Source organism: Sciurus carolinensis (assembly GCF_902686445.1).
Source record: "Sciurus carolinensis chromosome 14 unlocalized genomic scaffold, mSciCar1.2 SUPER_6_x, whole genome shotgun sequence".
In the NCBI taxonomy this organism is placed as follows: domain Eukaryota; kingdom Metazoa; phylum Chordata; class Mammalia; order Rodentia; family Sciuridae; genus Sciurus; species Sciurus carolinensis.
In genome coordinates this window covers 4,200,604-4,272,692 of record NW_025920104.1, presented here as the reverse complement: position 1 = coordinate 4,272,692, position 72,089 = coordinate 4,200,604, and the positions used below count along the sequence as shown (strand labels likewise).

The window sequence follows — 72,089 nt, the reverse complement described above, 5'->3', positions numbered from 1 at the left end:
TTAAAGAAAAATTTAGACTCTGTAACATAGTACAATACTCTTAACAGTTGTTTAACCATAATTGTATAAACCCCAATTTTTAAGACTAATTGTTTTAAAGAATAAAACTTAATAGACACAAAGTTAAGAGTAAATTATTGTTTCTAAGAAATCCTTGTTATTTTACCATGTCATTTTACCATATAGATTAAACTTTGGCTTATATCAGAACATTAGTATTTCACCTTAGGAAAAACCTTAAATAGCTTTAGCTGTTTTACATACATACAACCAACTTAGCTACACACAGACTTGTTGAAGCTTGTCCTTTACTTACACACAGACTTTTTTAGCACTTATTTAGACCCTCATGTATTTTATTATATAACACTTTTTTATCCAGAAAGATTTTCTTCTTCACTAAATTTAGTTGTAATTTTAGAACCTTTTATTTTTTCTTTTTTATGTGTTGACCCCCTTTTGTTCACATTTTGAAACAACTCATGAAATTTCTGAATTTAGATAAATTACACCATTTTAACAAGATAAAATACTTTGTTGTTTATAGTACTCTAACTGAAACACAGTTGAAACCTTTAGAACCCTTTGTATATAGAATTGTACTTGTTAAGACATAACTCTTAGTAACCTTGTTTTTAGTCAAGATATTAGACAAGTGTCCTGAACAGTATTTGCTGTCTCTTTTCTGTTGAAGAAAGGTCCTAGAAACAATTGATATTAGACATTGTTTAACATCAACATTTTATTAGTTTGACCACCTAGAGACTTGTAAGTTATTTTTAAAGACATTTTACTTTTATTAATTTACTCAATTTAAATTGAACCTTTTTAAATCACGTGAATAAAAGTATTTGGATCCATTTTTAAATTTTAATTTTAGGAGCGCTCAGTTTTGATACAGACAAAACATGACATTAGACAGCACAACATCCACATAACACAAAATCAAAGGCCTTGTAACTTTATAGGTGAATCTCCATTGTAATGTAACAGATGTTCAAAAATAACTGTAGAGTTGGATAAAAATAAAACTGATCAAAAAAAATCATGAGCTCAAAAATACAGCATTAAAAAAACAAAACAAAACAAAACAAAACAAGAATCCTGGAAAATGAGTAGTTCTGTGTAGCAGCCAGAAGCTTAAAACAGACACCTTTTTTTTTTTTTTTTTCCTTTTTTATCTTCAGGTTACCCCCCTTTCCCGCTGAGACCGCTGCAGTTTATATTCCAATGCAGGCTTTAGCAAGGCCAGGGAGGGGGGAGGGAGGATCACCCAGGACTTTTTAACCCTTTTTCTTCCTGGTTGAGAAATCAGGTTAGGTTTGAATGCAGAAAATCACAAAACATTATTTCTTACTACTTTTGAGGAATGGAGCTGCTGAGATCTCTGCCTAGGGGGATTGGACTCGGGGGGGACTGCTTCAAGAACACGGGTGTTCCCTCCCTAGGTGGCCATGGAGCTGCGTGGAAGGGATCAGGAGGGGGGTTTTTTTCTGTCTCTTGTGATAGTTTCTCTTGATCAAACAATCCCTCATTTAAAAACCGAGGGGCTTTATCTTCTACAGTTTTTAAAAACTTCCTAGCTGAGGAAACCTTTAAAGGTGTTCCATTAGCCTTTAATAAAGCCTTTAATAGACCTTCCATGTGAACTCTAGACACCTCAGAACCCATGATTAATTTGCTGTGATCACTTTTTGCATACCAGTTTCAGTTCACTGGACCGCATTCCACTTGGTCCGGGTTGATTGATGGTGGTCTTTCACGCACCACTTTCACTTTAATATCTCTAATGTGGACCGCTTTTCGCTTAGTCCAGGGTGTAGCTGCCTTTCGCGTGCTACTTTCACTTTAATACTTTTAAGGTGGACTGCCTTTCGCTAGTCCACTCCGAGCCGCGTTTCGCTTGGCTCTGTCTCCGGACTGCCTTTCGCTAGTCCTTACTTTCACTTTAATCGGACCGCATTCCACGTGTCCCCGGACCACCTTCCGTGTGTCCTGACTTTAATTGGACCGCATTCCGCGTGTCCCCGGACCACCTTCCGTGTGTCCTGACTTTAAGTGGACCGCATTCCGCGTGTCCCCGGACCACCTTTCGTGTGTCCTGACTTTAATTGGACCGCATTCCGCGTGTCCTGATAGTCGCTTTACCGCGAACGTCAAGGCTGCCTTTATCACTCCTTTTTTATTATTTATAACATTAATCTCTAAAACTTACCTAGGTAGTTGCTGCTGGTTTGTTGTTTCCCGGGTCGGGTTTCGGCACCACTTATCGCGTTCCCTGCCCGCAGAGAAACACGACACCTGGTTGAAGTTTCAATGCTTTATTGTGCACTGTCCTTCTGCTTCTATTGTTTCTTTTTCTTATCCCCTTTTTTCCTCTTCAGCAGGGAAGTTACAGACCTTATATAGGTAAAACCACCAATCAAAGGAGAGCACACGAGGGAAAAGCATGGACAGATACAGAGAGCCAAGCAGGGCATACCAAGATCATGCGTTGTGCATGAGACCAGAGAACCAGTCATAAAGACTTCCTTAAAATGATGTCAGATGTTTGTGCAAAAGTTAACTGCTCTGGCTCACTGCCAGGCACCATCTTAGCCACACCTAGGGCCAGGGGTCCCGGGTACCCCGACACAGAGATGATGGAAATGGTAAGGTGAAAACAAAATGTATACATAGTGTCTGATATGAAATTTAGATGTACTAATTATTGCTAACCTTAAAACATAGAAGAGCTGGGTGTGGTGGTGCATGCCTGTAATCCTAGCAGCTCCAGAGACTGAGGCAAGAGGATCACAAGTTCAAAACCAGCCTTGGCAACTCAGTGAGGCCCTAAGAAACTCAGCAATATCCTGTCTTTACATAAAGTATAAAAAAAGACTGGGGGTGTGGCTCAGTGTTTAAGTGTTCCTGGGTTCAATCCCTGGTAATAAAACAAACCCCAAAACAGCAGAAATCTGTGCTGAAGAGAAATTTGACTGTCACAAATTTCATGTGAAGTGAAGGTCTTCCCTGTCTAGGCCTCTGTGCTGACAATTCCACATAAAATAGACATGAAAGGTAGAGATAGCCAAAAGGTCAATGGCAGCACCATGAAGAAAGCAGTAAGGAAAATTATAAAAGTACATTGGTCTAGTGTAATTTAGTAAAAAGGGAAAATGAGTAGTGGATACCATTTTTTTCTTTTGATTTTGAGGAAAAGGAAAACCTTTATGTTTTGTAGGAATTTCAAAGTTAGAGAACAGTTGCTAGAGTAGTACCAAGAACTCTGTATTCTTCACTCAGATTAGTTGTTAACTTGGCTACATTTGCTTTATTATTCTACCTGTACATACACATGACATTTTTTCTGGACCATTTGAGAGTAAGTTAACAGGTATTATGCCTCTTTAGTCCTAATACTTTAGTGTCTGTTTCCTAAGATCCATGATATTCACTTATATAATCATAGTATAATTACTAAAATCAAGAAATATAATGTAGTTATAATACTATAAATATGCAGAACTTATTTATTTGCTAGTGTCCTCATAACACCTTTTCTTCCCCTCCCTTGTGTACGGGATTAAATTTAGAGGCATTATACTATTGAGTCACAGCCTCATTTGTGTGTGTGTGAGAGTGACTGAGTGAATGTATGCAGTGATGGGGATCAAACTCAGGGCCTTGAGCATGGTAGGCAAGTGTTCTACCACTCCCATATCTTTTTGTATATTTTGAGACAGTCTTGCAAAATTGTATAGGCTGACCTGGAACTTGTAATCTTCCTGCCTCAGCCTCCTAAGTGCCCCACCACACCCAGCTCCAATAATATCTTTAATAGTATTTTTTTTCTTTATTCAGAATCCAATTCAGGATCATTCATTGCATTTTTTTGTTGTTGTCGTTTATTTGTTTTGGCACAAGGGATTTAACCTGGGAGTGTTTTACCACTGATTTACATCACCAGCACTTTAGGTGGTTCTTCTAGTTCTAAGGTTTTTATAATTCTTTGATTTTCTAAAACACTTATATATTTGATTAGGTTTATAGAAATATTTAAAATGTTATTAATTTAAATGAGAGCTGACTCATTTGAGGTGAAAATATGAATTTGAAAATTTCTATATAAATTATTTGACAGGTTAAAACTTCTCTTGATGAAGCTTTTGTCATTCAAGAACAGAATGTTACTTTCAATTTCATTGGTTCAAGAGGGGCAAAATCTGGCATCACTAAAGAGAAAAGAATTAAATATTCAAAAGAAGTCTTACAAAAAGAAATACTTCCTCATGTTGGTGTTAGTGATTTTTTGAGACCAAAATAAGTATATTTCTTATGGTATTTTAAATTTTATTGTTTTAAATTCTCTACTAATATATAGTTAAGATAGAGTGTTTTTCTTAAAGCTAAATGTAAAGAATGATGTTTTTTGATAAATATTATGGGGGAGAAAACAAAACAAAATGTTTTTTCACTTCTTTTCCCTTTTTTTAAAGATATATGGTTCATAAGTTACTTCTGGCCACTTTGAATACAAGAGAACTAGATGACAGAGAACACTATGGAAACAAAAGACTGGATCTTGCTGGGCCACTATTTGAGTTCTTATTTAGAGGGTAAGATGTTACAGTAGGAAATTGTTGAAATAAGGAGATTGATTATAGGTTGTTTCATTACACTTGGAGTTGGTAAACCATCTTGGTACCATAATATGTACCTCTGAATCTTGCCATGTTCTCTTTGCTACTTGCTCAGATTTAGTTTGGGTTCATATCTGGGAATGATGTTTGTGAACACGGTGTATTTCTTGTTTGTGTTTGTTTATTTATTTTTTATGCTGAGATTGGACCCTGGCGCATTTTACCACTGAGCTGCATTCCCAGTTCTTTTAATGTTTATCTTGCTAGCTGCTGAGGCTGGCCTTGAACTTGTGACCTTCTTTCTTTGCCTCTGAGGAGTTTGAATTATAGGCACGTGCCACTGTGCCCAGCAGTGCATATTTTCTTTATTCCTCTGATAACTTTGAAGAATGTGTGAGAAAATAATACATTGCCTTGATTTTCTTTCTTCTTCTTTTTTTTTTCTCTGCAGTGCTGAGGATTGAACCTGGGGCCTGTGCATGCAAGGCATGCACTATAACACTGAGCTATATTCCCAGCCATGCATTATTTTCTAAGTTCTGATACTGGAATTTTTATTAGTCTTGTTTTATATCTTCTCTTAAAGTATACATACATGAGCTAGAGGAAAATGTATGAAAATGCCAGGGTCCAGCCCTAGCAGGAGTCCATGGGTTCCACACCAGTAAACAGGGCACGGGGAGACAGCGTCGGTGATGGATGGAGAATGAAAGACACAGACTCTAGTTCTGGTGCAATCAATCCCACTTTATTCTGGGGAAGGCTGGGTTTATAGACATTTTTCTTCAGGTTATAATGACAATCTTGTGGTTAATATTAAAGAAGTTTTCAAAGCATAGGCAGAAATTGTTTTTAACAAGGAACAGAAAATTATGAGAAAAGAGTAACCTTACAGATTATCCTTACCTATTCACAATTGTTTTAAGAATATCTAACTACCTCGGTGAGCTAATGCAATATTTACTTCCTTAATATCTAAACTCTATGTGACCTAAGACTATTCTTATTATTCTTGCAGTTAAAACAATAGACAAGTAATCTCATGTGACTATCTCTACTAGGTCCATCTGGTTAATATCTGAATTGCTGAGTTAAGGGGTACCGTAGGGCAGTGGTCCCAATTGTAATTGTGTACCAATGTTTATTATAGGGGTGACATATTCTTTGTAGGAAGGAAGGAATGTTATGAAACCTTATTCTTATACCTCACCACCACACATGAACAAAACCATCGTTAAAATTTAACCAGCCTGTTGGAGACAAAGGCAGATCAACAACTATTTTCTCCAGAGGCTTTTAGGGACTGATTGTATGGTTGTAAAATTATTTTTAATTTTGTTAGTGGTAAAGACCCATTGTTTTTCAGATTGTAGGTAATATTTTCTGGAATTTTTGTTGTATTCCCTTCATCCCCTTAAGCAATCCGTTCAGACTGAATTGAGTAATATATTATCAGAAAAACACAGCAGAAAAACCACCATGCTTTGGAACAAAACATCCGGCAATTCCTTTTAGGATGAGCCTTTGAAATCATCCTGCAGAGGATCTTTATCAAGCACTGGATGGAATTCTGGATGCCCCTGCATGAAAATATTAGCAGTGATCATTTCTTTGATCATTTCTGGACCCTGGCATTTTCATACGTTTTCCTCTAGCTCATGTATGTATACTTTAAGAGAAGATATTGTGATTTTATAAATTTTTCTTTTTTCTTTTGGTGCTGGTAATTGAAGCCAGGGGAACTTCACAACTGACCTATATCCCCAGCTCTTTTAATTCTTTGAGACAGAGTCTCACTAAGTTGCCCAGAGCCTTGATAAATTGGCTAAGGCTGTCCTCAAACTTGTGATCCTCCTGTCTTAGCCTCCCAAGTTGGTGGGATTACAGGCATGCACCACCACACCTGGCTTTTTATTTTCCCCTACATTTATTTATTATTATTATTATTATTATTATTTGCTTTTAATAAGTTTATATTTATACATTTAAAACTGCATCTTTCACATATTTAAAAGAAAAATCTTTATAATACTGAAATGTGTATCTCTTTTTTATAAAAATCACACAATATGTGTGATCTTGAACTAAAAAAATTAATGAAGATTTATGACCTAATATGCTGAATAAAACTATTCTTTGTCCATTCATATGTCCCCTTGCATTGCCCCCACTGTGGGACTTAGGAATATACTTCTGGACACATCTCCATATCTACAGGGAATTAAGATGGTACATCAAATATGTTTAAAAAATTATAATACAGTAGAGCATCAAAGTTGGCTTAATTTTGACACAAACCATCAAAAAGCAATATAAGATACAGGATACATAAAATAGAACACTGTTACTGAAATCAAATAATATGCCTTTTAAGTTTGATACACTGGAAACAAAGAAATTTCTTTTGAATTATTAGATAAATAACATGCAACTTAATTCTGAGTCACAAATCTGATAATGTATTTTAAAACAAGCACTTAAACATACAAAAATATAAAATACAAGAAATATTAACAATGAGAGCAATTAACCATAGAAATAAATAGGGCAAAAACATGCATTCTCTCTTGACATGCTTTCATTTTCTGACATGCTTTTTTTAAAAAGTATCTTCATAGGTCAAAAAATTATATTTTTTAAAAACTATTAACAAAGTTCAAATCCCCATTAAAAAAGAGAATGGTAACCTTCAAGTCAATGAATTTCATATTCATACATTTTTAGAGAAACAATTACAGTATTCATGCTAAAAATATGAAGAAAAAAGCATTTAATTATGTTTGTCAAATCTTTTATTCAACAAGAATTTACCAAGTGTTGTGTGACACTGTTTCAGGTGCTAAGGATATAAAAGCAAGACTCAATCATAGGTTTTGGAGAATTTACCATAATGGAGTTGGATCTAGCATAGGCAACCTTAGTTAACTCTTTTGGACCATAAAATAAGCTCAACTTCAAACTTTATCATTCTTGTATGTTGATGTATATAGTATGCTACTGGTAGCACTATTAACAGTAATTATCTACTGATGGAATTAACTTCCATAAATGATTCTACAGAAGTTTAGAGGGCAGAAAGTATTTAAGAATAAACAAATGCTGGTCTGCATCAAAAAATATCAGTATTCTTCTTTCATAAAATCCAGAAAAAATCATTCTGATTATACAGAACTGCTGGAGAGATCATCCCATTTTGCAGTACATGTGCAAAAATTTTATGTTAAGAAGGATGTTACACTGTCAAAAACAGGCCAAATCAGTTGTTAGGTTTTAAAGAATCATAGCCTTCTTTCAAGAGGTCCTGCTAGGTTTTTATGGAAATGTGCATTTTCTGCACATTTGAGGGCAAGCTCTTCCACTTGAGCTGATACTGCAGATGTGGCTTGAAGAAGGTTGGTTAGAGAAAATGCTGCATCTCTGATCTGCAGTGGAAGTGAAGTGGAAGCTCCACTTCCCCCCAGTGGGTCCACAGTTCAGTTGCTGCTCCTGCTTGAAACTAGCTAGCCCATACTCACTAGGACACTGGGGGAGGATGCCAATAAAACATCTGAAGAAGGAGAGGAGGAAGACAGTGGTGGGGAGGCAAAGAAACATGAAACTCCTCACAGTCAGCCATGGGAAAGGGCTGGTACTGCAGAGCCAGACCTAAACAGAAGAACTGACACCCTTTCCCCCACATTTAAAAAATATTTTTAGTTGTGGATGGACACAATAACTTATTTATTTTCTTATGTGATAATGAGTATACAACTCAAAGCCTCACATGGGCTAGGCAAGGACTCCACCACTGAGCCACAACACCAGCTCTCCCTATAATGTTTTTGTTGGTGCATTATAGTTGTACATAATGATATTTGTTGTTACATTTTCTTTTATGAACACAATATAACATTGTAATTTGGCCTTAAATTTTATTCTTGATGTTTTTATATTTCCCATATTTTCTATAATGTACTTACAGAAACATTATTTTTAACAGCAAAACACATAGGCATTACAAAAAGATTATTAACTTTAGTATTTTGTACAGGTTTTGTTAGTTTGTTATATATTTGTACTTTTCAGCCTTTTTTGATATTGTCCTACTGAGACTCTTTTGACACAGTTTCCTAATTGTCACATATGTGTATATAATATATATGTGTGTGGGTGTTTTTGTTTGGTTTGGTTTTGGTTTTGTGCCCTGCCACATCAATTTTGACCCCCTTGTCAACAATATTGTCCTTGTTAAGAATCAATTTTGTAGATATTAACACATTTAAAGCAATACCATTTTTTCAGTGTGTTTAAGAATTTGCTAAAAGAAGTGGGAATCTATGCACAGAAGTTTATTGATTGAGGAAAGGACTTTAACTTGGAGTTGGCAATTAAAACAAGAATAATATCTGATGGCTTAAAATAGTCTTCAGCTACTGGAAACTGGGGTGACCAAAAGAAAGGTCATCAAGCCAGAGCTGGAGTATCTCAGGTAAGAGTGTCAATTAAAATTATAGGATTCATAGGAAAAAGGATATAGGACTAGTAATTAATTATATAGGACTTTAATTTATTTATATAGGACTTTAATTTATTTACTCTAAGTCATTTTGATTTTTATTTTGTTCTCAATATGAAATCACTAGAGTTTTTAAATTATGAAACTGATATTTTTCTTTAGCTATTAGCATAACAAAGAGGAACAAAGTCTTTGACTTACAGTTTAGAAACTCAAGATAGTTAATAAGAGTCACTACATGGGAGGTGATACAGTATGTGTTAGCAAAACTTTGTGTATTTAAAAAATTCCAAAAAAGAAAAATTCAAAATTCCATATTAGAAGCTGATAGAAAGAATAAATAGGTATCCCCTTCATTTGTTGGAAAATGCATGCTACTTCAGAGTTTTTAATGTCATGAATGCAGTCACTAATCTCAACTGGAATATTAAGAAAAAGCTTTTAAAAGGCTCATTAGGCATTTTTTAAATACATTTTTATATTTGCTTTACTTTTTTCATTTTTGTTATTTGGAGATTGAATCCAGGGTTTTGAACTGTATTTCAAGTCCTTTTGTTTTTTATTTTGATATAGGACCTTGCTAAGTTGCAGAGGCTGGCCTTGAACTTGGGGTCCCCCACCTCAGCCTCCCAAGTCCCTGGGATTACAGGCATGTACCACTACACCCAGTGTCCTTCTTTATTTTAATTTGATACATGGTCTTGCTAAATTGCCAAGACTGGCATCAAACTTGAGAACCTCTTGTCTCAGCTTCCCAAGTTGCCACAATTACAGGCCTGCACCACCATGTCATATATATTTTCTTCTCCTGTGAGATTTTTAAAGCTATAATATTCTTATCTAGCCTTATGGATTTATGAGGTATATATTCCCTTTTGGGGTATATTGGCATTACCTGATTGATTTGGCATTCAGACAACAAATTCAAATTCCTAAATTCTAGATGCTGTATGAAATTTTAGGATACTGCACATAGCAAAGTTAAATTTCTAGTTCCTTTTAATTCATTAAAAATTCATTGGTACAGTTGATGTTTTTGATGCTGGGTTCACAATTTGTATAAGTCTCTGTACCAACCCTCAAGGAGTTCATCAGCATCTAGCAAAGTAATATTCATTTATATAAATCTCCTGTACCCTGAGATGTGATATGATAAGTGATGCCACACTGCAAAGTCAGTTCAGTGAATTATTATTGGACCTTGTGATATGTCAGGTGCTCTCCTACATTGTAGAGCTGTAAAGATTAATAAAACAAGATCCCTGATCTTTGGTAGTTTACTACCTACACTTGTGGATGGATGTGAGCAGGTAATTACAACATGGTACAGTATCATACTAAGAGACCCCCACACCTGCTCTGTTGGAATGCTGGAGAAATGTTTTATCACAGCATTAGAGGGTGAAAATAAGTCTATAGGTGGTAACATCTGAACTGAATCTTTAAGCACAGCTGGGAAACAGCACAAGGTGGAGAGGAAGGTAGAACTGGCAACGCACAGAAAAACTGCAGAAAATTTCTGAACATCTTGATCACATTTTTTTAATGAGCTGGCTTTTTAAAAGATACCTGGTTTAAAAAACAAAACAAAAGTAAAAAAGTCCAACTGTATGAAGAGATATGCAGTCACCAGCATCACAAATAAAACCTGTATTTTTCTGGCCCCTTCTGTATTAATTCCATTACAGTATTGCAATTTAAAAAAAAATTTAAGTACAAAACAAATATCTGATCTCATGAAGATACCTGGATAGAAAGGGGAGGGATATTTTGATTTTTTTCAGGTAATTAGTTTTATTTTTTGATGTGACGCCAACACTACAAATTATAGTAACTTAAAGGTTAGTCATGACACAGGATCTAAACTTCATTGATTTGTTGGGTGCTTCGAATGCATCTTTTACAAATATAGTTTTTTTCCCTCAAATTCATAGTTTCAAAGCATCATAATTGGTCATTTGGAAAATAATGATTCTCTGAGGAATATAGAATTTCACATGTTGACACATTTCATTACACATGTGTGTGTGTGTTAAAAAATGTATTTATTAATATCACCACTGATGTCATTTATAAAAGGCTTTATGGAGAAGTATCAAGTCCTTGGTTGTGGGTGGTTTTCTAAACTTCTGATTTTTTTTCCTTAGGTCAAAATTTTTTAAATTTTTTTGTTTGTAGATGTATACAATACCTTTATTTTGTTTATTTATTTTTATGTGGTGCTAAGGATTGAACACAGTAACTCACACATGCCAGGCAAGCACTTTACCACTGAGCCACTGCACCAACCCTGTTAGGTAAATTTTTAATTATTTTAATGATTTTAATGATTTTCAGTAGATACTTAAATTGTTATTCTTTTTTTCATGCAAGAGATTTTATTAATGGACAGGCAGAGTGTCTGCCCACAGGGTGAAAGAGAGAGAGAGAAATAAGACAGTGAGAGTGAGAGTAAGAGTAAGAGTGAGTGAGAGTGAGTGAGTGAAAGACAGTGAGGAGAGAAAGTAAGTGAGAGTGAGGAGGAGAGAGCTAATATTGTTATTCATGGAGTAAAAAGTTCATTTTTAAATTTTCTTTGATTTCTTTGCTATGTATCTAAGTTTGAATTAACATTATTGTGAATATTATTGGTAACATGGTTGGTGTCAGCTGACTTTCAGGTAGAAAAGATGTTCTGTTCTTATGAGAAAAGTGACATGTTCAGAATTGTCCAAGTGCTTTTCTGAAGGACAGTCATCTTCATCACATAGTGGATATGTTTTTTGAGGACTTTCTTTTGTTCAGAAAATTAAAAAGATGGGTATTACAGGATCAGGGTTGGATAATCATTTTTACTGTTTTATTAAGGACATTCTTGGGCTGAAAATGTAGTTTAGTTGGTTGAGTGCTTGCCTAGCATGCATGATGCCCTCGTTTGAATCCTCAGTCCCCCCACACACATACACACACAAAGACATTCTTAAGTAAAACTGACCTTTACTTGAATACAAATGAAACTGCTGGTAAAGTTTGATTCCACTTCCTTGATTTATGCTATGGTGTCACTAGTTTTATCCACTTTGCATTATGAGTACAAATGTCAACACAGTGAAATAGACAAATAATTCATTTTATTAGTATAAAATTATTTTTGACTCTCAGGAAGTCTACAGAGCACACTAAGAGAGACTCTATTCTAAAAGATTAGTACATTTTAAGAAGACCTTAACTTTTTAGTATTACTAAATATGAGTTCAGATTTGCAATTATTACATAATTCTTTAAGCAGTTTTTTTTTTGAGCACAACTTTTCATTTCTCTGGTTATACACAATGCACACTCACACTATTCATGCAATCATACATGTACATAGGGTAATAATGTCTCTATCATTCCACCATCTTTCCCATCCCCATACCTCCTTCCTCCCATCACTCCCCTCTGCCCAACCTAAAGTCCTCTCACTCCCATTATGGATCACTATCCACATATCACAAGAAAGCATTTGGCTTTTGGTGTTTTTGGATTGGCTTATTTTGCTTAGCATGATATTCTCTGACTCCATCCTTTTACCTGCAAATGCCATAATTTTATCCTTCTTTAAGACTGAGTAATATTACATTGTGGTAAATATATGCCACAGTTTCTTTATCATTCATCATCTATTTAAGACCTATTGTGAATTGAGGTGCTATAAATATCAATGTTACTGTGTCCCTACAATATGCTGATTTTAGGTCCTATGGGTATAGAACATGGAGTGGGATGACTGGGTCAAATGGTGGATCCATTCCAGGTTTTGTAAGGAATCTCCATAGTTCTTTCCAGAGTCCCAGCATGAAATTTTCAGTCCTACCAGCAATGTATGAGTGTTCCTTTTCTCCCACATCCTTGACAACACATATTGTTGCTAGTATTCTTGATAATTGCCATTCTGACTGGAGTGAGAAAAAGTCTTAGAGCAAGTTTGATTTGCATTTCTCTAATTGGAAGATATGAGAACATTTTTTATGTTTGTTGATCAATTGCATTTCTCCATGAAGTGTCTGTTCAATTCCTTAGTCCATTTATTGATTGGATTATTTGACATTTTTAGGTGTTAAGTTTTGTGAGTTCTTTATATATCCTGGAGATTAGTGCTCTATATGATGGGTGTGTGGTAAAGATTTTCTCCCATTTGGTAGGCTTGTTCTTCATGTTACTGAGAATAAGCTTTTTAGTTTGAATCCATCCCATTTATAGATCCTTGATTTTACTTCTTGTGCTTTAGGAGTCTTGTTAAGGAAGTCAGATCCTAAGCCAACATGAGGGAGATTTGGACCTACTATTCTTCTATTAGATACAGAGTCTCTGGTCTAATTCCTAGGTCCTTGATCCACTTTGAGTTGTGTTTTGTGCTGGTTGAGAGATAGAGGCTTAATTTCATTTTGCTGTGTATAGATTTCCAGTTTTCCAAGCACCATTTGTTAAAGAGGTTATCTTTTCTTCAATGTAAGCTTTTGGTGCCTTTGTCTAGTATGAGATAACTGTATTTATGTGGGTTTGTCTCTGTGTCTTCTATGTTGTACCATTGGTCTACCTGCTTATTTTGGTGCCAGTATCATGACATTCTTGTTACGATAGCTCTGTAGTATAGTTTAAGGTCTGGTACTGTGATGCCTCCTGCTTCACTCTTCTTGCTAAAGATTGCTTTGGCTACTCTGGGTCTCTAAGTTTTCCAAAAGAATTTCATGATTGCTTTTTCTATTTCTATGAGGAATGTCACTTGGAAGTTTTTTGGTTTTTAATCAGGATGCAAATAAGGTCATGTTTTGCAATTGATATGTTTCTTAACTCCTTTGGAAAAATAATCTAGAGGTTGACCTCCATCCTTTTCTTCTTGTAGATAGTGGAAGAAATAGGACTATTTATTTTGGAAGGTTTCAAATAGTCTGGGTTTTGATGATTACATCTCATGGCTATGTTGTTCTATAAAGAGCAAATACGATCAACAGGTTTCAAGACACTTAGGGTTTGAGGTTTTTTTTTAATGTATCAGACTTTGAACTCAGTGTGAAGTAGCACCGATCTACACCCCTAGCTCTTTTCATTTTGAAACAGGGTCTCATTAAGTTGCTGATACTGGCCTTGAACTTGTAATCTCCTGTCTCAGGGTATCAAATTTCTGGAATTACAGGCATGTGTCTGGTCTCAGGCTTGAGGTTTTGACACTAATACCTCTTAGGTGGTATTATGTACATACAGTGTCTTGTCACCTTTCTTTTTATGATTTTAGTAGCTATTGATGATCATTGCCTTAAGTTCTTGATGAGAAAGGGATTGCAAACTCATGAGATTCTAATTTTTATCATTCCTTCATTAGTTGAACTACTTCTCAAACTTTGCTTCTTGTTTCTTTAACTAGTTACCTGGTATGTAGTTACGGTGGTAAAGACAGGATAAATGCTTGATTCTTTCCCTTTATATGCCAGTTTTCTAAATAATGAATATGTTGTTCAGTATTCTTCAAAACCGAATAATGACTTTTCTTTTTGAGAAACACATAGGGGACTTCTGTTTCAGAGGTCCATCAGTGGAAACTTTTTTTTTTCTTTGTAATACTGTAAACTCATTTGTTTTGTGTTATGTATTTTATGTTAAGAAAATTGTTATCGTCCTCTGGCACAATATATTTAATTTCTGTGTTGGGGAAACTTATAATTACTCACCTGTTTTTCTCTTGCATTTGCCAACATTACATTTATCATTTCAAGTGTTCCTTCCTAGGAGACTCATTCATTGAGAAGCTGCTTAGTTTACATTTACTTTGTAATTCACTTTTGAATGTAGAGTTGAATTCTAGAAAGTTAAATGATAACACAATGAGCCTATACACCATATATTTTATGAGGAAAATTACATGCTGTACTTGAGATATATAATGTATTTATTCCATTTGAGTACCTCCTAATGAACATCAAATGGTGGTTAGTCTTCTCTGTTTCCTACCAGCAGAGAGAATGCTAGGTGTTTTAGTCAGCTGTTTTTGCTGCTGTAACTAAAAATCTGACCAGAACAATTGTAAAGAAGGAAAAGTTTGAGTACTCACAGTTTTAAAGATCTTAGTCCTTAGAAGGCCATCTCCATTCCTTGGGGCTCAAGATCAGGCAGTACATCATGGAAGAAGAGTGTAGCATAGGGGAAGTAGCTTACTTGGTGATCAGGTAGCAGAGAGACTCCTCTTGCCAGAAAAATATATACCCAAAAGCCATGCCCCCAATTCCCACCTCCTCCAACCACAGCCCACACTTCAGTTACCAGTCTCATAACTGCTGTTAGGGGATTAATTCACTGATTGGGTTAAGATTCTTACAACCTAATTTTTTCTTCTCTGAACCTTCTTGTATTGTCTCACATGTGAGTTTTTTGGGGATGCCACATATAACCATAACAATAGGGTATATAAAATAAGGCTGGAGTCTCTTTCATTACTAATATCATCCTTAATCTTTGCTGTTAGTCAAGGTGGTGTTTATAATCTTAAAAAAGAACAAAATAATCTGATATTTTTCCCTGAATAGTGATGGTGGCCTGCGTTTTGGAGAAATGGAACAAGATTGTCAAATTGCCCATGGAGCAGCCCAATTTTTTAGAGAAAGTTCAATTGAGGCATCAGATCCATATCAGGTTTATGTTTGCAATCTTTGTGTACTAATGGCAATTGCTAACATCAGGACTCAAACATATGAATGCAGGGGTTGTCAAAATAATACCAGGTGTGTGTAGGCTTGATCATTTTTTAAGACATAATCATGTTGGGCTATTAATCCAGGCAGACTGAGTATGGTGGAACAGTTTGGCCTTTTCCCAATTTTGGTAACATAACCTCTGTGAGATGCCTAGTTTTATACAAAGAAAAAGACTGATTTTTCCACATCAGTGGAAGTTTGATAATTTATCCAGACCATTCATGGTTTTGAAATAATAAGGCCTTTCTTACACAGGAATTTTAAACAAGTTTTTCTTAAACATTTTGAGGAGGGTGAATACAAATTGTGTCTGGCACAAAAGAAAAGGCTATAAAATATCACAGATCCTAGCTAGGGGAAAGAGGTACCCTGAAGTATGGTGGCAGGATAGGTGAACACTTCAGTGCTGCTCATTCACTTGTCATCTACAGTATCAAACCCTTACCTTTTTCTGGGGCTAGAGAAGTGGGGTCACTACATACAGTCCTGCTAATTACTACTTATTTTTTTCTTTTCAGATTTCTTTGGTGTGAATGCCTTATTCATGCAAACTGTTGTTCCAGGAACTTATGTCTATGAGCATTGCACCTTGAATGATGAGTGTTTAGATCTTTAAAGGATTCTCAACCAGATGCTTGTAAATGTGCATGTCTTGCTGGGCACAGTGGTACAGACCATATTCCCAGCAATGTGGGTGGCTGAGGGAAGAGAATGGCAAACTCAAGGTCAGCCTCAATAATTTAGCAAGACTCTATCTATAAATAAATAATTAATAAAAAGAACTGAGGATATAGCTCAATGGTGGAGCACCCCTGGGTTTTATCCATAGTGCCAGGAAAGATAACAGAAAACCTGTTTTATTTCTATGATATAGCTTTAAAAGAATGAAAATGTATTGAGTTGTGATAGAAAGCATTTTATTTGTTTTGTTTAATGATATGCAATGCTTTTTTTCCCTAAATAGACAACAAAGTCTTCTAGATAGTCTTCATGTGTTTTCTTTAATTGGTATTTCTCTGTGTTTAAACAAGTGAATATAAACCAAAGCATTAGTGGATTGGATTACAGAACTTGTTACTAGGCAACAACGGAGTTGTAGTTATCTGTGACTACGTTTAATTATTGTTGAGTAATATATTTTTTAGGTTTATAGTTCAGCACCTTCACCTGTTAAAAAGATAAAACATTAGTTACATATATGGATATGGTTGACTTTCTGATTAGCAATTAGTTCAGTGATACAGATAAATAAAGATGCTTAAATGCAGGAATAAAGAGTAGGGAATGGTGATGTGCACTCACACACAGTCCCAGCTACTTTGGAGGCTGCAACAGGAGGGTCTTTTGAACCCTGGTTTTCAAGGCCAGTCTGGGCAATGTAACAAGACCACATCTACTAAGAAAAGCAAAACAAAACATTGGGATAAAGGATAAATGGGTAACAGTACAAATGACATGCTGAAGTCCTCTGAGGAATTTTAACTATACAATGTTAGATATGAAAGGTAGTTCTGCTGTATTGGTCTGTATACAAAAGAGGACCTTATTATAGGCCTGGAGGAAGACATCTCACAAAACACCAAGATGAAGTCCAGCAAGACTAAGGAATGTTCTTTTGTGGTCCAGCTCCCATTCAAAAATTCCACATAGGTAGAAAAACCTATGGGAAATAGAAGATATTCCAGTTAGGTTTGAGTTTTGACTCTACATGAAAGATAAATTGAAAGCCTCTAAGTCATAATATTGGCCTTTGTCAGCCATCCAAATACTCTTTTGGAACCATATAATTTACATTTTAATGGCAATACTTAATGCCCTTGGGGATTCCTGACTTCACTGAATTTTTATTAATAGTTGTGTTTGATGCTTTGATTCTTGGTTCTGTTTATTAAGCAAAAGCACTAGTCATTCTTTTGAGTGGTTCTGGGATTGATTACATACCTTTTTTCACTGATATTTCATGTAAAATATCAAGCACAATGATTTTTTCTGAAGTGGAAGCTTGTCCTTGGGGATTGGATGCATGGCACACATATTCTCCATCATGTTCCTTACTTAGGGGAGAGACCTGTGGAGGAAAGAAGCAATCTTTATTTCCTCTGGTAGTCTTTTTTTTCCCTAGTAGATTCCACGATATCATAATTTCCTAAGATGACCAAGGGATTTGTAGCAAAGACACTGCTAGAATTAGTGCAAATTCTGTGCTGGGAGACTTACTGTCTTTTGAGAGGATTCATATTCTGAGGAAATGTCACAGGCAACATTTTTTATTTAATTTTTTTATATGAACACAATAGCTTTATTTTTATTTACTTATTTTATGTGGAGCTGAGGATCAAAACCCAGTGTCTGACAACATGCAAGCAAGTGCTGTACCACTGAGCTATAACCCAAGCCCTTTTGATCAACTTTGATATATTGTTGAAGTTAAAACCTGGATAGGTGCACATGCCAGTTTGAGGGAAACCGTGATAGGTGATATTTTCTGAGTAATATCTAATTATCAAAGGTCAAATAAAATATTTATTAATCACTACTCAAAATAATGCTTGGGTTATTTAGTTCCCATGAGAATTTTGCTTTGAATTTTTGAGAAAAAAAATTGAGTTCTCATTAATTCATTGGTTGTTTATAAAACAATCCAACTTCAACACTTCCTTTAGTTCCCTTTGAATGGGACCAGTGACTGTTTGGTCAGATTCTTCCAAAGAGATGTGGAAGAGGAAGTACTTTTAGACTGGCAGGACACTGGTTACCTTTGACAGGTCTGTGTGTGTCTAATCTAAGAAAAAAATTTTGCCAATTCTTGATACTCACCAGCACCTAGCCCAGTTACTTCATGCTTTCTGGGCCACCCTTGGTCTCAATGGTCAGGTTGTCCTGGTCACCAGGCAAGAGTTCTGTTTTTGAACTCCAAACTGACACCTTTGTACCTGCAAAACCACAAGGAAAATCAGTTCTCTGCATCAAAACATCAACTTGGAAATGGTTACATTGCCAGAATTGCACATGGTGTCATCAGAACATTCTCATTGGGTTAAAACCAGCACTTTACCTACTTGTTCCAATTTCCCAAATATTACAAAACACAGATCCTCTTACATTTCCTCTCTTTCCCTCTAAGCATCATGTTTTAACCAAAACTAATGTACTTCTCTAAAAGCTTGGGGAATGCACGAGGTCAGCCTTTTCTGCCACTGGCTGCTATCACTCACCCAGACCCTTAGAAATTCTCCAGTGCTCGGCCTTTCTTGCCCAACAGGCCATGTTTAGATTGACAAACTCTCACCAGTGCTATTTTGATTCTTGGGGGACCTTGGGGCTCCCCTATAACAGCCTAATAAATGGATAAATAGTAGCTCAAGTCAAAGTAGTTCTATTACTTTGTTCTGAGGGCTAAGTATTTATCAAATGATTTACAGAAGAACTGAGGTCAAAAAGATCTGTCAAATATATGGTGCTATCCTTGTTCTCTTATGTCAAAACTTGCTGCCTATTTATGGGCATGTCATGAGGAGATTCAGAAGATGGCTTAATAGTAAATTCAGTTGGTTTAAGGTCATAATGGATACCATCCTTACTTTCCCCTTCATCTTAAAGTTCACTATAGCTTTGGAAAACAGAAGAAATTAAAGTCCCTCTATGTTTACTACTTAGCAACTCAGTTACAGAGTACAAAAATTTTAAGGTTTAAAAAAGATACAGGAAGCAATGTTTGTTCATTCTATCCTAGGCCTCTTTTAAGAACCAAGTGAGTGCTTATTGTTAGTATCTTTGTAATTAGAAAGGATTTACAAATTCAGAGAGGTGTTTCCTTTTCATTTTCTTCTATGCCAAAGTCAATGTTAACTTTTTAAATGGAATTGTTCTCACATTGCTAGAGAAAACCAGGTAATTCAATATCTTTCTCATATGAATGTTTATTAAAGACAAAATTGATAACTGTATGTTTTTCCTTTAGTTCTCCAAATAGCTGGCAGAAACATTTTATGTTAGCAGGTTTTGAATTGTGTACTTAAAAATTGTCTCGGGGCTGAGGGTAGAGCTCAGTGGTATAGTGCTTGCTTAGCAGGTGCAAGAACTGAAGTGTGGCCCCCAGCACATGCAACACAACACACACACACACACACACACACACAAACATACACAAGAGACAAATAATGGATCTTTATAATTTGGGATAAGTAGTAATTTGATTCACTGTTAAAGTAATATCTCTGGCTTTTATTATGAAATCCCAGCATTGTATAAATTTTTGGTGGTGGATTTGCTTTTGAGAAATATCTTTATTTTAATGCTTTGGGAAAGTGAAGATAAAAAGCTTGTGTTTTTATCTTTTTATTAACTGATTAAAAATATGGAATGCTCCATGAATTTGTGTGTCCATCCTAGCACAGGGCCATGCTAATCTCTGTAGCATTCCAATTTTAGTATATGTGCTGCCAAAGCAAGCACTTGTATAAGGTTTTGCGTATGACCAAAACAAAAACACTATAGTACAGATGTACTGAATCTTAGCAACTGAGTAGTTGATCCCTGCCATTGCAACCTGGTGAACATGGTCTCCTTCAAGAACTTGCTGATGATATACACCCAAAAGCATACTCATGAGGAGGATCTAACCTATAATTTCCTGAGAGTTGACTCTTCCCCAGGAACACCTCGTCTTAAGAAATGCAGGTGACTGGGGAAGCAGTGCTAACTTTCACTGCAGCTCCATGCTGAAAGTCTGATTGGAAAAGTCTTGCAAGTCCAACTGGTACTTTTTCAACTGTGCTGATTCAGTTGATGCAAAGAGGGGAAAAAAGTTGAGACCAGTGAGGGTTGACATATTCAAAAGAGCTTTTTTATTTTTATTTCTTTTCTCTGAGCCACACAGGATTTGAACCACAGTCCTTGAGCATGCTAGGCAAGTGCTGTACAAAATGACCTATTTCTTCAGCACTGGAGGAACCCCTTTTAGTTACACTCTAGATCCTCTATGGGTCTGAATCTCTGAAATTCTATGCAGGAAAAACAGCTGCAGACAAAGCCAATGAATTTGAATGCACTCTTCATTTTCCTTTTCACTGTAATCCTGCAAGAAACATTTTGTACACATCATGACCCACAATCTAGTGGTGTGTCATGAGGGGAAAACTTTATCCTGTCTATTGAAGGAGGAAAAGGGTTGTAGCTGATCACTGAGAAGAAAATGATATCAGTGAGCATGGAGGCCTTGGGCAGGAGCAGAGGCAGGCATATGTGTAATTAGAATCTGCTCAGGTTGTTAGTATGAAGGCCATCAAACCTGTGGATAAGAGCAGACTCCAATATCTATACCAATCTACACTTCTTACCATGTCTTCTTGAGGTATTCATCCAATGGAAAGAGGAACTCTGGGGCTATTAAACCCTTCTCCTTTGGGCACTTGCCATGCCCTCAACTGGAGTAGTCAGTTACTAAAACTGACTTAAATGGTTCTCAGTTTTCTGCTCATCAGTACTCTGGTACTATGGAATGAGAAATGTACCATCCTCTTCAGTTTACTCTGACAGATTAGATTGAGGTACTCCAGATTGCTGCTAATTTTTGGAGTTCTAAGTGGAAAGTTTCAGCATCAGACACCAATCTCTGCATGGGATATTTTCTTGGCTGAAGTACCCTGGACAGATGAGATAGGCATACCACTAGGACCTGGCAGATGTCTGTCACTGCTGTGTGTCTGGATCTTGGGAACTTACCAAGATTTCTACCTATAGGATCAAACATCTCAGGTGGTGGGGATGGGGGTTACATTAGATCCTGTGCAGTACAGTCACACAATTGTGGCCTTCCAAGATCCAGGTTCTCACAAGCAATCACTTGTTCCCATTCAATCTCCCAACCTCTTCACATGGTTGTCCTCTCTACCAGACAGAAAAGGAAACAGGCTGCACTCCCTTCTGTATCTCATTGTGTATAATCTTCTCTGTGCCTATTTCAAAAGCATTCCACCTGGGTTACCCTGGGTCACATGGTAGGCACTCTAGAGTTTTAATATCAGTGAACTCAGTTGCAAACTCCACAAGATGACTCTCTTCCTCAGGCCTCTGCTCACAAGTTGAGAAATGTGGATCACTTGTGAGTTAAGTTCAGACTGCCTTTCTGCTCTATAGCTGTTTTTTTCACCAAGTATGACCACTATGTTTCTCTCATTTCCTTTGTATAATACCCCACAATGCCTGCCTGCAAGGCCTTGGTATTTTCACTGCCATAAGGCAGAGTGCTGTTGTATCCTTTCTTGCCCTCTATGACAAAGACCAGACTGTGTGGGTCTCTTCAAGTCTCTCTAACAGCAAGCTCCCTTAGTCACTTGTCTGATTGTGTAGCTGGTCTTCAGCTGCTTCAATTCTGAGCCACAGGGAAGCTAAAAAGGGTAGTTCCCATATATGCTGCCATCTTAGCTTTTTTAAAACTTTGAAAACATAGAGTATATTCTTTAGTTATTAAAAATAAAACTTCTTACTCTGTTTCCTTGTAAGGGAGTTTCCCCACATGAAAACTTTATACTGAGAAAACATGTTGTATGTACATAGACTAGAAACTGTAATGACTAGAAACAGGTGAGTGTGCATTAGATTGGTTGTTTGTTGGAAATATCATATGTATAATTTAATTAGATTATTCTTGTTTCAATTCCCTTAATCAAAAGATCACAGAAAGAGAATATATTAAAAATAGCAAGAAGGGAAGAAATGATGTTCCGCAAATCAAGGAAAATTAACTGCCAATGAAAAATGTTAGTTACACCAACTAAGAAATAAGATATGTCTTGAAAATAAGTTCTAAATCTACAGGACACACTTAATGCATGCATCAGAGTCCAAAATATTCAATAATTCTTTGGCATCTTTAAATTTTTTACTTTTTCTTATCTATATTCCCAAAAGAAATTTAAACAGAAGAAATCAAAAACATTTCTTTGCAACATCTCCAAAGATTTTCTTGCATTTTGGTATTTTAAATAAATAAACATTGCCTGAATGTCCAAATACACAACTGTACACAGGAAACAGGAACTTACCAGGCTGAATTTTCCTGATGGGTAACTAAAAGCAAGGAAAGTAAAAAAGCTTGGCATCTCTGCTTCCATTGTCTCTTTTATTACCTTAAACTTTGAATCAGCTCTGCAAACAGGCATGCTATTCACTTAAGGAGTGTTTAAAAACTGGTAATACAAGTTTGATTAGCCCTCAGCTTACCTAACCTATCCCATCTCCTCCAAGACTGGGAAGATCAATAAGAGAACTAAGGTAATGTGAACAGCCTGTTAATTGCCAATTTCTGTGCCATCTGTTCCAGTCCCTCAGAATGGTACTGAAGAGTCTCCAGTAATTGTTCTTAATGTTCCAGAATCAGACAAATCACAATGAGACTGATTACTTCTTGTGCTTCACAGAACCAATTCTGAGGTAATGACCAACCAGACCAATTTGACCAAGACTATTCAATTATGCATACCTCCTATTTTCTGCCCCAATTTTCTTCTATTTGAACCTAAAGCTCATATCAATATCCTCAAAGACAGGTTGGTGTTTGATCCCCCTCATCTTTCTGATTTAGCTCTACTGATTAAGTTGTCTTTCTCCATTACTTTTTCCCATTTGACTTCTGGAGTGAGTAGCCAGATCTAGTTTTTTGGAACTCCTTGAAGTTAGGACCCCTATGGTCTAAATCTCTGGTAACAAACCCTAGGCTCCAACATGTGAAAGGAAAGAAAGAAAAGAAAAGAAAGAAAAGAAAAGAGAAATAAAAAGGTAACCAACATCACAAAAACCATTTATAGTAAAAAAATATGAAGTCAAAGCTCACAGGAAGTAAATGTACACATTTTTGAGTTTTTTTTTCTGGGAATTTTAAAAAAATTTAGCAAATAAAAATGTATTATTTATGTTGTAGAACATGATGTTTTAGAATATGTATACAATATTGAATGGCTAAATCAAGGCCTCTCTCTGGAGATGGTGTGGCCCTCACACAAGCTAGACATATACTCTTACCATAGAATTATATCCTCAGACTGAATAAATCAAGCTCACTAAAATATATGTCACATACATTTTTGGGCAGTGTGCTGAGAGCAGTTAAAATTTACTCTCTTAGCAATTTTCAATTACATAGTACGTTGTTATTAGTATATTCATCACATTATACAACAGAACTGAATTTATTCCTAGCCAAAATTTTGCATCTTTGACCAACATCTCCTTAATCCCTACCGAGACTATTTTGTGCATATTTGCAGTTTTCCAAGTTTCTATTACTTTTATAGTAAAAATAAACTTCACTTTTTAAAAAAGTCTGCAAAATATACTGAAATTTATGGTTGCCATTTAAGGGAAGCATGGTTATCTAGACAAGGCAATTTCTAGGCCACAAGAGAGAATAAACTGAATACAACTTAAACCCCTTTGTTTGAACTAAGACTGACAAGAAAAGGAAAGTATTATTTGTAACAAAATTACTCAAATTCATATATAGTTAAATCTAGAAGAGTAATAAGTTTTCAAACACTGACAAGAAAAAGAAGTCACAAAGTAATTTTCCAAAAGCAACATCACAAACTTATTACATGTTCTACATCCATACTAAAAGTAGAAAAAGTCAGAAGCCCTCAAGCTTAAAAAAAGTGCTCATAATATATATTGTTAGATAAATCAAGGTGTAAATTTTAATTTATTTTCCAAGAAATGTTTTTTAGCACCTTTCAAAAATCAACAGTTATACAGTTGATGACATTCCTCATAACTGAATTGATGCATCTGGGAGAGGGAAACAAGAGAAGAGAAAAAAAAAATCACTCTGAAGGACCACTAAAAAGAGTAACTCAAAACATTCTGCTGAGCTGGGCAGAGTACTTGTCCTATCATTTTTGAGGCACTGAGTTCTATTCTCAGCACCACATATAAATAAATAAAACAAATGTCTATCAATGATTTTTAAAAAAGCCTACTGCTTCTAGTGTGGTGAATGTTCAATCTTTTTACATTTCCAATTCAACACAGATATCACATTTACACACAAGTCATTCAAAAAATACTAGAAAATTTAAAAGTGGAATAGAAAATACAAGTTCATGTTTAATTATTATGACATAATAGAGAGAGAAATTACTATCAAATTACTCCAGAGATTTTCCAAAACCTTCAGTTTCAGTACTGACCTATTGCAACTCCAGTACAATGACACCTCTTCCTGGTGGGGACAGGGTGGAGCACTGCCAACATGACACTCATAACTGACACCCAGTGCTCACCAGTTAGACAACATCAGCCATCTGCAAATAAACTCCACTGAGATTCCTTTTCCCACAACTTTTCTTTCTGTATAATATTAAATAAAATGGTATGTGAAAATTATGCAAAGTGAAATGAGTTCCCAATCTCAAACCTAGACAAACCAAACAAAATTAAAAATAATAGTCCAACTGGAAATCAAAAACCAGGAAAATGAAATTAAACCCCTACCTCTCACCCTGCACAAAACTCAACTCAAAATGGATCAAGGTCCCAGGAACTAGAGCAGAGACTTTGCACCAAATAGAAGAAAAAGTAGGTCCAAATCTTCATCATGTTGGCTTAGAATCAGACTTCCTTAACAAACTCCCAAAGCACAAGAAATAAAAGCAGGAATCAATAAATGGAATAGGTTCAAACTAAAAAACTTTTTCTCAGAAAAGAAAACAATCAACAATGTGAACAGAGAGCTTACAGAGTGGGAGAAAATCTGCACCACACACACTTCAGATAGAGCACTAATCTCCAGAATTTGTAAATAAATCAAAATCTTTACACCAAGAATACAAATAACCCAATCAATAAGTGGGTTAAGTAAATGAGCAGATACTTCACAGAAGATCTACAATCAACAGTTACATGAAAAAATGTTCAACATCTCTAGCAGTAAGAGAAATGCAAATCAAAACCACCCTAAGATTTCATCTCACCCTAATTAGAATGTCTATTATCAAGAATAAAAGCAACAATAGGTGTTGGCAAGGATGTGGGGAAAAAGGTGCACTCATACATTGTTGATGGGGTTGCAAATTGGTGCAGCAACTCTGGAAAGCAGTATAAAGATTCCTTAGAAAACTTGGAATAGAAACACCATTTGACCACTTGTCCCACTCCTTGAACTATACCAAAAGAACATAAAATCAGCATACAACCATGATGCAGACACATCATGTTTATAGTAGCTCAATTCACAATAGCTAGATTGTGGAACCAACCTACATGCCCTTCAATAGTTGCATGGATAAATAATCTGTGTCATATGTATACATGGAATATTATTCAGCCATAAAGAAGAATAAAATTATGGCATTTGCAGGTAAATGGATGGAGTTGGAGAATATTATGCTAGGTAAAATAAGTCAATCCCAAACACCCAAAGACCAAAGGGACTTCTCTGATAAGTGGATGATGATACATAATGGGAGGTGGAGGGATATGAGGAAAGAATGGATGAAGGATGGATAGTGTAGAGGAAAATGAGGAGTAAGAAGGGGACAGGGGGAAGAAAAGATAATAAAATGAGACATCATTACCCTATGTACATGTATGATTACACAGTGTGATTCTGCTTTGTGTACAACCTGAGGAATGAAAGTTTTATCCCATTAGTGTACAATGAATCAAAATAATAATAATAAAAAGCCCAAGAAATACTTACTCCATTTTTATCTATTCCCTTAATGACAAATACCAGATACTAGATTTCCATTTAAAAAGGGGACTATACAAAGCAAATAAATATGCTTCGGTCAGATATCAAAGATTTGCCATTTCTGAACTTCTAAAACTTTGTTACTAAACTGATTATAGCAATTTTCATAGAAATCAGCAGTAGAAATTGGTTTGTTTACTCAACTTGAATAAGAACTGGATTGAGATTAACCTGAACAGAGGTAAACACAACAAGAAAATTGAACACCTGTTGACTAATACAATTTCTCCAAATGTGAAATTGTGATGCCACAAAGTCATCTCACCTAAGTAGGTTAACTAGATCATAAAATTATATTTAATTTTCCCATCACTTTAAAAAGAATGAGATAATCTATTGGATATATTCAAATGATTTGTTTCCAAAAACTAACCATTTGAGTCTGGTAGAATTTTTTTACCTCATTAAAACAAAAATATTTCTGCAAAGCAGTTTTAAACTCAAGTCACTTAAAAAGTAACCTTAGTAATCTTTAAACATTTTGTTCTACTTATTACATTAGTAATCTGAGATACTAAGCTCCAAGATTACTCATCCAGATGGTTGGATCCGGAACTGTAAATCTAATATCTGAACAGTTACAATGGTTATATATATGATAAAATATTCACAAAACAAATAATATTTTGGAGCAGGATAAAAAGCAAACCTTGGAAATTCAATTACACTGCTGTGGTAGAATAAGCCTCATGTATAGAGCCAAAGACTGAGTTTTACATTGCATCTCATGGGCACCCTGAAAAAGTTATCCAATTGTTATAGGATTCAGTTTCCCTACTAGGCCTACTTCAAAGATAAGCAGTACTATATGCAGAAATAAATTGAAAATGTGAAGTCATACAAAAATGCACCTAGTAAAGCATATCCATGCTTTATACCCAACCACTAGGGAACTAACAACAGCAGCATCAAATTCATAGATCACCTACTACCAGGAAGGGCAATGACTTTCTAATTTGAAATTCCACCTCTAGAAGGGATAAATATTTTATTTTTAGAACTGTTGTAAAGGAAATAGAACACTACAAATGAAAAAGAATTATTTAAGCAAAATGGCTATTTGTCACATGTCAAGAGGTTACATGAGATTCAGAGAATACCCAATTAAGTAATTATGTTCAGAATTTCTATGTAATATGTTTAAATATAAAAGCTACAAAGAAAAACCACAGATCATAAAAATATCAAAATGCAAGTGAAACAAATTAGCCACATACACCACCTTAGCATTGCTGCCCTGCTCTCAATTCTTCCAAGAAACAGTAAGAACAGGCAAACACAGGTACATATTTCTGTCATTATTCTCATGTTAGCTAAAGATATATTTGATGATCTCACCCCCTTGAGAAAACAAGGATTATATGATTGGATCTGTTAGGACAATAGGACAAAATAGAATAAAGAGGCTCAAATAGTAACATTTGCAGTGTACCCATAAAACAATGACTACTGGAAACTGTGATATTAATGAACATCTGTACAAAGGGTTAGGATTTTTTGTTTTTTTAAAGATTTTTTTAGTTGTTGATGAACATTTATTTATTTTTAAATTTTTTAGCTTTAGGGATACAATATCTTTATTTTATTTAATTTTATATGGTGCTGAGAACCAAATCCAGTTTCTCCTCAAACATGCTAGGCAAGTGCTCTACTAATGAGACAATGCCAGCCAGGGTTTTAACTCTTAATGATATTGCTAATTCAATTATACAACTGTCAAAAATACTTTTAAGAATTTAATTATAAATTATAATTAAATTTATATAAATTATAATACACATTAAATTATAAAATAAATAGCATTTAATATGTAAAGTAACTTCACTTTGATATATGAAGTTACAGACTAGAGGAGGATAGGAAAACATTTCACTTGATTCTTTTCATATTTATAAAACTTAAAGACTTACTAGATTCTACTGTCATCTGAAGCAAACTATCAATTACATTGAAGAGGAGTCCTTTACTGGATATTCTCAAATGACCTAATATTACTGGAACTGCTTGATACTGCAAAAACAATGTTTTCCCTTCATCTGTCTTCAAATCCAAACAGAAAGAATCAAATGCCTGAGTCAGGTAATCAACTGAAAAACAATGCAAAAATCATCTGCATATCAGTAGTCAAGTTGGTAATCAGAAAGATAAAAGAGAGCATCACCCACCTTAAAAAAATCAAAATCTAAATGACAAGAGATCACAGGCTAAATTTAGATTATTTTCCCCTTAATTTGTTAGAACTCAATGGGAAAGGGAAAGAAAGGTAGTACATCTTGATAAGGTAAATTTCCTTGCGATTTTTCACATTTATTACTGAAACAACAAATAAGACCAATTGCTTTCTGGTATGAAGAAATAAATCATGATTTATATTAACTATCACAAGGAGAGTTTGTTTTCCATATTGATTTTGGGACTGTAATATGCTTCCCAAAAATTGAACAACTTATTTTACTTCTTCTGAATTGTTATTTCAAAATGTAACTTTATATAAACTTGCCAAATGGATTTTAAATAAGGATTATGTCTTTAGCTAAAAATCGGATATTAGACCACTGAAAGACAACTTCAGAAGTTTAGATATGCTCTGGTGTGTTACTTTTCTTGATATATCTGTAAATAAGAATGGGAGCAATATTTTACCAAGGCCAGCACACCTGTCAGATTAGATTGTCTGAAATTGTCTTAAAGATGTTCCACAGGTACCTGGGAAACTTCTAAAGTCAGGATTGAAAAGCACTAATTTAATTAGAATCAATGCTAATAAAGTATTAGATACTTGTATTATTATACTTCAATATGACAAATAAACCCAAGTCACTACTCTTAACAACAGTTTTCTGTAATTCTCCTTTCAAAACTCTATTTAAAGGAATTTTAAAATGTTCATGCTGTTCATATAACACTGAGTTATTTTTTCTATTGAGATTTCTACTTTAATGACTTGAGATACACTAAAAGTATAACAGAATCACCAAAGGACATTTATTGTCTTCTTAGTTTTGGGTTGAATTTTCTTACATAAATATTAAGGAAATAACTAAACCCTAGTTATTAAGGATGAGAAGTTAGAGTAACTCATATGAATTAAAATATAAATTAAAATATTTTGAGAAATAAGAATCTGTGCCTCTGGATCCCTTTATAGTATACTCCTTTCTCTTTTTGATATTATTCAGTTCAAGTAATATTAACATTACTGTGCTTAATTTTGTAGCTGAAAAGTAAACACTGGAAATAAAAGAATAATAGAACAAAGTTGCTAGATTTTTTATATTTGCCTTGTTTAGAGTATATATACATAAATGTATATTTAACAATTTCACAAGCAGAGTATACATTAATTATAAACTCTAAGGAACAAAAGTTTTATCACAGCACCACCTGCTGCATTTAATACAAACTGCTTCACTTATTAATATATCATCTGACATTTAAATAGGCTGAATGCTATGTGGATTTTTCTTAAAATTTACAAGTTGAATAAATTGTTCTTTAAGAGTTTTAATGAGTAAAAAATAGTGCTTGGCTACTTTTTTCAAGAATGAACTTAGAGATAAATTATGTTCTTATTTTAATTTATCCAGTAGTGAAGGTGTTTCTAAAAACAAGACCAATTTATCTTCCAAAAGAATATTTTTAAAATACTAATTTTAACTATGTCAAAACATTTATTTTTCTAAATTTGTTATATTATCAAGTCTTTTAACAAAGTCCTGTCATTGAAATGTTACCTTTATATTCTTTACCAAAAATCAATCTGTTGATCTTAGTCAGTGTAAGATAAAGATTTCCTTTATTTAGCCTATATGACAGCTATAAAAAGCAATTAGAAACTCTGCTTCAATTGACATCTACAGATGAGATCCACTGCCCAGCTATGAGCCTAGGCTAACTCTATGCTCTTAACCAGGTGTAGAGGAAATGATGCTGTGTGCTCAGGATCCTAGCCTCAAGAGCTCTTGCATTGACAACTGTTCTGCCACATGTGAATAGGCCACATGGGAGAAAGGCCAACCAAGAACAGGGAGCCCAGTCCAGAAAAAACTGTCAGTTGAGTTCATCCCAAATTACCAATTCAAAATGTTTTGAGCTAGTAAATAAAAGGTTTTTGTAAGTCCCACAAGGGCTTGGTTGTTTATATAGACATAGATAGCTAATGTGATCTAATATACCTTAATTCAACTCTTAAAATTTAAATAATATAAACAGTAAAGAAGTCTATTGATACTGATAATAGATAGCTACTATTAAGTTAGAATTTAATATAGCTGCATGTGGAGGGACATGCCTATGATTCCAGTGACTCAGGAGGTTGAAGTAGGAGAATTGTAAATTCAAAGTCAGTCAGGGAAACTTACTAAAACTTGTCTCAAAATAAAAAAAAAAAAAAACAATTGTTTGTTCTTTCAGTTCTATAAGTTTTTGCTTCATGTTATTGGTACATAAAGGATTATGATGTTTTCTTGATGATAATCGCTATGAGATGACCCTCATCTCCAATTATAGTCTTCACTCTGAAGTTACTTGGTCATCCCATCAGACAACCTTATTAATCTTTTAATTAAGGTGTTTATTGTCTCCTTTTTTTGCATTTTAATTATGCCTCTTTCTTTTTATTGGCTCTTTTTTAAATGTTATTTAAAAAAATAGATGTTGATGGACCTTTATTTATTCATTATTTATACATGGTACTGAGAATTGATCCCAGTGCCTCACATATACTAGGCAAGTGCTCTACCACTGAGCCACAACCCCAGCCCCAGTCACAATCCTAGCCCCTCACTGGCTCATTTGTTGGTTGTTTTAGGCTTTATACTTAAGCATTTTGAATTCATAGTTTATCTTCTCTTTACCAATTGTCATACTTCTTGGCACTTTAAAGATGATCCGAATGCCCAATAATGTACGAACAAAAATGGTGACAAGGAGCACATAATTACCTTCTGTTATTTCCCCATTTTAAATAAATATTCCTTCCTGTATTTTTGCCTTTTTACAGAGTTATCAAGAATGAACATGATATTTTTCAAACTATGCTATACATTGATATATGATTTTGAATTTTTCTTAATTAAATTATTAATGGTTAAATTTTTTCTTGTATTAATGTGGCTCTAAATTTCTGATATCAGCCTTATTGATCCCTGATGAATATGTACATTTTTAAACTGGTGGCTATTTTCTGATAAAACTTTATTCATCTATGTGTTATCTAAACATGTAAGTTATTAAATAGAACTGCAGTAAACTTTACTTTGGGCTAATTGTACCTTTCTTTTCTTTTTCTTTTTTTGATACTAGGGATTGTACTCAGGACACTTTACCACTGAGTATGCCCATGCCTTTTGAATTTTGAGACAGGGTTTTGCTAAGTTACTGAGGGCCTTGTTAAGTTGCTGAGGTTGCCTCAATTTGTGATCCTCTTGCCTCAGCCTCCTGAGTTGCTGGGATTACAGGCATGAGCCACCATGCCTGGCTCATAAATGATCTTTCAAAGAGTTACCAGTCTATTATAATTTTGAGAACTGAAACCAAGGAAAAATACTAAGAAGGCAGAGTTATGACTTTTTGTTTTTTCATTAGTTCACTTACCACTGGGATTAATGACACAGAACATATTTCAGACAAAGTAGCCAAATTAAATTATTGGCATTGCCCATTTAAAGAAACCACCATTCTGAGTCATATAATTTAGCAAACACAATAGATATAAAACTGATATATTTATTGCTTGACTACACTGGCATGACTCACTTTAACAAAAATTCTTATATTTAATGATTCAGAATGACAACTGGTTACAGGTAATAATTTAAAGTATATCAATTAAGTTGACATTATATATAATCAAGCTGCATACCTATAAATCCCAGCAACTGAGGAGGCTGAGACAGGAGGATCATAAATTTGAGGCCAAGCTGGCAACTTAGTGAGACACTGTCTTAAAATAGAAAATAAAAAGTGTTGGGATAGAACACACCTGGGTTCAATCCCTAGTACTGAGGGAAAAAACTATGATCATCTTTGGTTGAAGCATTTTCTTCTTTCTCTCTCTTTTGCCCCCTCCCTCCCTTCATTTCTTCTTTCCTTTGCAATGCTGGGGATTGAGCCCAGATCTTGCGCAAGTAGCATTGTTTTAAATTGATTCATCTCTATATATATATCAGTAAATTCATTTTTATATACCAAGCACCATGCTAGGTGTGGATGGATAAACAAAATAAGTTTTTATCCTCAGTAAGCTAATTAGTACATGATTGATAAGCTTTTTGGGGATAGGGCCAGGTAATAGTTTTATAAATTTTAGAGGCTACACAGTCTCTTTTGCCAACTACTCAGCTCTGCTGTTCAAAGGCAAAAAGAGTCATAGCTAAGACATAACAAACAAACATGGCTGTGTGAGAAAATTTTATTAGCAAAACAGATTGTGGACCTGATATGCTCTATAAGCTATAGTTTTCCAACTTGGTTGTCTAGCAGAAAATAAAATACTAACTAGCAATTCCAATTTATGTGACAAATAAACCAACAATTGTAAGTGAAGGATGCTATTAGAACATGATCTAAGAGAATCAACACAGGCTTCTGGGAAGAAGCAACAATACAAAAGACTTCATTCTCTCAAATTCAGCAAATAAAAGTTGATTTTAAATAATGTGCCACCATTATGAAATAAGTCAAAATCCCATGCTGAAAATTTAAAACATAATTGATAATAGAATAATTGCTTTATTATATGGTTATCTCTCCTAGTTACTAAAAATTATTCCATAAGCATACTTGAAAGCTTACCTTGAGTGACTGTTTTGAGAACAATTAAGATTGACAAAAATATCAATGGCAAATTGGAGTTCATAAAGAAAGCAGTTGTCTTTGGTATATTTTTCCACAGAATGTTCTGAAGAATTATCCTGAATTCCTTTAATTACCATTCCTTTAAATATATCTTCACTCAGTCTTCTCAATGTTGATGTCATAGTTCAATGTTGTTGAGCATATGTATAATCTTAGTGTATTTGCTCATGCTCAGAAAACATTTATTTTAAATACCGCAATCAAATAAATAAACTAAATAATTTTCTTTTTAATTAAGAAGTGAAACTAGAAAGTATGCAAGACTGGAAGTTTACAATCAACTGAAAATAAATTTAAGTATGTGTATTTTTCTAAAATATGTAAAAACTAAAGATCAAACTATATTTTGGAACAGAGTATCATCAAAGGAAGAGAGGTGGACTGCCTGTTCTCTGTTTACCATTGCTCCACCATCACTGACTACCAGTTTTTCAGGTGTATCTTACTGTATTTGGTTAGGAAATGACAATCTATAATCTCACTGTTTTCAGTTTAATCTGACAATAAATGTCCTCAGTGACTCTGAACACTGAACAATTTCAAAAGAATAAAACACTAGGTTAGAATCATAGAAAATTCACATGGAGAACAAACTGAAACAAGAAAAGGCAAAATGGGAATAATGGCATAGAAAAAATTACCTGTAAATAAAAGAATCTAGTGGTATTCCATATATTCACCAGGAATCAAATGAAAAAAAGCCATTTCATACTACTGCAGAGAGTATTCTTTGCTAAGCCAGACTTAGAAACAACTTAAAATTTCCTCTGTTATTATTATAATTCTTCAATCCCACGTCACTGAGTTTTTAATAGTTACCTGCCTCTGAATGTGAATTTGTGAACAATTCCTGATTCAATATTGATCCTGTAATGCATATAACAAGCTTCAAATTTTAAATTACAAACAGATATACTGAGATTTTGTGAGTATCAAATGCCAAATGACTGGGTGGCACAAGCATTGTAATCTAATTCAAATACATTTCTAATGAGAGTATAATATCACTAGTAAAAAGTAATGCATGAGATTTAAAATCTCAATTTAAAATTAAATATTTCAAGATTAGTATAGTTAAAATGTTAAAATGACAAGATTAAGAATTCCACATATTTTTGTTGAAAAAATTTCTGATGCTTTATACTACTTTAATAATAGGAAAATAAATTGTTCTTTACTTTTCAAATAAGAGTGTGAACACTATTTCTCTTTAATTGAAAAAAAGTAAAAAATGACAAAATTTTTATCTTTTTAAATTATTGCTGAGGCTTCACCAATATCTGCAACCAATATTGATCAAATATGTATGCTCACCACACCAAAAATAAGGGAAGTCTCAAAACCAAATGAAAAAGGAAAATCAATACCTGCCAATTCCAATATATGACAAAATATTACAATTATCCAACAAAGAATTTAACACAGCTCTGATAAAATGAACATTTATAAACACTTTTAGAAAATCTCATTGAAGAACTGAAAAGTCTTACCAAAGAAATATGGAAAATAATATGATCGCCCTCCACCCGCGGGGACAATCACAACACGTATGCTCTTCTTGATCACAGGAACCAAAAGCCGTTTATTCCGCAAGTCTCAGACTTATATTGAGAACATCAGCCTATCAGTGAGTAGACTACCAGGAAAGTCAGCCTATCAAGGAACAGTCTCCAGGCAGATACCAGGATTGCCTCATGTACAACAGCCAACCAGAGTTACTTCCTAAAACTTGTTTATGAGTGCAGCTATGTCTGGCAAGCTGCCAGGCACCATCTTAGAGATCAGGCCAGGGTGCGGCTCTGGGGCCCTCAGAGTCTGCCCCTGACCAAAAAAAAAAAAAGTGGAAATGTTAGAACTGGAAATAAAATAAACACAATAAAAATTTAGTGAATAGCCTGGGTAACAGAATGGAGGGGATAGAGAAAGAATTAATTAACTAGAATGGAAAGAAACAGAGAACAGTTAATCTGAACAACCAAATTAAACTGAAAAACAAACCAATAGGATTTTGAGGAATTTAGAGTATAACAAGAAATTTAATAGTCATATCAGAGTCCTCAAAGGAAATCAAAATCAGGTAGCTAAAATAATACTTAAGAAACAATGACTAAAAACTTACCAGACATGGTAAACAATACACGAAGAGATTAAAGAAGGTTAACAAATCCCAAACAGGGTAAATCCAAAGAGATCAACTCTAAGACCTATCATTGTCAAACTTATGAAAACTAGCAAAAAAAAAAAAAAGGAGAAAGAGAAATGATACTCTATATTACATGTAATATTACATATTACGAGGAAAGTAATTCAAATGACAATAGATTTCTTATCAGAAACCATGGAAGTGAGAAGGAACTGGCACATTTCTAAAAAGCCAATGGTTGTAGGGAAAAAAAAAAAGCCTCTCACCTGAAATCCAATTCCCAGTGCAAATATTCTTCAGAAATGAAAGAAAAATCAAGATGTCAAAATGAAGAAAACAGAAAGATCTGTCATCAGCATATCTACTCTAAAAAAATAAAGTCATTTTAAACAGAAAGGAAAGGCTAAAAGAACATCAGGAAGGAGAACACAAAAAAAAAACAAAAATATACAGTAGACTTTTATTTTCTTCTTGAGTTTATAAGCTGTTTGATGGGTGAAGCAAAATCAATAACATTATCTCATGCAGTTCTTTTTTAAATTTTTTTTATCAGGTCAGGGTACTTAAACACCTAGCCACATTTCCAGGTCTTTCTTTTATATTTTGTTAGAGACAGGATTTTACTAAGTTGCTTAGAGCCTCACTAAGTTGCTGAGGTTGTGTTTGAACTTAAGATCCTTCTTTCTCAATCTCTCAAGTCCATTCTGGGATTATAGGCATAGACCACTGTGTCCAGTTACAGAAGAAATGTTTAGCACGATTATATTATAAATGAGGGAGGTTAAGCAATGTCATATCATTCTATTTACTCAAAACTGGTAAAATGATGGTACCAGTTAGACTAATAATTGATTTATATATAATATAATACCAAGAACTACTAAAAAAGCTAAACAAGAGATATACCCCTTGGGGGCTGGGGACATAGTTCAATTGATATAGTGCTTGCCTCACATGCACAGGCCCTGTGTTCAATCCCCAGCACAACAAAAAGAGAGAGAGAGATATCCAAAAGATTATAGATAAATAGATAAATGAAAATGGAATTCTAAAAAATGTTCACGTGACCCACAAGACAGAAGTAAAAAGAAACCAAAAAATAAAAAAGAAATAAGGTGACAGTTTAAGCCCTACCATGTACAAATTAAATACCAAAAAAAAAAAAAAATACAAAGATTGACAAAACTGATTTACAAATATAACCATATCTATGCTGCCTACAAAAACTCATTTCAAATATAAGAGTACATGCAGGTCAAAAGTAAAAAACAATGAAAAAAAATATGCCATGTGAATATGAATCAAAGGAATGCAGAAATGACTATATTAATATCAGTTAAAGTGATTTCATGAGCAAAGAAAATGACCAAAAAAGACTTTATATAACAATAAAAGGGTCAATCTATCAAAAAGACAAAACAATCCTAAATGTTTATGGACTGAGCAAAAGAGATATACTATGTGAGTTAAAAATGAATGGAAATAACAGAAGAAACACTAATTTACTACTAAAGCTAGATACTTCTTTCAATTTTTTAAAATTTTACTTGTTCTAATTAGTTGCACATGACAGTAGAATGCATTTATACATTTTGAGATATTCAAAACCACCTCTTAAAAATTGATAGAACTAGATAAAATATCAATGAGGATATAAAACAACTTATAATTATCAACAAAACAACCAAACCTGAAGAAACAGAAAGACCCATAGCAAACTAAACAATTCAAGGGTCATGATATGAAAATAAAACATATCAAAATCTGTAGGACATGATTAAAGCAGAATGGATGGGAAAATATCATAAATTAATAAATGTGCATATTAAAAGAGGAAAAGTCTTGAATGAATAAGTTTTAACTTCAGTAACCTAGAAAAGGGAGAGCATAATAAACTCAAAGCAAGGAGAAGCAGGAAAATAATAGCAAGAAGAAATCAACAAAATTGAGAACAAAAATGACAGAAAAATCAAAAAAATGCATAGATAATCCTCTGATAAAACAAAGAAAAAGACAAACTTCTAGGGAAAAAAATGAAAACCCAAATTTCCATATCTGGAATAAAGTAGGGCTATCACTATTGACACTGAAGATTTCAAAAAGATAGTATTGTGATAAACTCTACACCAATAAATTTGTGTATACAAAATGGTTCAGTTCTTCAAAAAGCACAAACTACAAGTCACTAAAGTGAATTACATAATTGTAACTATATAATTAGAATAGTCCTATAACTATTAAGAAAAATAAATTGAAAATTTAACTCCTTCCAAAAAAGAAATCTCTAGGTTCAAAGTGTTCACTTACAGAAGTCTATCCAATATTTAAAGAATTAACACTCTACAAAATTGCTTTCAGATAAGATAATTACCATTTTTATAAACCTAACATTACCCTGATACAAAACCAAAGCTCAAAACAAAGAAAATCACAGACCAATATTTCTCATGAATGTAAATGAAGAATCCTTAACAAAATACAAACATAGAATTCATCAATAAGCAAGAATTAAACATCACAACCAAATGGACTTTATGTCAGGAATGCACAGCTGATTCAATGCTTAAAAATCCATGTAATCTACCATATTAAGCAGTTAAAGATGAAAAACATTATATGAACTTACCAATCAATACAAAAAATTATTTGAAAAAATTCAATAATAAACCCATTCATAATAAAACCTCTGAAAATAGGAATTGAGGGGAATTAACTCAAATTGAAAAAAGTCATCTATAAAAATACTATGTTAATGTTTCCTTAATGACAATAGACTAAATGGTGTCCCCTAAGGTGGAGAACAAGGCAAAGATATTTGCTCTCAGCACCATGTACAATCAGTATAGTGCTAGAAATTCTAGCTAATGCAATAAACCATGAAAAGGAGCTAAAGGTACACATATCAAAAAGGAGAACAAAAACAAGATATACTGTCTTTATATGTGAGATACCATGACTATCTAGGTAGATAACCCCAAGAAGTCTGTTAAGAAATTTCTAAAACTCTTAAGGTCTAAGTCACAGGACACAAAATAAACAACAAAAAAAATCAATTATATTTTTATATGCTATTGACAAACATATGGACATCAACATTTAAAAGAATGCTAATTAAAATCACTTAAAAATTAAAAACTCAGCTGAAAACTCTTAAAGAGGAATTCTGTGCAGAAAACTACAGCACCAATGAGAGAAATTAAAGTTTTAAATAAGAGACAATTTGTGTTCATAAATTGGAAGATGCAACACAATAAAAAGTCAATTCTCAATTTGATATACAAGTTTAATGCTATTCTTATCAAAATCTCTGCAAGGCATTTTATAAATACAGAATATATATATGTATATAAACAATATATATATTGTTTAGATATATATATATATATATATATATATATATATATTTGTTTAGATAGATATATATATATATATAAACAAAATCAAGGGAACTAAAACTGATGGAAGTATTAACTGAAAATAAATTCCTATAGAAATTTACCTGTGTTCCACCATCTACCTGCTGTAGAGATCAATATATAAATTTTACAAAAGACTCATGATGTTTGGCATTCACAAATGGTATCCACTGTAGTTGCTCTGTTATCATAGGTAAAAGCTAAACATAAAATGTTAAAAAATAGAAAGACGCAGTAGTTTTAGATGTCTGGAATTACCTACTAAAATTTTCCAAAAATTAACTAAAGAGAAAATATTTTTTAATAAAAATCTCTCAAAATCTGCATATGCTACAGAATTTGGCAATGTGCACTTGAAATTTTTAGTATGTACTGGGTACAATGGCAAGTGTCTGAATCCCAGTGATCTGGGGTCTGAAGCAAGAGGATTGTTAGTATAGGGAAGCCTCAGCATTTCAGTGGGGCTATAAGCAAGGCAGTGAGAGCCTGTTGGGAGAATAAAAAGCAGAAATGTCTGGGGATATAGCTGAGTACTATTGTTCTCCTGGATTCAATCCCCAGGTATTATCCCCTCAAAAAACTTAAGTATGCATATTTGTTCTCATCCAGCAATAGCACATCAAGGGATTTAAAATGTTTAACCTTAATATACATACTCTTTAAATTTTAAATAATAAAATAAACATATATCCTTTAAAAATGATAACCTAGATTTATTCTTATTATCATAGAATATTCCGTAGCAAGCATAATAAAGAATCCATTTTATATAAAATGTCTATTTAAATTTATATTGATAAAGATATGTGAAAGGTTATTTTCTAAAAATATTAACAGATGGATTTTAATAACTTGAAGAGTATTTACTTTCCTCTTTACACATCTATGTTATCATAATTAATGTGAATTTGTAAAAATAATTAAAAAATTTAAAAAGATGCTAATGACCTTTGCTTCAAAAGTAGGTCATTTTGCTAAATGACTTTAAAGGCCATAAAGATATAACCTAATGCTCTGATAAAATAACACTACTTCTGGAATTTAAGCAATCTAAGAAATCACCTAAAATATACCCCTGCAAAACCACATGTAGAAAAATATTTATTTATAACAACATAATCCTGAATATAACTTAATGGTTAACAGGGAAATTATGTTAACTTTACATCCAATGGACTAAAGATTATGAATGTATTGTATACATTTATTTTCTGTATATGTATTAAGATGTTTCAATATCTTTAAAAAAGCCTTCTAGCTGGGGAAAGACTGCCCATCTCTGAGCTAGCCAATTCTTAGAGACAACAAAAAGCATACTTGAAGATGCCTTTGATCTAACCAATACAGAGTCAAACCTGCTCTGTGTGATCCATGCCTTAGAGAAATTATTCTAGCGGGCCACTCCTATTCACTCTGCCTAGTCTTTCCTTTCTATTTATTTTCCCTTGTTTCTGTCTTCTGCCTCTTGATCACTCTGGTGTCTCTCATGTGACTCTGCATAACCTGCAGTGTTTTCTATCTCTAAGACCTGTGAATATATAAACTCTGTTTTTTTTTTCCTCTGAGCCTCTCTGCTTTCTCATGTAGCTGCATCTGACTGAGAATATCATAAAGGAATATAAATTGTGTGTGCCTGTAATCCCAGCAGCTTGGGAGATGAGGCAGAAGGATCCTAATTTCAATGTCAGCCTCAAAAAAAGTGAGGCACTAGGCAACTCAGTAAGACCCTGTCTCTAAACAAAACACAAAATAGGACTGAGGATGTGGTTCAGTGGTCAAGTATCCCTGAGTTCAATTCCCAGTATTAAAAAAATACAATAAGCAAATAGAAACACATTACTGATAAATTAAATAAAGCAAATCCAGGATACAAAATCATATATACAACCACAGACTTGACTAATAAGTTATGAAAATAAACATTAGTTTCAGTGCATATTTGATCTCTTGATGCAAGATGTGGTACTTCCTCATTTTGAATTATTCTCCCTCTTCAGATTCTGTGATATAAATTTCTCCTGGTTTCCCTTCTACTTCTCTGGCTACTACTTACCAGTCTCTGTTGCTTATTTATTCTCATTTGTCTTACTGTTAAATATTGGAGTTACTCAAGATTCAATATTAGCTACTATAAATTGATGACTAATGTTTATATATATTTATATATATATCAAACCTATCCAAGAGTTCTGGGTCTCTCATGTCAATAGCTTCTAGACACAATCCATTTTGCTGTTTCAAAGTCATCTCAAAATCAACATATCCAAAAGAAACTTGTCTACATACTTAGATTTCCCCCCTAATAATAACTACTCTGAGTTACTGCTATCAACATTCATACAGTTGCAAAATTCATAAACCTGAAAGTCAACCTTGACACTTCAATTTTTACATGGAATCCATTAACAAGTCCCATCAATTTTATCTCCTTTCAAAATAGTCCAGTTCTTATTCTATACCCACCCTCCCAATTCAAATTGCTACTACATTTTACCTTAAGAGTTTCTTAATTATTCTCCCACCACAGAATGTGATTGACTCCAATCCTACCTCCATGTAAAAGTCAGTACAATCATTTGGAAGAATAAACCTGATACTATTTTTTCCCTCAATGCTCTTCACTGGTTTCCTACTAGTGTTAAGGTATCATTTCCTATAATTCAAACAATAAAACCTCAAACAAAGAATGAAAAAATTACAGATATTTCATAATTTGAAAAATGTCCAAATAGTAATTTTATGGAGACTTTCATGCATAAATGCAATTTGATAACCATATACTCTTTTAAGATCACAATCTCAGTAAAATTTTATGTGTCAAACTCTCCCACCTCATTTTAATATGTGACTGACTATAAAGCATTCCTTCCAGAAAACAGGTTACATAACTCTATAAGAAAGCATTCAGAATAAATAAGACTATAAGATATTCAACAAATTCAGACTCTTCAACATAATAACAAAAAACATGAGAAGGGGGAGAAAGGAGATGGTAAATTGTCCAAAATATAGACTTAGGAGACACAAAGAACAAGAGCACCGTGTAGCCCTGGTTATATTATTTTGGTTGTAGTAGTAGGTTTTATAGAAATAGCTTTTTTGAGACATAATTTGTAACTGAGGGAAAACCTAAATAAACTCTCCAGCTTCACTTACTTCCAGTTGACTTTAAAAATCACCAATTTTGAGGGTCAAAACACACAAGTGATCAATATATTATTAGTCTTTCACTAGCTGTGCTGTAGATGGTGCCTATGACATGTGGGTTTATGCTGATAACTGTTGCCTATATTACCTTTCAAGGACTTGAAGGCTGCCTTTGTCAAAAGAACTAACTATTGGGCTAGGGTTGTGGCTCAGTGTTAGGGCACTTGACTAACACATGTTAGGCACTGTGTTCTAGACTCAGCAACACATAGAAATAAACAAAAATGTTGTGTACATTTATGACTAAAAAAAAAAAGAAAGAAAAGCACTAAGTGTTCACTTAGGCCTATGCAGCTATCCAAAGGATGACTAAACAGGGTGAAAAGTCTGGCATCTTTGCCTTTGCATTTTATATGTCTCCTTTGCTACCTTAATTTTTGGGTCAGATTTTTTCTGTTCAACTCTACATATATACACATTAGTAGCTTAAGGAATATTTGGTCAGGACTGGCAGAAAAGGTTGATTTGCCCAAAATTTCTCTAATGTCTCTCCTCCCATTTCAACACTAAAGGCAACAAGAAAAGGGTAACTAAGATATTTTAAGTTTTACAGGGGCATCATGATGAACAGATTGCCAACTATCAGATTTTGCAATATCCAACTCCTGACCATTAAACTGTTGCCTAGAAGTTCCCAGTCATAGATCCATTCCTAACCAGACCATGCCTTCTTTTCCCCTTCTCTAAAGATAAATGTAGTCTAAAACTTGTGTCAAGATGATCTTTTGGGGTAGTAGTCTACCATCTTCTCAGTTTTGCTGACTTAATAAGTAAATATTTTTCCTCACTCCAATAACTTGTTCATGATGCACTAGGCATCTTTACCAGAGGTGAGTAAATGGATTTGGGTTCAGTATCTGATTCACCCACAATCAAACTTTTAAACTGAATAATCCAGTGATTTTTAGAATATTAATAAAATTGTGCAACCCATCACCACAAGTTTTAGAGTATTTTCCAACTCCAAAATAATCTTACCATTAGCATCATCCCAACACTTTAGCCCAAGTCTCACAGTCAACCACTAAATACTTTCTGTCTATAGTTTTTACTCAATTTTTCATACAAATTAAATCATACCATATGTTTTTTTTGTGAATGAATTCTTTCACTTATTATAATGTTTTCAAAATTCTTGATGTTTTTAATTTTTACAGACTGCATTTTGATTTGTTGTACACAAATGGGGTACAACATTTCACTTCTATGTACATGATGTATATTGACACAATTCATGTAATCATACAAGTACATAGGGTAATGATGTCTGTCTCAGTTCACTATCTTTCCTGCCTCACACCCCCCATTTCCCTCTACACAATCCAAGTTCCTCCATTCTTTTCTTACCAGTACCCACCACCTCCTCCCCCATTACATATCATCATCCACTTATCAAAGAAAACATTTGGCCTTCGTTTTTTGGGATTGGCTTATTTCACTTAGCATGATATTCTCCAACTCCATTCATTTACCTCCAAATTTTATTCTTCTTTTTGACTGAATAATATTCCATTGTGTACATATACCACAGTTTCTTTATCCATTCATCTATTGAAGGGCATCTAGTTTGGTTCCACCATCTAGTTATTGTGAATTGATCAATTATAAATGCTGATGTGGCTGTGTTACTGTAGCATGCTAGTTTTAAGTACTTTGGGTATAAATTTAGGAGTGGGATAGCTGGGTCAAATGGTGAGTTCATAATGCTAAAATTTATGTTTTAACATGCATAAAACTTCTTTCCTTTTCAATAATAGTAATATTATTATAAACACAGTAATCCACTATAATAAATATAAAACATCTATTGATTATTATTTGGTTGATATTTGGGCTAGTTCAACTTGTTGCCTATTATAAGTCATGTTACTATGAACAATCATATACAAATTTTTATGTCTACAAATCCCTTCATTTTTCTTTACCACACACCTAGTAGAATTGTTGAGTTATAAGGTAACCTGACAATCCTTTTTTGAATGAGCAACCAAATTATCTCTCTATGTAGTTATACCATTTTATAATCAAATGGGCACTGTGTAAGTGTTTCAATTTCTTCAAATCTATAATCATGTGGTTTTTTTTTAATATAAGCCATCCTGGTGAGTGTGAAGTGGTATATCATAGTTTCCATTTACATTTCCCTGATGACTAATAATGGTGAGAAGTATTTCATGTGCTTACTGACCATTTACACATCTCTTTTTTTTTATTGTAAACAAATGGGATATATGTTGTTTCTCTTACACATCTCTTTTATGTAAATGTCTATACAAATTCAGGGGGCATATTTAGCATTTTTATTAGTTTTTTTAAATACTCAGAATGGAAGTTCCTTATTCAATATGTAATTTGAAAATATTTTTTATATTCAGTGGGTTGTCTTTAATTTTCTTGATATCTTTTTCCTTTTAATTTTTTTGGTTCTTGATGGACCTTCATTTACCTGTATGTGATGCTCAGGATGGAACCCAGTGCCTCGCACAAGCTAGGCACTCTTCACTGAGCTACAACACAAGCTCTTGATATCTTTTGAAGCACAGAAGATTCTTATTTTCAAAGATCCCATTATTCTGTTAATTTTTTTCTTTAGTTGCTTATGCTTTTTGCTATACTTAAGAAAACACTGCCAAATCCAAGGTCACAAAGATTTACTTACATGTTTTCTTCCAAGTTTTATACTTTAACCTCTTTACAAATTGAGACTTTTGATGCATTTTAGTAGGTTTCTAATATGTGGATTAAGGCAGGAGTGTAACATCATTCTTTGTATGCAGTTACCCAGCTGTCTCACATCATTATTAGAAAATCTATCATTTTCTCACTGAACTCTTTTAGTACTATGGCAAAAATAAATTCCCTGTAAACATGAAGGATCATTATTGACTTTGATAATCCACTGATCAGTTTGTCTAACCTCAAGCCAGTACCACTCTATTCACTACTACAGTGCTGTAGTTAATTTTAAAAATAGGAAGAAATTATACTACTTTTCTAAACATCATGTTGATATTCTGGGAAAACAACAATTCAATATGAATTTCAGGACTGCCCTTCAATTTCTGTGAAGAAGCTAGCTGGGATTTTGATAAAGAATATAATCATGCTGTAGATTAAATTGAGGAGTACTGGCATCTTAAGAATATTTTCTCCCTGATCATATCTGTTCATTATTTAGAGCTTTTTATTTTATTTTATTTTAACCAGAGTTTAGAACTTTTAATTTGTTCTAAAGAAACTAAAGTAAAACTCATAAAACATTCTGCTTTCCTTTACACCCCCCAATGCAAACAAAAAACAATTATTTGAAGGAAAAAAAAACTTCGTACATGGGATAAAAAATATAAATTCAGAACTTACTGATAAGGTTTAATTTCTTTTAATAGTCCCCTATGGCTTTCAGAGTATATGCTTTGCAGCAAAATTACAATACAGCTATTTACTATATTTTTCCATATATTTACCTTTACCAGAGAATTTTGTTTTCAGATGGATTTATATTTGATTTCTAATGTACTTATATTTCAACTTGAAGAATTCCCTTTAGAATTTCTTGTAGGACAGTTCTAATGCTTTTGTTTTATCCAAGAAAGACTTAATTTCTGCTTTATTTCTGAATAACAACTTCATTGAATAAAGTACACTTTATTTGACAGTTTTTTTTTTTTTTTGACATTAACACTTGGAATGTGCTATTCTAGTGTCTTCTGTCTTGCAAGGTCTTTGCTGAAAATCTGATAAAATCCTTACAAAGATTTCTTTGTGTGTGACAATTTGCTTTTCTCTTTCAAATTTGTCTTTGACTTTTAAGATCCTTTTGTCTTTGACTTGAAAATTTGGTTGTTTTGTCTTGATGTAGGTCTCTGGGTTTCTTAGCTGGAGTGTCTTTATTTTCTTGCATTTGGATGCATATTTCTTTCCTCAGAAAAAGCCCACCTCAGTCATTAGTTCTACAACTAAGCTTTCTGCCCCTTCTCCCTCTCTCTTCTTTTTTGTGACTCCAATAATGTGTGCATTTGTTCACGTGATGGTATCCCATGAGCCCTTTAAGTTCTGTTTCTTCAGTTTTTTTCTTTTACTGTTCTTAATTGTCTTCAAGTTTGCTTATGCTTTTTTTGTTGTATCAAGTCTAATAGTGAATTTTTCAGATCAGACATTGTATTCCTGTTATGTTCAGATATGTAGTATCCCCCCAAAAAATTCATGGGTAAGTCAATACAAGTAAGTTTGACAGTGAAATAATTGGGTTTTAAAAGCATTAAGCTAATCAATACATTAATCCACATGGATGGATTAACTGGGTGGTGATTGTAGGCACTTAGAATGTGGTTGGAGAAGAAGGTAGGTTGCTCAGTGTGTTCTTTGGGGTATATTTTTCCCCTTGGTGAATGGAACTTTCTCTGCTTCCTGATTGTTATGTACTGAGCAGTTTGTCTCCTTCACACTCTTCCACCATGATGTTCTGCTTTATCTCAGACCCAGAACAATGAAGTCAACTATCCATGAATTGAGACCTCTAAAATTTTTGCCAAATAAAATTTTCCTCCTCTAAAATTGCTCATCAGTTCTTTTGATCACAGTGGTAAAAAAGCTGAGTGAAATATATCCTTTCTTATAGTCTCCATCCTTTTGCCAATACTCATTTTGTTCATACATCATTTTCCCAATTTTGTTTTGTCTATGTTCTCTTTTAATCCACTGAGCATCTTTAAGACAGTTTTAAAATTGTCAGAAAATTCAGAGATCTGCATTTCCTTAAGTTCAGTATCTGGAATGTGCTTTTTGTTTATTTGATTGAATTAATGTCCTTGTTTCTTTGGATGCCTGATGATTCTCACCACCCCCAATGACCCACTCCTTATTTGCACCTTTGGAAAACAACCACCTTTCCAAGCCTGTACAACTAGCTTCATGCAGGGAAGACTTTCACCAATCAGCCTGGCTAGAGACTGTAAGACCTCTCAGAATTTTTCTTGGAGATATGTCTTCTGTAGGCCTGTATACTTTATATTGTATTGAATTCCTCAAACAGCCTTTCTTGTTTCTTCTCAGAAACCCATAATCATTCTAACTTCTTTGTAAAAAAGTACAGATCTCTTAAGCTATAACATGGTATAGCATTTGCCTGTTTTGTGCAGCTTCCAAACTATGCCATCAATTTCTTCAGCAAGAAAAAAAAAAAAAAAAACCAATAGGCCAGACAAGACAAAAACCAGTACTGTGAACAGTTCAGAGACAAATCAAAACATTGACCATGCAGTCCATTTTTTTGCTTCCATTCCAAAGGAGGAACTGGGATATGGGTTTCTTCCTCGTTGCATTGTACTGTAGGAGGGGGATGTGGACATGCAAAATCCCACAATTTTTCCTATTCCTTTTGATGAATTTCCTTTTCAGCTGCACACTGAACTCTGTGCTACAGCATTTCAACTGGTCTCTGGAGTTCTTGCAAACATGTCATGGTTTACATAATATAGTTAATTTGGTGTTTCCAGGGGATTATGAGGGTTTGGATCTTCCTAGATTAACACCTTGATGCATAGTCCTACAACCACAATTTTATAACCATTAGCTGTAATACATCTATTATTGGCAGACTCTACTTCATACTACTACATTTTTCTATTCTCAATTTCTTTGGAAATATCCCACTCATCTCTTGTTAAATCACACAAGAAAATTAATTTTGTAAGGTATATCCAGTCTGATCATCTATCTAATGGACAACATTTAATTCCCAGTGGCTTTTTGTGTTTTAAATATTAAACCCATCCTTAAAAGATAATGGATCACAACTATGATAAATTACATAATGAAATGTGTCAGAAGGATACAAAGGTTAATTTCTAAAGAGACTACTCTTTGAAATTACTTTTGAGTTATAGTAGTATTCTTATAATAAATATAAGACTCACCAAAGTGGCTTATACTTTAATCCTCTTATTCTCATACCGAAGAAAAAAGGTTTTTAAAAAAAGGGTTGCAGGCTGGGGATATAGTTCAGTTGGTAGTGTGCTTGCCTTGCAAGCATAAGCACCTGGGTTTGATCCCCAGCACTGCAAAAAAAAAAAAAAAAGGGTTGCATTATTTTAAAATCATAAAATATGAATGATATGAATACTTCCTTATGTTGGCCATAAGTATTCAATTCACTAATTCATTAATTTTGTTCTATTTACCCTTTTCTTATTCTATTAATACTTTTCTTAAGCTTTAAGATTGCTTTACCTTTATTAACATATTAGTAAGGTGAAACAGTATTTTAGATATAAGAATCTATGCTCAGCAAAAATTGTAAATTCCAATTAAGTCAAGAATATTTTTAATGATGACAAATCAAATACCAAGGCATATGTGTAATAAATAATACATTCTTATGCCACTAAACTGATGTACAGGCATATATGATCCAGATTCCAGTTTTTACAACTGCCAATTGTTAGCTTTAATATCTTAGGACTGTGCCTTCACATCATCTACTCCTAGGAAATGGAATTTCTCTGCAGAACTACAATACTGCAGGCCTTCCTAATTAGCAGATATTCTAAGGTAAGTTTAGAAATGGCATAGGGGAATACCTGATGTAGGAGATAAGAATTCTATATAAATGTTCATTTTCCCCCCATCACTGCCATAAAAATTTACCAAAAACTTAATATTTAAACAACCCATTTATTATGGTATAGTTCTGTTGGCTGGAAGTCTGATGTGGATCTCAGACTTTATTGTTCATGATGATCAAGATGTCTACAGAAACTATGTTCCCTTCTGGAGGTTGGAGATGATCAGGTTCCTTGCTTATTAAGGTTGTTGGCAGAATACAATGCTTTGAAGTGGTAGGACTGAGATCACCACATCTTTGCTAACTTGTATGATAAGGGCAATTTCCAGCTTCTAGAAGTCACCAGCACTCCATTACTCATGGTCTTTCATTATCAAAGCCAGAAATAATGATAGGTTGAATCCTTGATGTCCACCACTTTTTTTTTCCACTTTTCACCTTTTGTTCATTCTTCCTCTATAGTTGTATATATGATAGGATATGTTATTACATATTTGTGCGGACGCAGAATAAAACAGTGTAATTTAGGCAATATTGCTCATACTTCTGAGTATTCAATTTTTTCATGTATTTCTTATGGAACCTAACCATCAATCTCTAAATATCTTTTATCCTAATTAGAATATATTAATACTGATAATCAATTTAATATCTTTAATATAAGAATTTCTTTCTATTTGATTTTAGAATTCTCTTGAAAATAAAACTTTTTTGCCCTTTGTGCCAAAAGACCAAGTAGGTTCCAGTAGGTTCTGAATTCTAAAATTATGGATAAGAGAAATTGTCCACATCACTGAATATTTATTTATTATATTTTACTTATTTATTTAATTTTTTTATTGTAAACAAATGGGATACATGTTGTTTCTCTGTTTGTACATGGCGTAAGGGCATACCATTTGTGTAATAAATTTAAATAGGGTAATGTTGTTTGATTCATTCTGTTATTTTTTTCTCTTCCCCCCAACCCCTCCCACCCCTCTTTTCCCTCTATACAGTCCTTCCTTCCTCCATTCTTGTCCCCCTCCCTAACCCTAACTCTAACTCTAACACTAACCCCTCCCACCCCCCATTATGTGTCATCATCCACTTATTAGCGATATCATTTGTCCTTTGGTTTTTGAGATTGGTTTATCTCACTTAGCATGATATTCTCCAATTTCATCCATTTGCCTGCAAATGCCATAATTTTATCATTCTTCATGAGGGATTAATATTCCAATATATATATATATATATATATATATATATCACACTTTCTTTATCCATTCATCAATTGAAGGACATCTAGGTTGGTTCCACAATCTGGCTATTGTGAACTGAGCAGCTATGAACATTGATGTGGCTGTATCTCTGTAATATGCTGATTTTAAATCCTTTGGGTATAGGCCAAGGAGTGGGATAGCTGGGTTAAATGGTGGTTCTATTCCAAGTTTTCTAAGGAGTCTCCACACTGCTTTCCAGAGTGGCTGCACTAATTTGCAACCCCACCAGCAGTGTATGAGTGTACCTTTCTCCCCACATCCTCGCCAACACCTGTTGTTGCTTGTATTCTTGATAATCGCCATTCTAATTGGGGTGAGATGGAATCTTAGGGTGGTTTTGATTTGCATTTCTCTTATTACTAGAGATGTTGAACATTTTTCCATATGTTTGTTAATTGCTTGTAGATCTTCTTGTGTGAAGTGTCTATTCATTTCCTTAGCCCATTTGTCGATTGGATTATTCGCATTCTTGGTGTAGAGTTTTTTGAGTTCTTTATAGATTCTGGAGATTAGTGCTCTATCTGAAGTATGATGGGCAAAGATTTTCTACCACTCTGTAGGCTCTTTCTTTGCATTGCTGAGACCTTCCTTTGCTGAGAGAAAGCTTTTTAGTTTGAATCTATCCCAGTTATTAATTCTTGCTTTTATTTCTTGTGCTATGGGAGTCCTGTTGAGGAAGTCTGGTCCTAAGCCGACATGTTGAAGCACTGGACCTAATTTTTCTTCTATAAGATGCAAGGTCTCTGATCTGATTCTGAGGTCATTAATCCATTTTGAGATTAGTCTCATGCATGGTTAGAGATATGGGTTTAGTTTCATTCTGTTGCATATGGATTTCCAATTCTACCAGCACCATTTTTTGAAGAGGCTCTTTTCTCCATTGCATATTTTTGGTCCCTTTGTCTAGTATGAGAAAACTGTATTTATTTGGGTTTGTATTCATGTCCTCTATTCTGTACCATTGATCCACCTTTCTATTTTGGTACCAATACCATGCCATTTTTGTTACTTTTGCTTTGTAGTAGAGTTGAAGATCTGGTATTGTGATACCCCCTGCTTCACTCTTTCTGCCAAGAATTGCTTTAGGTATTCTGAGTTTATTATTCTTCCAGATGAATTTCATGATTGCTTGCTCTATTTCTGTAAGGTACATCATTGGGATTTTAATTGGAATTGCATTGAATCTGTATAGCACTTTTGGTAGTATGACCATTTTGACAATATTAATTCTGCCTATCCAAGAACATGGGAGATCTTTCCATCTTCTAAGGTTTTGTTTAATTTCTTTCTTTAGTGTTCTGTAGTTCTCATTGTAGAGGTCTTTCACCTCTTTTGTGAGATTGATTCCCAAGTATTTTATTTTTTTTGATGCTATTGTGAATGGGGTAGTTTTCCTAATTTCTCTTTCTGAAGATTCATCACTTATGTATAAAAATGCCTTAGATTTATGTGCATTGATCTTATATCCTGCTACTTTACTGAATTCACTTATAAGATCTGAAAGTTTTCTGGTGGAATTTCCTGGTTCCTCTAAGTATATAATCATATCATCAGCAAATAGGGATAGTTTGAGTTCTTCTTTTCCTATTCATATCCCTTTAATTTCTTTGGTCTGTTTAATTGCTCTGGCTAGAATTTCAAGGACAATATTGAAAAGAAGTGTTGAAAGAGGGCATCCCTGCCTTGTTTCAGTTTTTAGGGGGAATGCTTTCAGTTTTTCACCACTGAATAATTATAATTCTAATATACAATTATTTCACCACTAATGTCTTATCTCTACTTTTGCAAAGATAAATTCCTATCACATTAAGAAAAACATGTGTGAATTAGTTTTGATAGGGTCTGAAATAAAACTTTTGTAGTGACTATTAGTGTGATTATTTTTCTATCAAAAATCCTTTCAATATTTTTCACTTATAAGATATCCAAGCCTTTCCCTTATTTAAATTTTATAACTACTGAATCATATATTTCAAATTTAAAAAAACAAATCTTTACATACTTTTCTTGAATATCATTTTGCTAAGAAGATTTGAGTAATAGCTCTTCACCATCCATACCAGATTCTTTATGTTTTACTTTGCTAAGTTGATGGTATAAAATCTAGTCGATGAAAATCATTTGAAGTTCATATACTTGCTTATTAGGTGGCATCTATACATCAAATATTAAATCAAACAATTATGTCAATTTATAATCTCATCAAAGTTATAGAAGAATTTACCTAATGTGCTTTTAGCATATTTTAGATATTTTTTTAAGGACAGAGCTTCTCCAAACAAGCCAAAAAAGATTCCAAATCAAATATGGCCAACTAATATTGAAAACATTAATGCTGGATAAGATAAGCAAGAAACTCATAAAAGTGAAGGTGAAAGAACTGAACTTTATCAATAAAATAAGGAATTTTCATGAAAGTTCTTGATTCAAGTTTGATCAGCAGAAAAGAAAAATTGGCTTTAACTCCACAGTATAAATCATCATATATCTAAAAGATTCTAACAAATCTGAAGGTTTCCAAAGGTAAAGAAATTCCACTATGCGAATTCATATTTTCTTCTTTCGACAAAAGTTGCTCTCTTTGTCTTTGTATTATAAATTTTATTAACATGATATGAAAATTATAAAGTCATTATTAACCATAAGATCTTATGATTTGTGTTACTGTACCTGAAACACTACTAAAATATTTTGTTTTTGCAAATAAAAATGTATTTGCAATATTCTAGAGATATCTGTCTGTAAAAGAATACCAAAAAGAATGTTTGATAAATGAAAAAAAACAAAACAAAAACAAAAACTAGAGGACAAAATAAATTTTCCTCTGAAGAAATTTTCAGTCACATCATACCTTAGAAGTTTTAGAAACCGGTACTTTTTCTTGTTTTACACTTTTCATTTCATGAGCAGCATGGGAATCTTCTTTCAATCTCTGTATTGTCATAAATTCACACTTCCTCTGCAATAGTATATCTCCATATATTAAAGAATGAGTGTATGAAAAGTAAACAAATCCAAATGTAATTATGTTGTGAGGACTGCTCCTCACAATCTACTTGTAAGTTATCCAGATGAGATTGAACTCTTTTATCCTATAGTTCCATCTTCCTGTTTTCTTCACTTACTTCATTTAACTAAGGAGGAAAAAGTTAAATATTTAAATTAAATATTTGATTTATTTAACTCAAATATAAAACTAAAACCATTTTCATATTAAAAAAGTTTCCCAATCTGGTCTACTTAACTAAGTAATATAGCAAAAAAGAGGCAGCATTCATGATTAAATAGGTCACAGCTAAACATCACCATTTTCCCCTAAACATTAATAGTGTCCAGGAAAGTTTACTTCATTCTATGTAAAATTTGCAAGATCCTTAATATCTTAAAAGCACTTATTGTAGTGAAAAATATTTTTCAAGTAAAACTTCTATTGAACATATATATATATGTGTGTATATATATATATATATACATTGTGTGTGTATATGTGTGTGTCCAACTATTGAGTGTACATCACCATGAGTAACAAGATTGTAACATGTATCTAATCAATGGGAAGAACTGCCATGAATAAAACATTGGGTTTTTTCATTCATGAATATAACATATTCTTCAACTTAGGTTTCATTTTTTACTTTACTATTTGTAGTTTTCAGCATAGATGTCCTACACATCTTCCTTTAGATTTATTCCTGGGTAGTGAATTATTTTTTTATGATACTATATATGGGATCTTTCACTAAATAGCACTTAATACTTCATTGTTGCTGTTGGCATATAGAAATACACTTGATTTATATATGGTAATCTCACTTCCAGAGTCTGCTAAATTTGCTTATTCGTTTGGAATTTGTCTATATATGTCTTTGGATATTTATGTTATGTATGTAAGTATATAATCATGTCATCTGTGAATGACTAATTTTTTTCTTTCCAATCCTTTCTTCCCTTTACTGGATCAACAAGGACTTCATTAAAATGTTCAACAAAGTGTTAACAGCAATCACCTTTATTTTGTTCTCATTTCAGAAAACAAGTTTTCAATAATAATTTACCATTAGGTATTATTTTGTCAGAATTTTTTTGTAGGTATTCTGTGAGAACTTAAGAAATTCTCTTCTATTACCATTTGTTGTTGATGAATTTCATATCAATTGAAATTATCATATGATTTTTCTCCTTTAATCAGATGCTAATTTTCAAATGTTAAGCAAGCCATGTTTCTTGAATTAAATCCCATTTAGCTGTATTATTCTTTGTATGACTAGGTTAAGTTCTGTTAACTTAAAATTTCTTGCATGTATGTTCTTCCTTTTTTTTTCAGTACTGGGGATTGAACCCAGGACCTTGTGCTTGCCAGGCAAGCACTCTACCAACTGAGCTATATCTGCAGCCCTACATATATATTCTTAAGAGACTGGTCCATTTTTTTTCCTTCTTATATTTTCAAGATTGAGATTCAAGACTGTGCTGGCTTTATAATTAAGGGAGATTGTCCCTCTTCTTGTTCTAGGTTTAAGATAAGTGGTATTTCTTCATTAAAAGCCAAACTTTGATTTTATGGCTTTTTAATATTTTTCCCCTCTAACCTACATCTAAAGTTTCCAGCAGTTTTAAAATAGTGTGCCTATGTGTGATTTCTTTAAAATTTATTCTTTTCAGATGTAATAGTTTCTTGAATTTTTCACCAGTTTTGGAAAATTTTGGGCTATCATATTTGGCTTTTGCCCTATTCTCATGTTTCTCTCTTCCTGGAATTCTCATATGGTAAACTTAACTATTCCCACATATGTCTTTTCAAATTTTCTATTCTTTCTTTACCTAATGCTTCAGTTTAAAGGCTTTTTGTGAAAGGGTTCCTGTTCCCTAATCCTACCTATTGCTGTGTCTCATCTATTAGGTGTGTAATTACAGATAAATAGTAAGTATTAAAGCCAGAAATCAGTGTATAAAATTAATTATTTCAGCTTATCTGGATTTTTTTTTCTTTCACTTATTTTTAATCTAGTAATGTAGTAACTACAAAAAAAAAATTAAAACTTTAAGAAAATTTCAGAGTTGTCACAGTGGTAGTCCCAGCTTACTCAGAAGGCTGAGACAAGCAAATCATGAATTTTAGGCTAGTCTGGGAAAAAGGAAGACCCTGACTCAAGGAATAATGAAAAAAATTTTAAATTGTCAAACATCTAACTTTCTTTCCCATATAGAAGAAAAGGATACAAGAGCAGTTTAAGACTATTTTATTTATATTTGTAAGTTTCAAAATAAAATTAATATGAAAGCAATCAAAATTTTCTCTAACCAAAATGTTCTAATATTGACTTGTCTGTTAAATAAAAAATATAATTTGTAGAAGTTCTTATTACCTAAAATATATTAAAATAGTTCTTACTTTATTTTAAGTTATCATTCAATTCTTTCAATGCATCAAAAGAGTTTCTTAGTCTCTGGCTTTCTTTATTCCTTTTCTTAGGAATTTCAGTTAAGTGATCAACTTCTGCATCATATTGTTAGGAAGGGGAAAAATACAATCTAATAATCAGATAAGGAACCCATATCACTAATACTACTGAACATAAATTAACTAAAAGTAGAACACCTTCAATCACAAAAATGTAATCAGTGGATTTAAGCATAGATGAATATTGTGGCAAAATAATGTATAAAAATTGTGAAATAAAACAAAGTAACAATAAAAAATCAAAAACATTTGTGAAAGACCCAAATATATTATCATATAAATTAAGTAGCAATAAGTCTATTTTTAAATTCTCCTAAGAGAAATCCACCCAAAAATATTGATGTATTTTCTTTTTTATATCAAGGAATAATAAAACAATTAAGGATTTATAATTTTCCTCAGGAGACTAATAGGCAATTCATAACTTTATCGATTAACATGTAAATTTTAGCTAATGTATTACCATAAAGTAGATAAATTTTTTACGTCAGTTTTACATTTCAAACAATGTTAAATACATAAATACTTTGAGTCCTAACTATTTCTCTCCTGAATCAGTTTCAGAAATGATAAAAATCAACTTTCCTCTAATTAAATTTAAATAGAATAAAATGTTTTAGTTTTAAGATATAAAATTCTTTCATTTATTCATAAATATCAAAACAAGCAAGTATCTACAGGAAATCAAGAAACTAATTTTCCTTCTAAGTAATTAAGTAAACATGATTAAAATAAAGCAGTTATGTTTATAATTAATAAGAATAGTAGACAAATCTAAAGAGAGAGAGAAGAATAAAATTAGCATGGAGAGATCTGAGAATTTAAGCATTCTTTCCTTAGCCCTAAGAAAAAATCCAATGTGAAAAAATTATTTTATGTAATTTTATTACTATATTATGTGATCCCTTAAATAACTGAAGGTACAGTCATATGTAGTTACTTTTATAACTAGTTTAATATTTCTATTATATAATTTTTCCACATACAAAAAGTACTAAAGATATACGATAAGATATGGAAGGATAAACCCACTACAATCTGCTTTTCCTATTGATGTCCACTAAAAACCCTAGACAAATCACAGAAAGAAGCTACCTGATGGCTGTGAAAGGAAAACAAGAGTCAAGAATTAGAGAAGGGTGTAAAACTTTGGAGAAACAACATCAAAGGAGTGAGGTTTCCTGTTTTGTTGTTTTTTTCTTCTTTTTCTCTCAAACTTCTGCCCCAGGTTGGAGCCCTGGATGGAAAGAGGAGATTTCTACTTTACTAAGAGTTCTGAGATAAAGACAGTCAAAAAATCCAGGAAGAGGGGAAATTTTGATCTGGCCAGAAATAGGAAAAAACATAGATGCATTGCACTTTGCTAATCTAGATGTCTCATAAACCACTATGTCCAATATTTAATCATTAAAATATTAAGCAGGTGATCTTATCATATAAAATTAATACTAAAGCTGATTTAAGAATGAATTCTGCTTCAAGTCTGCCTTTGTAATCTCCACTTCTTCCTTTTTTGCTTCAAAATCTTATAAATTGTTTCAATTGAACTACTGATGCATGAGCTTACTACAACCACATTTTTGAAGTTCTATAATTTAAGTTCTTAAAAACATGGGAAACTGGAAACTACCAGTGATTTGTTATATTATCTAAAATGAACAGAATCTGTTTTAAAAGTTAACATTAGAAACTGACGTATGTATCTCAGTGTAGGCCTAAATAGTTTGCATGGAGTCCTGGGTACAATTCCCAGCAAAATCTTGTAAAGTGATGAATCAAACAATGAATGTTACTAGCATGTCATGTGGCATAAAACTTGCCAAAGTCAGTAACAGAGTCTTGAAAGCTAAACACAAGTCTCAACTTTGTTTTCTGTAGTTTATTATTATTTTTTTCCTTCATAATTTTTTAAAAAAGAATGTTGAGATGTTTATTGTTTATAAGATTTGGATTATTTTCCTAAGATGTGGATGATGTATTCTTTGTTCAAATTAAATATTGCTTATTTTTAGAAGGCATAATCTTCAATACCATATTATTCTTCACAAACACTGATAAGCAATAGTTTTACTTTAAAAATTATTAGATTTCTTAAGCATGCAAATAGGTTATAAATATCAGTTGTATCACTGAAACATAATTATATTTAAATTCATAAACTTTTACTTTAAATCCCAAAATCACTTTAAATAAAGAACTTTTGACCAATTAAACAAAGCAGTTTATTGAAGAAGACATAAGTTGCAATCCAGGAACACAGGAGAAAGAGTAGAAGCACAGGATCAGGCAGCACTTAGAGACAGAAAAAAAGTTTCAAAGAACAAAACATCTCAACTGTTAACAAAGTCAGCTTTGCAGGTTGCAATTGGTGTTTGTCTCACTTGGTCAGTTCAGATCTTCCTGCTGCGATTGGCTAGGACTCTTTGTTAGTTACAAAAGAATTCTCTTGGTTAGGCTTTCAGTCATCTAAATAGTAAGTTAGATTGCAAATGGGAATTAATTTGGGGGTTGGAGAGTCAGAGAAGGAGAATGTGTACGCAAAAGACATGGAGCCACACTAACCTTTCAAGACCCTATATTTCCACATGGAATTGTAAACAACAATCCAGGACCTTGTGTTTAAGTGAAAATGACCCTGAGATGTTTCTGGAAGAATGTGACCTATCCCCAACTAACTGCCAGTCTTGTAAAGTTGCAATAATGTCCATGGGTCTGCAAAAGACCAAACTCTTGGGAATGATACACAGCTGCAGCACAAACATGAAGATTTCTAGGGTGCTGCAACCATCAGACTCAGCACAGGCAGTAGGATATGAGGGAAGTCAACACCACATTTCTTAGGCTGGATCACCTCTACTGATTTTTCTTGAGTTTAAATGTTTAGATTTTTAAATGTTTAGATATTTGTGTCTCTCATAGATTTAGAATATAACTGGCCTCTGTAAGTGCAGATCCACATCATCATATCCAACCATGCTTAGCTGCAAAATATCTAGAAACAATTCTATCTGTACTAAATAAATAGATACACTTTTCATTGTTATTACTGCCTAGCCTGTTAGATAGCGTTTGTATGCTCCTGGGTATTCTATGTAATGTCCATATGATTTAGAGCATGCAGGAGGGTTTGTGAGGGTTACATGCAAATACTACTCCATTCTCTATGAATGACATAATCACCCCTGGGTTTTGGTGCCTATGGAGGTCATGGAACCCATTCAAATCAGAAGTTAAAGGATTTCTGGTGATGCTGGCCCTCTGCAAAGTTTAGGTGATTCTGGTCCAGGCTACAGCCTCACAGATATGGTGTTTTTGTGTCTCCAGCATCACATTGGTTATTGAAGGAAATTAGCCAAGGGAACAAACTCGGAATCCTCCCAGAATGGCTTGGAGGGCCAGGAATGGGATAGGGTTTCAGTTTTACAAACTGATTGAAAGGGTGAAATTCCTTTGATTGGGGAGGGACAATGACCTGCTGGAATTTAAAATTCTGGAAATGGACAAGAAGTCAAGCTATTCTCGGACCTCTACCTGTCCACTTTCTATGAATATTCCATCGGCTGTATAGATGTGGTTCCTTCCCTTAACTCCACCCCTCCCATCCCCCGACTCCACAAGATCCAGTGGGCATTCAGTCTCCTCCCTGCTCCTTCTGAGAGCGCTGGAAGGGTGATTTTCACAGAAACCTGGTGGTCTCCTGCTGTGCACAAGGGAGCACTGGCCTGGGCGTCATGGTGGGGGCCACATCTGCAGTTCTGAGAGCGCATTCTCATGAAGATGTGTACAGGACTGCTTTCCCCAGGCTCTGCCCCCAACTCCATGCTCAAGGCGATCAAGGCTGGCAGCATGGATAAGAGTCAGGTGGTGCACTCTGGCTGGCTGAGAAAATCACCCCCGGAGAAGAAGTGGCAACTCTGTGTAAGTGTGGGCAGGTGTGGGTGCTGGGAGAATCCATGGGGCTGGAAGGCAGTAGGAGCAGACTGGGGTGCCTTCTCTACAGACTCTCCCCAGTTGGAAAATCAACCAATTTCAAAGTTTATTTTGAGGGCTTGGGAGAAAAAGAGTGGATTCCTGGTGGCCATAGACACCATGGAAGTTTATGCTGAGGATCAAGCAGGGATCGGTCCTCCCCCACCCTTTAGGTCACTTTTACTGGTTCACAGCGGATGTTGACCAGCAGTGCTGAATGTGCCCTTTGTTTCTTCTAATTTAAAGTTGTAGTGAAAGGAAGATGAGCAGCACCTTTCCACTCTTGTCCAGTGGCTCTTTCTTGCAATGTCTCATTCTTGTCTTAAGAAAGGCACCTTGCTTGCTTGCTGCTGGTTTTTTCTCCTCTGAACCTCCTGGATGAGATTTAGTCCTATGCTACAACCATGAATCTGAAGTTCCATTAAATTTCCCTCTCAGGGTAGATTTCAGAATTCCAACCTGCATATCCAGCTGAAATGTGATGCCTCTAGTGTCTCCCAGTGAGCACAGATTCACTACATTCCAAACCCTGCACCCCACACCTGCTCAGTAAATGGTGCCACTAGCAATCCACTTGTCTGGTGAGAAACGTGGAAACCATTTTTGAGCTAATGTCACCCAGTAACCCTTGGCTGACTCCCACCAGACTAAATACCCCAGCTATGCATGACCCAACCACCACCTTGAGGCTGAGCATTGCTCATTTCTGACAGCACCTGGGAGCTCATCTCTGTGCCGGGCTCTGTGCTTGGATCATTCATCTTTTGTTAATTCAGCATTTTTCACCCTGGCAGCAGGGTCATCGAGTTTTGTCCTGTAGCCTGAGCTCTTTAAAAGAAGTAAATGTTTTATATTGAGGAAATTGAAGACCCACACTGAGTCAGAAATGGTGAAGAAAGACCTGGTGCCCTTTACCCAGCCTTCCTGGGTGACCTCATTTGAAACCCTGTGTTGTGACCTCATCAGGTACTGTCAGTAGCCTTCTGTCAGGATGCAGAAGGCCTCCAGTACTGAGGGCCCCTCCTCTCTTCCTTCCTCTTCACCTCTGCCCCTTCCCAGCCCTGCCACATCTTTCACCCCTGACATTCATGAAGCCATCCTCTGTGTCTGTGAGCTGGTCATCTCACCAGTGTTGCTTCAGTGGATTCAGATGGTGGGTTATGTTTCAGATATTTTCAGCATGAGTCTCTGGGTACTTGTCCCAGCTGTTGTGTATCAAGAGTTCTTTTTCTCTTTAATATGCAGTTTCATGGTCCATGATTGTACCAGTCTTTTGGTTCGACCATTTGTCCACTCATTTTAGTTCAGGAATTCATATGCCTAAGGACATTGAATGTAGGCTGTGCCAGGCTAGTTCAGGTGTAGGTAAGAGCCACAGAGTCAGGACCCAGACCCTGGTAGTTCGGTAGGAGCAGGCTCGTGGCAAGTAGCCTGCAAACTCATTTATTGCAGGAAAAATAATACAAATATAAATAATTATATTTGTATAATATAAATAATTTTAAATAAGTAATTTTTAAATATAATTATAAAATAATTATATAAATAATTTTACATGAATATAAAATATTTTATATAAATATAAAATAATTATATAAATAATTTTATAAATCTCTTTCCCAATCACAATGTGCCATTCAGGCAGACTACCAGACTCCTATACAGGTTTCCTTGGTAAGACTAGGTCAACTTGGGGCAGTTGTTTACATTCCTAGGTGGTCAGAGTGGAATGCTCCTCTCTGCAAGTTTACACACTTGAGATATTAACTGCTGCAAGCCAAGAACTAGGATTTGTCCAAGAATTGAACTCGTTTCATGTGATTGTATTCTCTTAGAACATGTCCCCTCAAGTCTTTTGGCATTTTCTTTAAGCTTTGTTTGTTTTATTTGAATTTTGATAATACCTTACACACTTAAGAGAGTAGTCCTATGCTCAAAGTGTGTTTTGCATTTTCTTTCTTTCTTTTTTATCATGGGGTTTTTTGGGAATTGAACCCTGGGAACCTTTATAAATTAATCTACAACCCCAGTTCTTTTTTATATATTTATTTATTCATTTCATTTTAATTTTAAGATTGGGATCTCACTAATTTGCTGAGGCTGTCCTTGAATTAAGACTGAGGTGTTCCTCCTGCTTCAACCTACCACATTTTTGGATGACAGGCATAGCCACCACACCGAGTTTGTATTTCCACTCAGCCTGTAACTTGTCTTTTTTATCTACTGAACCAGGGTCTTCACTGAGTAGATGTTTATAAGTGTATTAATCTTTCCTATTCTAGATTGCAATTTCCTGGCAAATTTGTGAATGCTTTTTTTAATCCTATATCCCAAAGATTTCCCCATTTATATAACTTTTGTTTTCCCAAGTGTTATGGTTTGGGTCCAAAATATTCCCCAAAAGCTCAGGTGTCAGTGTAGCAGTGTTCAGAGATAAGACAACTGAATTACAAGGACTCATCAGTGAGTTAACTCATCTCATCAGTGAGTTCACACAATGTAGTGGATTAATAATTTGGAGCAGGCTGGGTTATAGCTCTGTGGTAAAGCATCTAGCCAGCATGTGTGAGGCCTTTGGTTCCATCCCCTGTACTGGCAAAAAGAAGTATAGAAAAATAAAAATAATGATTTACTAAGAGATGTAGAAGTGACAAGCAGGTGGGATTTGACTGTAGGAATTAAGTCCCAGGGTGCTGCCTGGGGTACTGTAAGTCCACTTACTCTGTCTGTCTCTCCTGCTTTCTTGTTACCAAGAGCTGAGAAGTTTTCCATTTCATGTCCATCCACCATGAGGTTTCTGCAGTGGAGTTTGCTGACCATGCTTTGATACTATAAATTTAAATAATTCTGTGGTCCTCTGAGTTGCTCTTGTCAGGTGTTTTGTTCACAGTTTTGAGAAAATCACCAATGTACTGCATCTTCCAATGTTGTGTTTTCTTTCATTTCCATAGTCCACTTTAATTTTTGTGTACAGTTTGAAACAGCTCATTTCCTTTATGGCAATGATCAATGACTGCTTTTCCTGCACCATTGTTGACAAGCCACCCTTCTTTCACTGAACTAGTCTCTTAGTTTTGTTCAAAGCCAATTGACACATTTCTCTGGGTCTCTTTCTGGTGCTCTGTTCCAGTCTCTTGTCCCTGTGTCTCTTTCTCTGTCAGTCATCACAGATGGTCTTCATGAGTTTGGTCATGCCATGAGTCTGACAGTCTGGTGGACTAACTCTTTCAGCTTATTCTTTGTTTTCAAGTTTTTTTTTAGCTCTTATCTTTCTTCTGCCTTCCTATACAATGTTGATGATAAACGTGTTTGAATCTAAAATGCTTAGTTGTGATTTGTTTTGCCGGAGGGGTGGGGAGCTATGAGGGATTGAACTCAGGGGCACTCAACCACTGAGCCACATCCACAGCCCTATTTTGTATTTTATTTAGAGACAATCTCACTGAGTGTCTTAGCACCTCACTTTTCCTGAGGTTGGCTATAAACTCTTGATCCTCCTGCCTCAGCCTCCAGAGCCACTGGGATTTCAGGTACACATCACTGTATCCAGCTCTTGATGTGGTTTTGAGAGGAATTTCCCTGTTCCACATGTCCCTGTACTAAGTATTTTTCTACATCAGGTGGTGCTTTGGCTTTTGATTCAATAATCCAACAAGAGTCAAGAGACTCAAGGAGAGAAGAGCCTGTTATATCAACATACTCTTTTGTTTGCTGGGTGTTTTCTTCATGCTGATATCACCTAGGCCCTCCTTTCACCATTCCTTTCTAGACAGAGACATCCTCTAGTCCTTCCTCAGGGCAGGATTGCTGTTGTCAAGTCCGTGGTTTGCCTTCACTGGAGAACATCTCCCTTACCTCTTTATTCTGAAGGGTATTATCAGTGGATGGGGAATTATGAGAGCTATTATCATTTTGCACATTGAAAATGTGTGCCACTTTCCTCTGGCCTTCATCCTTGCAATGAAAATTTCAATGCCATTTAAAGGACTGGTAGTGTAGAAAACTTTAAGGTTTTGCTCTGAAGAGAAGTAACAAAACTGGGCCATAGCTGGAGAGGACCACTACATCAAGTCAAACCTCTGTTGTTTTTACCTATGATATGAGAGGTTTGGTGCCATGAACAGCCTGAAGGTTCCACACTCCCCAGTATTATCTTAGTGAACCATGAAAAACTTTGTAGCATCTAGCATGGTGGTCCAGCAATCCAGAAAGCTGAAACAGGAAGATCACAAACTCCAGGAAAGCCTGTGAAACTTAGGGAAACCTCATCTCAAAATAAAAATAAGGAGAAAAAACTTTGAAATAATGAGTGAATTTCTTACCTCTTCTTACTCCTTCTGGTAGAGTTGAGGCCTGGAGGAAATGGTGGTTCATCCTGAAGGACAACCAGGAAGGGGATGACCCAGGTGTCCTGGAATACTACAAGCATCACCAGTCCAAGAAGACTCTGTGGATCATCTTCCTAAGCCTCTGTAAGCAGGTGCATGGCAGTGTGACCTTTCACAAGAAGGAGCTGCCATGTGGCTTTGTGTGCATCTTCAAGACTAGTGATCACACTTTTTACCTGGTAGCATAGACAAAGGAGGACATGTATAAGTGGGTGCAGAGCATCTGCAAGTTCTACAGCTTCCAGCAGGAATATGAGCATAGGTACACATTTCCCAGCCTTCTCTAGAGGCTGCAATAACCCTAAGGTACCCTTTGCAAGTAGAGCAGATTCCATTCAAGACAAGATATCATGGGGACCTCTGGCCCTCACTGTGCTCAAATGGCAAAAGAAGAAGTGTGGGTCATGATGAAGCCAAATTTGTTTTATGACATATCCTCAGGCCCATGTACCCCTCTTCCATTTACCAGTGTGTCACCTTCTTTCTCCTTCAGTTCTCATTCATGGTGACTATCTGCCTTTCTATGGATCCTCTGCATGACCAGTGTGGCCAATATCACAGTTATTTTGAGAGGCAAAGGGGGATTAGAAAAATAAAGACTCACAAACACCAATTTTGAAGATAAAGCTGCAATCAGGTGGAGCTCTGCTCCTTGGTGCAGATGCAGATCTAAAGAATTATGTCAGCAATCTTTATTTATATATGCCTTATCAGGTGAAAGACTATGCAAGCAATATTCTTTGTATCCAGGAAAGTTACAGTAACTAGGACATCTATATAACTTTTCTGCAGTTTCAACCCACAGTTGCAAAGTGCAATGTTAGGAGCTTTGTGCAACTCTCAGGAAAGTACATTGTTAAGAGTTACTGTAAGGTGGGCAGGAATAGGAGAAGTAAAAGTGGTGAAACATTGTGGTCATCTAGCACAAGAATTTCTTTATTCCCAGGAGCTAAGTGCTGAGATCAAAGTCAGAGCTGATAGGACTCTGACCCAGAGCCTCCTCATGCAGGGAATTTCCACAGTAGCTAAGCATCCTGTGCCCTTGAACAGAAACATTCACAGGCACCAGGCATGCCATAGCCATGAGGTCATCAGAGACCCCTAGTCACAGTCACTGTTCTCCCATCCTCTGCCATTGCTCTCCACTGTCCTCTTCTATCCAGTCTCTGTAATAAGGCTTGGCCCTCAGTCCTGTGTGATCATTGTTGATGTAGAATCCAGGATTCCTCCACAACATCCTGGGAGAAGAAGGTGAAGGGGGATCAGAAATTTATCATTCTGTTTTGATGGTAGGTTTCATTTTGGAGTGGTCAGCAAATCTGGATTTAGTGATGATATCAGTAAATCTGTGAGAAGGTACTAACAACAGAATTTTGCACTTCGAAATGGTAGCATTGATGGAATGTGAATAACATAAAGTTTTTTAAAAAATAATTTCCTCAGGTTACTACTGATGGCAAACCAGGTTCAGGTCCCCTGGACTTGGTATCAGCTCTGTGGGTTTGTGCCCTGTGCTGTTGCATAGGTCCAGAAGGCTACTGCACTCATATGAGCACTTGGTGCTCCTGTCCTAATGTCCTATAAGTTTTCAACATTGGGTACTGTTTTTTCATGTTACACCAGGCCCTGGAAATTATGTGGCCAGCTGAGCCTGGGGTGAAGAACTGCTGTGGAGATCTGTTTTTTGCCTTCCTGAGGGAAGAATAATGAGCCCATTTCCTCTCATTCTTCATGAAGAGTAGCTCAGATTTTCAAAGCAACTTTTAATTTGCCTTGTGTACTATCTCTGGTGGGAACTTCCTTGATTCTCCATGCATGTATTTCCACTGTGTTGTATCTGATGAGTCTGCAGATGTGTTCAGCTAACTCCAGGGCACAGGGCTCCTAATCTTGTGTGTGGATAGGTGCCAAACCAGTCATTGGGAGTTGATCACTAAGCCAAGGACACTGGCTTTGGCACCAACAGCTGAGTTAGGGGAGGTTTATTAAATGATCAGGAAGATTTTTAGTGTAACAATCGAGTAGTTGGTCAATATTTTGTCTTCTAAATTGTTTGTTCCATTGGACCCTTGGCTTCCTGTTCATGAGGGAATATTCTCTTAGCTGATAGATGGTTCAGTTACTAGGTGGAAGTCATCAGTTGCATGACAGAGGTTCAGTACTGTGAGATCTTTCTGAAGAGGACAGGTGGTTTGTCTTCCTTCTCAGTGGAGAATCTAGAGTTTTGAGTTAGCAACTTTCTTATAAAGTGCACAGTGGCTACAAAACCATCCACAAGAGTCTGAGCTTAGTAATCATGAGGCTGAGCTCAGGCTGTGAGGGAGCAAGGAGTCAGACCACTATTCATGAAAGACCTTGTTGTTAATTGCTCTGTGAAGAATTTCTGTTTTTCTAGTAAGGAAATGAAATTTATTTCCTGCCTTTGCAGGAAACTGAAACTTTGCAGAACTGAAGCTCTTTCTGTTGACCTGCACTGTGTTTGTGTAGGCATTCCATTTTTATTGCATAAAACTCCCCTGAAGAAAACGTTTCCCTTGCTGTGCCTGTCAAGAGCTTTCCCACCTTTCCTCTGGATCCACCCCTTTTGTAGGTAAGGAGATGTCTGCGTTCACACCTGCCATCCATACCAACAGAAGGATGTGACAGCAGCTCTGACTTGACCATCTCCATGAAAGCATAGACCCAGTATAAATCCCACTACCAAGAACCTCTTAAAGCTAGACAGGAATGACCCAAAATCACATAATTGATTGACAGTGGGACTCTGCATCAGTCAGGTCTGCTTTTAAGTTATGTTACCTAGCCTCTTTTCCCCTTACATTTGTCAGATGCCTCTGACTCTTTGGACTGAGAGCTCCCCTTCACCCCTCCCACTGGGTCCTTCCCTGGCTATGGCTCCCCCCTCACTGACATCTATGTACTGTGGTGAACCTGACAAAGTTCACATCACCTCCCATATGATGTGAGCAAGTCTTTTCAAATGCTCTGATCCCTCCTGTTAAGTGGATCAAATGCTTTTTTTCTTTCTCCCAGTGCTTCATGTGTGCATTATGGAAACTTCAGAGAGCTAAAGTTACTATTCCAGTGGAGGGGGAGACCCTGAATCCATCAATCCCATGAGAACCTACTGAGGAGCTCATCAATCCTGAGACATCCATCCTACTGCGCTCGCAGCATATAACTCAAAAAAAACACCCTGTTATTTTTTATTAATTTAAGTTATTCATAGAGACCCATCACAAGACTTGTGTCTTGTTTCAGCTGATAGGAGTTTTGTGGCATAGGGAGACTTTCTCCTTTACACAGATTTTATCTTTATTTTTTTTGAGATTGGCTCTCCAGGTATAATAGAGGCTGGCCTGACCTTCTGGGCTCCAATCCTCCTCCCACCTCAGTCTCTCCAGTGCTGAGACAAGAACGTGTGCCTCCACACCCAGCTGTCTCTCTTTTTAACACTTCTGGAAATCCCTCAACTTTATTCCTTCAGCCACTTTCCAATTCTTTACATAATCCACACAGATATACCCAGGATAAAGTCTGCAGCATCACAACCAGACTAGGAGGGACACGGTTTGAATATTGACTTCAGGTTGCAGGAAACAACTTCCTCACAGAAAGTTCTTCCCTGAAGGGACCCAGGGATGATGCTCACAGAGAAGGAGCAGTTCCCAGAACAAATAGGAAGATTCAGTATCACATGTGAGGTTTGTTTCTGTGGTTTGTTTATTTATGGGAGCTTTGCTGTACCTGGGGTCTTGCAGGTTAGGAAGGAAGAATCCAGGCCACATATGCAGCAGGGCACATTCCATGTTCTGCTTCATGAGGCTGAATCAAAAACATGACATCAGGATGGGGGTCCTTACTCTCCAAGGGCTGACAATGCACCACAGGGAGCCACACTTCCTGGGGTTAGTCCAGGGTGGCAAGTAATAGATGACCACCCTTCTTGCAGGGAATGCAGAAGGAGAACAGGGTTGTATCAGGAGGGAAGCCACCCCTAGGTTTGACCTCAATGCAAAATATACATCCTTCCTCTGATGACACCGTTCAGGATGAGGTCACCTTCACACTTCTCCTTACCTTTCATCAACAGGCTCCCTGAGAAGCATTTCTGCAACCATTCAGAAGCCCTTCTCCTCCAGAGCTGAGCTAACCACTCATGTCTGCAGCACCTCCAAGAACAAAGATGCTCTACCCTCTTACACCAGAGTCAGCCTGCACTGCTAACAGGCAAGTCTCCTGAGTGGGAGGAGGCACAGCCCACCTGGTCCTCCAGAGCACCACAGCAGCACCTCCACCTGTGCCCCCATTTGGACTAGTGCTTGAGTCATGGATTAGAGGGTACAAGGTAGGGATGAGAATGGCCATATGACCACACTTGGTCAAGGGATCCTGTGTCCCTTCTTTAGAGCTGTAAGATGGATCAAGCATGGTTCCATGACCACACTGGACCAGAGGCTCCTATACCCTATTTATAGAGCTTTAAGTTGGGTGAAGCTTGGTACCATGACAGTACAAGGCCAGGGTTAACTCTCCTCTACTTTAAAGATGTAAGATGGGACAAGTATGTTACCATAATGACACCAGGGCAGGAGCTCCCATGCCCTCACTTAGAAGCTATAAGTTTGGACAAGTACATACTTCTGCTGGGTAGGGAAAATTGACCTCAGTGAGCTAACAGGATTATTACAGACTTGAGGAAATTCTGGGGTGTTTAAAAGACTGACCAAACTGAGCATGTAGTCAGTGTGATTGGTTTGTTGAAATCAGCTGGCTGCAGGGCAGACTAGCCCACATGAGCAAGTAGGCAGTGTGATGGGTGTAGGGGACCTGGGTTGCTCGTATGGGAGACTGACTCACAGTGAATAAGGTGTAAGTATGAGGAAAGGGTGGGCATCTGCTTGTGTGCAGGGAAGACTGATCCTGCTGAACAAGCAGGCAGGGTGAGGGGAATGAGTACATCTGCTGGGGTGTAGGAGAGACCCAGAGGGAGCAAGGAGGCAGTGTGAGGAGTATGTGAACACCTGGAGGGGAGTGGGGAAGAATGCCAAACTCAGTAAGCAGACTGTGTGAAGAATGAGTTGAAACTTGCTGGGCTATAGGGAAGGCTGACCCAACTGAGTAAGTAGTCAGTGGAAAAACATGTTGGGTGCCTGTTGGGGTGCAAGAAGAGTTACCCACAATGAGCAAGTAGGCATTGTGATGAACATGCCAAATACTAGTGAGGTGCAGGGAATACTGCCTTTCACTTAGCAATCAGGCAGTGTAAGAGGCATGGGGAATCCTACTGGGGTGCATAGAAGAGTTACCCACATTGGCAAACAATTTGTGTAAGGGGGATGAGAAAACCTGCTGCAGTACAGCAAAGGCTGTCCCACAGTGAGCAAACAGGCACTATGAGAGGCCTGTGCAAACTTGCTGGGGGCTAGGAAGACTTGACAGCCATTGTGCAAGCTGATAGTATGTGACAGAAGACTGGCCGTCAGTTTGAGTGACATGTGGACAATGGGTGGGGTGCAGGCTAGTCTAATAGTGTTGAATAAGTAGGAAGTGTGAGAGACCTGTGTAACCCTACTCTGGTTCAGGAAAACTGACACAGTTGAGAAAGCAGGAAGTGTGAGATATTTGTGGAAACCTGCTGAGGTGAAGGTAAGACACCCAGATGGGCAAGCATGCAGTGTGATGGATGTGCAAAGAAGACTGAACCACATTGAGCAATCACATTTTCTGATGTGTGGGGAAGAGTGAACCAGAATGAGCAAGCAGGAAGTATTGTGGGAACCCCAGTGTGCAGGAAACCTGACACAAATGATCAAAGCTCCTTGGGTGAGCAGGACAGAGGTGAACAATATTGAGTGTCCACATAGCAGAGGCACTTGACTCCAGTTCAGGAACAACCTCCAGCATGTTTTTAAAAGCAGGTTAGCAATAATATCCCAGGGTAAGTGTAAGTCACAACTGAAAAATGCAGGTGCTTTTGCTCTGCATGCTCCTTCCAAACAGTGGGCTATTTGGGGCTTTGACAAACCCACCATCCTCACTGGGCTCAGTCCTGAATTGCCCTCCATTCTCTTTCAGGAGTGATGGTTTCTTTGAGGATTCAAGGACCTCAATCTACATGAGGAGTGACCTGGTGATCCAGATGGTTGTTCATGCATGACATTGGGTGTTGTGTGTGTGTGGGATCTCTGGCCAAGCCCAAGACCTCTGTATGCCATCCAAGCCAAAATGGAATAGCCCAGGGATCAGAGGTCACATCTGCAAATTCCCACAGCACTGGACTGCCAGGGCCACACCACAGGCAGCCCCACAAGCCCCAAGACAGACAGCAAGGATTTATACAATTATACATGAAAATGTATAAATGAAAATTTATACATGAAAATGTATAAATGTATAGGTGTTGCACCTATAGCAACACCACTCTCAGCTTTCCCAATTCCCAAGACATTCATGATGGATAACAGTTGGAGCGCCTTGGAAGCCACAGCTACAAGGAACAAAGCCATGACCATCCCATGCTTTCCTCACAAGTCAAGCCAGTTAGAAACACCTGCACAGAGCTACCCTTCCCATGATCCTGTGGTTAGAAAGAATAGGTCAGTCTCTTTTTCTACCATCATGCCCTGGCACAGAGACTTCCCTGAACTGGACATCAACCAACCACACGAAGGTGAGTGTAATGTGCAGCTAAGGTCGGGGGAGAGGGAGGTAGCACAGAGTTCTCACATTTTGCAGGCCCTCATTAACCAGGCCCAAGGCAGACATTCATCCATCTGTGGTCACTGACATTTAGAATGCAGGCCCCATCTGCCAGCCCAGCTGGTTTTTGGAGAACTCCCTACTCAGTGAGAGGAACAGACCCTCTTGGTTAACCACAGTACAGTGTTTTCCAGGATTCATTGTTGCTCAAATCATATTATTTTACCCATCAAACTAAGGATTTAAAAGGAAATCTACCTCAGCCCAAAATGCAGCCAAACCTAGAGGTACTAACAAACTACTAAAACAAAATGAGAAAATAAGGTGATATTCTAAGGCACAGTGGCATATTTGTGGTTGAATGAAATTTCACTTGATGTCTGTCTTTCCACTGTCACTGATTTCCCCTGAGTATATTTCAGCTTATTGAAGTTTCTCAGGGCAGAGCTTCATCTCCATTTCATATGATGCCTGGGGTTAGAAGATTTACTCAGAGATGACTCAATCCCAGGGACCTGGCATCTGGTTTGGAGTTCTATGCTCATCCTCTGGCCTGGAACTGAGGCAGAGATGTTTGGAATCATGCTCCTGACTACCATAGCTCACCTACAGCTGGGAAGTTAAGACTCACAAATATAAACGAGTGCCCATGTTTTCAATGTGGCTTCTGAAGGTTGCAAGGTCCTCATCCTGGAATTCCCAATAGTGTTGTGTCACTCTGGGGGAGGACAGTGGGGTGAGATGGGAGAAGAGGGAGTGAGTGTAAAAGTCAAGGGAACTCTGCAGATGCCTCCTGGGGCTTGCACACCATACCCAGGAGGAACTTCCAAGCTCTCTGTGCTTGGTCAGGATGTGTCAGAAGTGAATCCTGTGCTGGGAGATCAGGGCTTGTGTGGTCTGGAGGATAAGTAAGTCCAAGAGTGACTGGGGAGGGCATGGGGAATGTCCATGCAGGACCATGTGGGGCCACATGTGATTTACTTTCTCTGTCACAGCTTCCTTCCCTGATACCCTCAAGCACTCCCAGAGTGGTACAGAGAGTGTAGGACCCTCTGCTGTGTCCAGGAGACTTGGAGCCAGCTTTCTCCAGGTGAGTACATTTTGACTGTCTCTGCAGAATGCTTGGACAGGTGTAAGGCCACACCCTATATGTTATCAGCACATCCCCAGTGATGGCAACTGCCTTACAGGATGCTGCCTTGGCTTACCATGGTTCCATGCCCCAGGTGAGTACAGGGCCCCTAGTTTGGAAGAAATTAATGTGCTGAGCTGGACTGGGGCATAGGCTCCCTAACTCACCTAGTGAGCACAAAGGGGAATGCTTGGTGGTGTCTTCTGTCGTGACCTGCATGACTATTAATTCAGAAGCAGACAAGGGGTAATAGAGGATTAAGAAAAATAAACACTTACAGGGAAAGGTGGAATCAGGTATGTACTGTCCTCTGATGGAGGAACATTGACCCAGACCTGGCTCCACATGTTTCTCATATAGGCTTTATCATCAAGAGGTTATTTGTGAGAATGTTTATGGAAAGCAACCAGGC

The 72,089-nt window shown here is 35.6% G+C and overlaps 2 non-coding genes and 1 pseudogene across 2 annotated transcripts; all 3 read right to left on the bottom strand.

Moving 5' to 3' along the window:
• Positions 1-20,175: 20,175 nt before the first annotated feature.
• Positions 20,176-20,279, bottom strand: LOC124973183 (U6 spliceosomal RNA). Its single transcript, XR_007106634.1, has one exon. It is a non-coding gene; the product is annotated as a U6 spliceosomal RNA (small nuclear RNA).
• An 8,164-nt stretch (positions 20,280-28,443) lies between these two features.
• Positions 28,444-52,969, bottom strand: LOC124973159 (coiled-coil domain-containing protein 138-like; annotated as a pseudogene).
• A 1,374-nt stretch (positions 52,970-54,343) lies between these two features.
• Positions 54,344-54,417, bottom strand: Trnaa-ggc (transfer RNA alanine (anticodon GGC)). The gene has a single exon. It is a non-coding gene; the product is annotated as a tRNA-Ala (tRNA).
• Between the last annotated feature and the right edge of the window lie 17,672 nt (positions 54,418-72,089).